Source organism: Nuphar pumila, chromosome 17, assembly GCF_984573655.1.
Source record: "Nuphar pumila chromosome 17, dmNupPumi1.hap1.1, whole genome shotgun sequence".
Classification (NCBI taxonomy): domain Eukaryota; kingdom Viridiplantae; phylum Streptophyta; class Magnoliopsida; order Nymphaeales; family Nymphaeaceae; genus Nuphar; species Nuphar pumila.
The window spans coordinates 52240042-52312130 of record NC_143265.1 but is presented as its reverse complement, the minus strand read 5'-3'; the positions used below and the strand labels follow the sequence as shown (position 1 = coordinate 52312130).

General features: G+C 36.2%; 1 protein-coding gene across 4 annotated transcripts; it reads right to left on the bottom strand.

Annotated features, from left to right (window-relative positions):
- Nucleotides 1–13779: 13779 nt before the first annotated feature.
- Nucleotides 13780–61152, bottom strand: LOC149811965 (E3 ubiquitin-protein ligase RKP). Of its 4 annotated transcripts, none has more exons than XM_089993624.1 (11): nt 61022–61152; nt 58629–60552; nt 51353–52189; nt 40530–40693; nt 37400–37538; nt 23198–23281; nt 18463–18738; nt 18221–18352; nt 16761–16960; nt 15854–16058; nt 13780–14471 (listed from the first exon to the last, which is right to left on the bottom strand). In XM_089993624.1, the coding sequence occupies exons 2-11, from the start codon at nt 60186–60188 to the stop codon at nt 14160–14162; spliced, it is 3909 nt and encodes a 1302-aa protein (XP_089849750.1). In that variant the 5' UTR covers nt 60189–60552; nt 61022–61152; the 3' UTR covers nt 13780–14159. The 4 variants fall into 4 exon arrangements, with proteins under 4 accessions (XP_089849750.1, XP_089849751.1, XP_089849749.1 ...); XM_089993625.1 differs by having other exon boundaries at nt 58629–60281; nt 61022–61147; XM_089993623.1 differs by having other exon boundaries at nt 58629–60327; nt 61022–61140.
- Nucleotides 61153–72089: the final 10937 nt, after the last annotated feature.

Below are 72089 nucleotides of genomic sequence, written 5' to 3'. Positions count from 1 at the left end.
AGCTTGACTAGGTCTGACTGACAGGGATCTGAGGTGACTTAAGGGTAAAATTGTAATTTGACTAACAAAAAGGGCTAAATGACATTTAAACTGGGGTAGACTTACCTAAGGGGATTGACATCTGCTGAAAGGGGGGTGTCTGAAAGTGAACGAGGAAAATTTCGGGTGTTTACACCATGGACATGGGTTCTTTCAAGAATCAACCAATCTCTCTCCAGTGTCTTTTTTTATTCACTTGATGTTGTTTTAGGTACAGTTTTGAATATGGTATAATATAAGGTTCTAACATGAGGTAGGCTCAAATGGTCTTGATTCTTATACCTAAGAGCGAACAAGTGAGGACATCAACCAATTTAGACCTGGTATCTGTAAACACACCAAATTTTTCAAATCCACTCTGGACATTTCCTCCATAGATGTCAAACCCCTGCAGAGCAATATCGAGTCTCACCCATAGGATTATCCCAGACTAGAGATTAGTCTATCCTCACTTCGTCAATAAAATTATCATTTTGCCTCTGAGTCACCCTTAATCCTTTAGTCAGTCAGACTTTATCAAGCTCAGCTTAAGTTCGGAAACGCTAGAATGTCAGTAATTTCTAGCTCCTCTAAGCTCACAAGGAGAAGTGTTAGCCCATTTCAGCTAAAATTAGTGCATTTCTCATGAAATAAGCTTATTTTTAGCTCGAATTTTAGCCAAACTATCTCCGAGTTAGCCAAATTCAGTAGATCCTATCCTCAAGAGTCTGACATAAGTGCATCAAGAGTTTGAATGGTCCAGTTTCAGTTCAAAATCACTTTTTACACACTCAGACCTTCATTTTAACTCATTTGAGCTTAATTAAGTCTAAATTGAGCTAACCTCAGCTGGTTGAGCTAGTGTTTTAGCTCTGAATTTGGTTCATTTGAGTATAACTAGCTTCAGATTTAGTTTGTTCCAATCCAATTCAATTCAAATTAGTTCAGACCAGTCTAGTATCGTGTTTCTACCCTTGCAGGGCGAAGACCCAAAAAAATAAAATTATTCGGGACACTGTTTTCAACTAATTTTGAACTGCGACAGACCCCAAATTCAGAATCAGATCAGTTCCTTCATCCAATATTTTATCAATATTCAAGATCCGCTCCATTTTAATTTGGATATTGGATCCAATGTTGGATCTGGTGTCTAATTTCTTTCCAGACCTGGATTTTTCATCTGAGTCGTTCAGAGATCCATATCTAGAGTCCAGTTTATTCATTTAACATGGAATATCTCGTGATATATTCAGGATCCAATTAATTTCATTTCGAATCCATTTTAGCCTGGATTCACCTTTTGATCCGTTTAAAAGTTTAATCAAATCAATTTCTGAATTCTGATTTGCCTAACATCTAAGATTCAGTATTCATTTCTTGGATTCTAATCTAGATCCAAGATCCAATTTCATCCTCTGAGTTGGATCCAAGATTCAAAATCAAGAAAATCCTAATTTTATTATGAATTTGGGGTTTTTATTTTCAAAATCCTTCAGAAATCCATATTTAGGTTTTGATTCCCATTTTCGAACCAAATTCATTCAAATTGAGATCCAATCTTTTCAAAATTTTAGATCCAGATCATTTTCAAAACTCAATTTTTATCCAAAATTTCAAAATCAATCCTTGAATTTCAAATTCATCATTTTATAAAAATCTTTTAAAAAATACCATGGATTCAGTTCATAATTCAATTTGATTTCGAAATAGATCCAGATCTAGTTTTAAAATTCAATTTTTATTCAAAATCAATTTGGGAATTTCAAATTCAAAATCAAAATCCAAATTTTATCCCTAATTTCAAAAATAATCTTTGAATTTCAAAATCCAAAATCAGTATTTTGCAAAATTCCCTCAAAATTCAATTTGGATCCGTTTTTCACCTAATTTGGATTTCATAAATCAAAATTGGATTTTTGAATCCAATTATTTTTAAAATCTTTTTTTTATTTTCCATATTTCACTTTTCATAAAAAATAAAAATAAAAGCATTTTCAAAGAGGGGCGCCATTTGGTATTTTCAAAAATCAAAATAAAAAATGTTTTAGCAAAACCTTTAAGAACCTTCTTGCTTTTAAAAATCCACATGAGCATCACCCACAAGGTGATGCCATGTGTCAAATTTTCAAGTAATTGGCTATTTTGCCCATCTATAAAACCAAAAAAAGATACACATGGTCACTCCCTTGCAAGAGGGTGTCATGTGTCAAAATATTTCATAAAGGGCAATTTTGCCCACTTATAAAGATGAGAAAAGACCCACATGGGGTTGGCATCACATTTTGAGATTTTTTAGTCATATATTTCTCATTTTTGCTTAAATCATCCCCAATCTCACTATAAATAGACCCCTTGGGGGTCTCTCTTTTGAACAAGTTAAAGTTTGAGAAATTGAGAGAATAAAAAAATTCTCTCTTTCTCTTCTCTTCTCTTCTCCTCTCTCCCTCAAGCATCCCTCCTTCTCTTTGGCTCCTCTCTTGGTGGTTGAAGTAAAGAAAAAGAAGGAAGCTTCTCCAACCCAAGGTAGGCCTTCTTTTTCCTTTTTTTCAATTTCTCAAAATTGCCAACCCCCCCCCCCCCTTTCTTCTCTTCTCTTCTCTTCTTTTATGCAAATTTCTTTTCAATATTATGTAATAACAATGTAGATCTAGCTTAGTTTCATGTTAATTTCCATTTTTATGTTTTGATTCATTCAATTTTCTATTTACTTTATTCATTTTCATTTTAGTCATTTAGAATTGAGATTTGATCTTCAATAGATCTAATTCCATATTCTATGGGCAAAATCAATTTCAATTTATGCCTCAATGCTTTCAATTTCAAATAGTTTAGTTTTGTATTTGCTTCATTTTCATCATCATCTCTGGAATGATAGATCTAATGATTGATCATTAGATCAATTCATTTATAAGATTCTCTTTCATTCAATTATGTTGAGATGATATTTTTAATTTTGGTATATTTTTGCATTCATCATTTCGCATATAATTAGATGTTATTTTGATCTAATTTTTTTACTGAATCATTATACATATGTTTTTGGAATCTTCACAAAAAATTAGATCAATCTGAGTTGGTTTGTTCATCAAAAAAATTAGGATTCAGACCTTACTATTTAGCCTCATCCAAAGTTTCCCTAAACTTAGATCAACTTGTTGGAGTGATTTCTCTCTAACCAGAGATGATCTTTCAAATATGTAAAAAAGGAAATTTTTAGCATTGAGTTTAGTTTCTTCATGCCAATTTTCATTAATTTATATGGTGTTTTCATATCTATTTTTGGCCAAAAACCGAAACCCTATTATACTGTGTTACTTTTAGGGTTTGGTTTTTAACCCATTTTGTTAGAGTCATATCTCACCAATGGAAGATCATTTTTAAGATTTGTAAAACATATCCTTTTCATATGCATGTCTAGTTTATCTCAGTAAAATTTTATTTATTTCTATAAAGATTTCTATTTCTTTTGCATTTTAAGTTGGAACCTTGTCTGTTTGCAATTTCAGTCATTGTTTCGACTTAAAACCAACTTGTTGCATTCATATCTCCCTCATGGGAGATTATTTTTTAGATATGTAAAAAGTAGTTTTTTTCTTAAAATGTCTAGTTTATGGACACCAATTTTCATAAATTTTTATTAATTTTTTATCTTCCTTTCAAACCAAAAATCAAAAACCTGTTGATTTTTTTCTTTCACAGGCTTTTACAGATTTTTGGCCAACTTGATCAGATTGGATCTCCCCAATGGAAGATTATTTTCTAGATCTGTAAATTTAAAATTTTTTCAATGAATATCTAGTTTATCTTCATGAATTTTCAATAATTTCTAATAAGTTTTCATATCTGATTCTGATAAAAAGTTGGAACACTATCATTTTGCCTTTTTAAGCATTTCTTGAATTTCATTTCAACTTGTTTAGATGTGTCCTCTTTAATGAAAACTCATTTTCAAAATCCGTAAAAAGGGGTTTCTTTCATTTTAGGTTTAGTTTATCCACGTCAAATTTCATAAATTTTAACATGTTTATGTATTTTTTCTTTATTTTTTTGGACATAAAAAGCTTAAGTTATGAAATTTTCTTCAATTTTTCAATAATTGAAGAAAACCCATAAATGCCTGCATTTATTTCTAACATGTTTGTTCATTTTTTCAGGATTTTTGTTTTATTTCTTTTCAATTAATGTAATTCATTCAAGGGTTGTAATAATTGTATTAATGAGAAATTTACTTTATGCTTAGTTTAGAATGAATGAGCATATTAGTTTAGGTTTCCTTCATTTAACTTATTGTATTTCCTTTTATTTTCTTAAAAACACTATAGAAACATGAATGGAACGTTCACTATTTGATAAAGGATAAATAAAAGTAAGTAAAGTTAGTATTTACGACCATAGTTGGAATATGAATAATACTTAAAATTATTATTCTTTATTAAATAAAATTTGACCTACACTCTTAGGTCGATTTTTAAAATCATTATTTCTTTTCAAAAAAATCAATTCTCTTTTTCTTCCTTTATTTGAATTCAAATAGAGGTTAATTCAAGTATATTTGTGGCTATAGTCATGAATATATGAAATTTAATCTTATTTTTATCTTATAAAGGCACAAAAACTTTTGTTTTCCTTTTTATTAGAATTTTAATAAAAATTAAATTAAAATATATTTAGGGTCATAGTCATGAATATATCGAAATTAATTTTGTTTTAATTATATAAAGTATCAAATTTCTTTCTTCTCAAAGAAAATAGCATATTCATCATTTAAGATAGAATTGCATCATTTCTTTTCTCTTTTTTTAAAAATTCAAAATTTTCAAAGTATTTTTCTAAGCATTTTCCAAGTAATTTTTGAAATTCTTTTCCAATTTATTATTAAAACATTTTTTATTTTATTCTAAGTCATTTTCAAATCATTTTCAAACTTATTTTTGAATTTTTGAACTTTCTAAAATCCTCCTTTTCAAAAATAACTTTAACTTTAAATTTCAATTTTCCATTCCAATTCCAAAATTCGATTTTCAAATTTCAATTTTAATTTCAGTCTAAATCTTTAATTTCAATTTCAATTTCAATTTCAATTTCAATTTCAATTTCAATTTCAATTTCAATTTCAATTTCAATTTCAATTTCAATTTCAATTTCAATTTCAATTTCAATTTCAATTTTAATTTCAATTTCAATTTCAATTTCAATTTTCAAAATAAACTCAAGTTCCAAAATCAATCTCAAATTCAATTTCAATTTTCAATTCTCAAAATTCAAAATAAATTCATTTCAAGATTCCAATTTTGATTTCCATTTTCAAACTCAATTCTTTATTCTAAACTTTAATCTCAATTCCATTTTTTTATTTTAGAAATTTCATTTCAAATTTCAGTGTTAAATTAAACTTCCATTTCAACTTTTAAAATCCAAAAATTTGATTTCAATTTACAAATTCACTCTCAATTTTAATCTTTCAAAATCTTAATTTCAAATTCAAACTTTAAATTCAATTTTTTATTTTCAATCTCATTCTTTTTCAATACCATTTTTTATTTCCAATTTTATTTTCAATTCATTCTCAATTTCAATCTTTGAATTTTAATTTTAATTTTAATTTTAATTCTAAATTTCAAAATTCAATTTTGAACTTCCAATTTCATTCATAATTTCAACTCTTTCAAGTTCCAATTTTAAAGTTCAAAATTTCATTTTTAAAATCAAATCAATTTTAAGATCTAAATGATTTTTGAAATCATTTCAAGTCTGTTTCAAATCTATCTTCAAATAATCTTTCAAATCAAGTTTTGAAAAATCACTTGGGAATTCATTTCTTGAAATATTTCTAAGTATTGTTCAAAACAACTTTCTCAAAAGCATGCATGTTTTCAAGTTTAAAATCATAGCACAAGCATGATTCTATGTGCATTTCGGACTTAGAATAATTTCTTAGACAAATTTAGTCAAAGCAAAGGCATAAATTCGATCATTGGTTCAATTACCCCTGGTAAAGGCGTCAGTAATGGTTGAACCTTGTACCGACGAGCGAATCTTGTCTCTCCATTTTCTCACAAATTTCTAAAAAATAGAGGTGAGATATTTCAAAATCGATTTTTAAAAGGTCAAGTGAGACCTTGCAAAAGTTTTTCTTTTTTCCTTAAAAAGGAAAAAGAAAAATTTTTGCTATGATCACAGTATTGCTTTTTGACACTATATTCAAAATGATAACAAGGGTCACTCTTACCAACTACGATCCTTTGGGGGATCGAAACTTTGATTTCTTTTTAGAAACTTGTAAAAACATTAAACTTTTATTGATTTGGATCATGACTCTTGTCTTGAATTTTATGGTCAAAGACTTGTAAGTACTTTAGAATAAGATGATCTTATGGATATTAATTTCTTTCTCATATGCAAATCGGAATTTTATTTACAATCTTAAACTTTTACGTAACTCCTCAAATGTCTTAACCCTTAAATAAATTTTGCCTACCGTATATTATATGAGTTTTAATAGAGTAATAAACTCAATCGAGTTGTGTCTGCAAATGGTTTTATATTGTACCTGATACTGAGGGGCTAATATACACTCTTGCTTGTGCTCAGGTGAGCTGTCGAGTATTTAGAATGGTTGAAACGTGGCCCTAGATGAACTCGTTGACGTATTACCTTTGAAAGTCATGTATAATTTTACTCAAATAAAAGTTTTTAAATCTTCTCAAAAATTTGGGTTTTGAAAAGAAAATTTAAAAGGTTAGATCTTTGAGGGACATTATACATATATAAAAGTAATTACTCATTATTTTGTTGAGAAATTCTTTGAATGAGATAGATTTGTCAATCAATCTAAATATCATGTCAAATTGTTCTGCAAAATAAAAAACTTGAAACTCAATATTAATCCTACCTAATATGAGAGCAAACTAAAGATATTATTGAATAAGTAAATAATTCATACTAGATTTGCAATGTGATCCCAGTAAAATTGTATAATCTAAACTACTTTGTTTTCATGTTCATCTTCCAAATAACTCAGTGTTGATTACCCCAATTGAGAGGAATTAAGATTTGTAACATAAATCAAGATGAAGACATAAGTACACATTGTATCAATATAAATATAAGTATGCAGTATAATATAGAACCAATACATTGTGACAGATATATTGTCACATTCTATAAAAGGATATCGCAAGTTATAATTCTCTAAGAAATGATGAGCCCCAAATCACCCATCGGGTTTGGCAATCATTTGTTGTTAACATTAACGATAAGTAATTAGCTTCTATGAGTTGAGAGAAAAATAAGACTCATTTTTGGGACTCATAGAGAACCATGTGTTAAGGTAAATGATCTTTGATAATTCATTTTCTAATGCTTTGTCATGTATATGGATGCATTCAATTTTGATTATAAATCTTTCTAGATTCTATATAACCAATATTTGTGATACATTCAGGTTAGATTTAAATCAATCTACATATAAACTTAACATTAGCGGTTCTCCAATATATAAATAAAGAAATATGTAAATCTAATAATTACATCACTAGTCAACAATGTCTCCATGCCAAAATCATACTCGTGATTCTTGTTCTGGCTACTGATTTGCTTGGTTCTCATGCACTTGTTTTCATTGTCAATTGCAATTGAATATAAACACATATATGCATTGCACATAATTATAAAAACATTCCTTATATATATTACCACAATGGGTTATGTGTCTATGGGTGGTTGTTTGATTACAATCTTTTTTCTATCATGTTTCACTTTAGTTGTTTTGTCAATATCATGAAAGACCCAAGATATACATAAAAGACATAGGAGCAGTAAATTTATCATCTTTCAATAAAAACATTGGAGTAGTTCATTAAAAAACTCTCGATAAATACATATAAGTAATTCTTAACAAATATACACACACATTTTGCAAGTATTCAAGCATACTGTTATGTGTGTTTTTGCATGATGTAGCCAATTTCACCACATATATTGTACTTGTATGACATAACATCCTTTGGTGCTATTTTTTGTTTCTTCACCTTAGGTCGCACCTGGTTTATGCATCACCTTTAGTGGATAGAGTAGAATAAGAATCAATTGAGGATTGTTTGAAACATTATCCATCATTAAAAAGAATGCAAATATATGATATACAATAATGTACGAATCAACTTTAAAGTATTTGTTCCAGTAATCTTTTATTAACTTACTCTCATATAGAATGCATGCAATCATACGTTCAAATAGAATCTCACTCATTTGACACTCATTACAAGACCATTCCTTTTTCAAGATCAACACTGCAACCATGAGATAGGTCGTGGGCCTCATACTGACATTGCTGGCAATGTAAGACAACCACATGTAGTTGTTGTACCTTTTTTAGTGCTTCTACCTTTTCTTTTACTTTGAGCATAATAATGCCTGACATTTTCTGCCCGATATTTTTTTCTTTTCTTAAACAGTATTATCAGCATGATATGAAGCCTCTCAAGAAGATGAACTAAGAGCTTGTCACATATGGAGAGAATCCACGAATTGAAGCTTTCTATTATATTAGATATTAAACACCCATATATTTTTCTTAAAAGGTGAGATGTAGCCCAAAACATTGATTTCATGTCAGTGACAATATAATCATATGTAGCTTGATCTTGCTCTTAGATTTTTTTTAATAAAATATATAAATTGTTGTTTCTTGGTTGTTCAAATTGCACTCTACCAAAGTGCATTGAATGGTGCACCAATTTTTTTAGCAAAGTTCGTTGTCAAGTGCTTCATGCAATATCTAATATGACAATTACACCATGTATGGAGGATGGCACACAAGAGCCATGGGTGTCTATCTGAGATAATTGTTAATTGTCTTCTTTCTTTAAACTCATCGAAGTGTATGAGTTCTTACTTTAGACACTCAAAAAAGCACGCTCATAACTTTTTGGACTTCTTATTTATAACTGCAAATGCTACAGAAAACATCTTACTAGAAGGATCAATATTAGGAATGTGTCAACAACAATATACCCACATATTTTTCTTTTAGGAATGTGTCATCTACCAAAAAAACAGGATGTCCTTTTAGAAAATCATTGATGCATAGATGAAAGAATAAGAACAGGTACTTAAGTCAATTTTTCTTATCAGACTCAATCACCTTTAGCGTTCTTGGGGTTGTCTTCATCAAATAATCCAAATATGCAGGAAGCATCTTGAAGGACTCTTGATATGTACCATATAGCACTTCTTTCATGCATATAACACTTCTTCCATATGTTCTCATCTACGCTTTACTTGTTTATAACTAATCTCTACACATTTCGCACAACTGATGTCATTGATGATTTTTCTTAGAGTCGTCTTCAGGTTATCATACAGGCATTTGCAAATAATACTTGAAATCAATGCGAAAGACACTTTTTCACTCAAAGGTTAAACCTCCACATATATGCTCTTTTTCATATATTTTTACTTAAAAAAATGCTACTCCACACACCTTTGACAATCAACCATAGTTTTCAAGTTCTTTCTCATGCATACAACACTCACTCTATTATTGCAGCTCTTCAAGAATTTTATTTTATAGTTATACATGATCACATGATTTTTCAAAACCCCATGGCAATGTTGTAAATCATTAAGCCTTTAGTCGACAACAATGTCTTTATCATTTCAATTTGTTGTTAGCCACTAAAAATATTTCTAGTCATTAAGTGTTTTATTACAAAACTCTTAATCATTTTAGATGTCTCTGCTTCAATTATTTTCATTTGCTGCTTATTGTATGAGAATCCATTGAGTGAGAACTTATTCAGTCATGTCTCATTAATAGAAAAATATTGATTCTACTAGCCAATAAATGTTCATATAGCTTATACAATATACCAAGAGTTTGACTTTTCAATTATCATTTATGCATCATTTTAATCTGCAATTAATTATCCCATATCATTTGTGTATTAGTCATCTCTTATCATTTCAAAGTCACCCTTATCTAACATGGTATAGTCATCATCATCATCTGATTCTCTATTGTCTACGTGATTGTTGCTACCACTAATTGATTTTTCGGATACATAAACTAAATTAAAGTGTACCATATTTATCTCTTCATTTACTTGCATGTATGCATCATTCGTGCATTTTAAAATTTCATGATTAACCATAAAAACAACACCTCCATCATAACACCTATATCTCAAGCATAGATTATATAGTCCAACAACTTTTACCTAGTCATGTCATCCACCCTTAAAGGTTATATGTTATTTGCTTTATTGCAGTAAACATCAATAGCAGTAGTTTGCTTACGTAGCTCCACATTCTCTATAAATATCCTCTGATCATGTACAACATTATTTGTTAATAAAAATTAATCATTGGTTGCATGTACGATATCTATATCCCTAATTGGTTATTGCAGTTGCATAACCTCCACGTGCATGTTATGAACATCAATATTTTCAATTATTTAAAAGAGTTGGATGTTCACCTTATGATTGTCCTCAACATATATTGCCTAAGATAAATGGATATTTTTTACAAGTTTTTCATCATCATTTAAAGAACTTCTTTGGTGACTATTGTGTTCATCAATTGCCTCTTGAAAATAACTTTCAACTACTTCTTGTTTAACTTTGTTATCTTATATGATGAAAACAATTAACATCATTACTACAAACATAGAGTTTACCTCTAGATAATCCATAATCACTATTAATCTTTACTGACTTTTTATGTCTATAGAATAATTATACTGGAAGCTCAAATACTTTTTGTCATATCTGGTATTATGAGATATCAAAGGCAAATTTCTTAAAAATACTATTTTTTAACACTATTATAGAGATCCAATGAGGGTAATCAATGACATGGTAGTATACTTTAACCTTTTCTGATGTCATCATTAACTGTCTACACCAACCACACAATATATCATTCATTAAATAAAAATAGCATGTAAAAAAAGGTCATCCATATAGCCTTCATGCATTCAATTAACACAATTGCCTACGCCAACCATGATTGTTGTCTTACACTGAAAACCAATCACTTCAACGATAATCTCATTACCCCAATTGAATGCACCTGCATAGTTAACATTGGCTCCATTATACTAAAACAAAACAACCAAATATTAAATAAAAGGTAAGCAAACAAATATCAATCATCTATGGCAACAATCAAACATAAATACTACAAGGCCAACAAATATATATATATATATATATATATATATATATATATATATATATATATATATATATATATATATATATATAAACCCTAAATGTATAACTTGTATTAAATATTAAATAAAACACAAACAAACAAACATAAATCATCAACAGCAACATCCAAACACAGATACTACAAGGTCAATAAATTTATATATATACAAAAAAAAACATAAGAATAAGAAAACATATAGAACTCACTTTTTATCCTAAGTTTTTGGGGATTGAAAGACAAGAAAGTTGATTATAAAGCTCCTTGCAAAATTGTGGGAATACTGCAAGATGAATTGTACTGGAATCTCCACAATCTAAGAGGAGAAAGGGTTAGGGTTCTAACGAGAAAAAAAATTGTCAATGACTTTATATATGAATCATAAAGCATGCGAAGGTAAAAACATTTGCAAAATGACATTGCATTAACAGGATATTCACATAGAGTATTTGTAACATTCACACCATACATTTGTGACATCCTGGCTTTATATAATTTTAGTTGTTGAGGTTTGCATGTTATATGCACGAAGGTTGGGGATGTTTGCAAATGCATGACATAAACCTATCGAGCTGGAATCAGATAACAATCGAAGGTAAGGACGTTTGCAACACATGTTTGAGAAAGTTAGGACACACATTTGTGGATGTATGTCCAGACTTTATGTGAGTTTTACTTAAAGAAGGTTCTCATGGTATCGGTGTGAAAGTCGTGACGTCTGCAAATTTGTGATGTAAACCTACCGAAATTGAATAAAAAAACTTGCGAAGTTTAGAGACATTCATAACACAAATTTGTGAAGGTAGAACATATATTTGTACATGCACGTCTTGACTTTAAACAAGTTTTTTTGTTAAAGAAGGTTCACATGACATCTACGTGAATGTCAGGATAGACGCAAATATATAAAGTGAACCTGTCAAGCTAGAACTTTTTAATTCTAGAAGATTCACACAGACAACTTGTGAACCTCAAAATATGTGTGCATTTGATATGTGAATCTCTTTTATTAGGATTCAAGTTTGCCATGGTCGCAAATACTTTTTGCGAAATTCATAAGGTCCATTATGTGAATCGCTTTTTTATTGAGATGTTGCGACCTTCAGACGATGTACATATATATCGCACGAACATCAAGAGGTTCACTTATGAAAAGAGTAAAAATGTCCTTAAAAAGTCAAAGAATTGAAATTTTAGACACGAGAATTTCAGCAAATTGTGAAGCATTTCGAAGATCGCATCATTTTACAAAGATAACATGGTCATTTTTTAAAGAACGGTTGGAAGGGGCGTCGGCATGGGATTTGCTGACTACCACCTCCCAACAGTGGTAGCTGGTTCATGGAACTAGCATCAATAACTGCCACACCGGTTCCACGATTTCCTACTTTTCCCTCTGTCCCAAACAGTGGGAGCTAGGGAGATTCCATGAATTCTCTTTGGCGCTCTTCAACACCGAGATACCAAACAAGTCTGATGAAATTTCACTTGAATGATTTTAGGAATTATGGTACATTTGGCTTGTCACCTTAGCAGCTGCCAAGCTAAATAATCTGGTTTGTGTTTTATATGAGAGCCTTGGGGCAATTCAGGACATCTTTCATCTTTTCAATATGTTCCGTGTCCACCATTACGTTACATGGGTCTGTGGGTCGCATACTCTCATTCCGAGTTTTTTTCGTCATTGATTTCTGTAGGAAAAAATGTATGTGAGAAATTGTTGAACCAAGCCCAAGCGCATAATGGCACGTCAAACCAAGCCCTTTCTAGACGAAGCCCAAGTCAAACAAGGGCAATGGCATTTGCATTATTTAGGCCGACATGGGGTTATACCAAAACACGGACATGGTCAACGTGGGGTCATACCCAAGCCAGTATGGGGTCAATACCCAAACAGGGCCATAGTCAACGTGGTACCTCAGCCTATAATAGCACGTCAAACCAAGCTCAAACCCATGATGGCACGTCAAACCAAGCCCAAGTCAAACAAGGGCAATTGCATTTGCAACATTTTAACGTATGTTTCCAAACAGGTAGCTAGAGAAGGAACTATGAAATCCAAGTCATCCAAAGAGTTTGAAAAATGGATTTACAAAGTGCTGGCTGGATTTATGATCTTGCTCTCAAACAGGCAGGTGGGAAGTACCAAATGCACAAAATTTGTGGATTACACAGTTCCTTCCCCATTTACCTTGGACTGCTTGTATTTGCACCAAATCCTGGATTTGGCAGTTATCACTTTTCCAAATGCAAAAACTCCCTCCGACAATCAGTTTCCAAAGGCTAAAGGTGTACCAATAAGCAACATTAAGACTGGAGACAAAAAATGCAAAAACTGTGCAAATGTCAACCGCCACAAAAATCAAGATTATTTGCTGAAATTTAAGCCCAAGTTGCACCAGGTATGAATTAAAATAATTGAAATTAAGTTCAAACAAGAGGTAGACAAGACAAACAGCAGCCCCAGTTGGCCAAACTCAAAATAACAACCAATTCAAAAACAGAGAGAGCACTTATCAGGAAAAACTTTGTAAAACCAGCTGATTCTAAAGATTGTCTAAATGCAACCATAGATCAAATACAAGATAGAAACACTGCAGACTTGGAAACTTAAACAGATCAGGGGTGAGAGAGAGAGAGAGATTTCCCTTCATTTACAGCTCATATTTACAGAGTAGTGCCCTCGATTCCCCCCCTACAAAATTCCCACTAAATACTATATAACCTATGATTATCCCTCAACCTAAGTTGTAAAAAACTTACATAGAAATGGAATTTAAATACTGCCATATAAATAAGAGGCAGTACCTGATATAGTGATATGTTGAAAGTTTGCCGGCTATCTGCCACAACTTCAGCCTTTGGCCAAGTGCAGTTCAGTGTAGCAGACAAGTTCACGCAAACTCCAAAGCAACTGATGACTTTTATAACTGTCCATCCACTTGATCCATAATTGCCACTCCTCTCACATCTGTAATTGTTGCATTGCAAAAGAAGCACCTCTGGCTATTTAAGAGGTGTCTGCTTATGCAACCAAAGCATGATTTGTGATTGCATGGAACAAACTGGCTGTCCGATTGACATGCATAACAAATGCAGCAAGTGTCGTCTTCATCCTCTGCTGCACATTCTATCATGACCATGTTGTCCGCTTCTCGTCTGCTCCTTAGGCAGCTTGCAAATCTCTCAAGCTTTTTAAGTCTAATAAATGGAATGTTTCCTCTGAGCATGCCACCCTGAAGAAAATAAGTTGATGACATGTCAACAAATAACATAAAAGATTACAAAGCAGAACTACTTCTAAAACCCATCGTATTCCAGTTTCCATCAACCATAAAAAAAAAAACCTAGAACAGCATTAGGAGATTAATACCAAAAACACTGACAAGATTGCAGCAAACACCCCAGAGACCTTAACTTGTTACAAAATTGCAAAGAATTTAGTTTCAGTATTAAGAACTTTCATCTAGATAAACTCTTAACTCTAGGTCCAATGACGATGAATATGCATCAGGCACACTAATAACCTAACACGTTTTGTCAACAGCATGACCTTACTTGACCTCGAAACTGTGTCCAATGCATGAACCATCATATGATAAATCCTACTGTGCAATATTATAGTTCCAGATATTATTTCAAGCACATATAGAAAAAGTCCAAGTTTTGCAATATGTGCTGCCTTGAGTCCTAAAATACAAGAAAAAATTAGCAGTCTAGTGCCTTGCCTCTTATTCAGAAGATTACAATTTCTCATCCTATCCCATGCTGCTCATTATATTTTACAAAAGGTTTGTTGGAATAAGAGTTTTCCTAACCCTAGCTTGTTCTTGGTTAGAGTTCAGCAAGCCAAACTCAAGCTTGGCTCTTCAAGCTTTACATTTATTTGTGCAGAACTCTAACCCAGTGTCATGGTAACTAAGCCAAGCTCAAACAGCTGGAGATTCAGGGGAAGATCAGTTCATAGTACCATAAAATGGATGGCTCTGCAAGCAATTTGGTGACATTTGCAATAAGAGTGATTATAGAGATAACGGGATCATTCAGTAGTAACTCAAATATCACTGGCCCATGAAAGCTTCATATTTCAAATCAACAGATAATGGTTTCATCCAACTGACACCATATGGAATGAAGATCTTTCTAAATAGCAATAATGGAAACTGCCAGGTATTGCCCCTTTTTTCAAGAAGAACGGCAATAATCAGCATTGTGTCTGGGAAGTCTTTTGCCCAAAGAAAGAACTATTAAACTGCCACAATAATTTTTCATGCCTACATCCAGGCTCTCTACATATGACAAAAAGATGATTTATTGGATTCCACTACTTATGCAAGAAAGTCAATATTTACCATCTGGTAGAAAGATTACGCTTGCAATATGTATCTTTTTTGTTGATAAAAAAATGGCAGAACAATTAAGCATACAAGTCCAAAAGTTGTGTTCAAATATTGGATGTGCATGTTTGAGTAAATGGAAACAACTAAATATGCTCTCTAAAGTTATTTCAAAGCAGAAAAGTTTCAGTTTCCAATACTGTTGGGAGACACTTGGTCACTAAGATTCTGCTCAAGCAAGAAGCAAACTACCAAAGCCTCAGATTTCAAAAAGAACTTACCCAATTGAAGTCCAACAGATATTGGAATCCATAACTGATGGCAGCAGAACAATCCATGCTTGCAAAGACTCCTACTATGTCATTCTGCTCTACCTGTAAGGGATCCTCAGTTGCATCCACCAGGTTCAAGATCATCCCTGCCAAAGGAGCCAAAATCATGGCTCGATTAAGTTTCTCAACAGATTGGCCATGTCTCCTAATTGACCTGCAGAAGGCAAAATATTTGCATAGGTAACAAATTAATCTTCGTCATCAATTAAAGAAAAAAATCTGTCCTAATATTACATGCATTTAGTTTCATAAATTCTGCATTTCATCATGTGAGTGTTCCTTCTCAAAAAAGCTGTCACAAGGATACTTCGATTCACTCTGACATTTCATTCCCTTACGTGCTATTTTAAACAGGATATTGCACATGAAGAGCATGTTTACATGTCCATTACCCAAGTCTATGCGATACTGAGAAAAAGTAATAACAACCAGAATAATGAAACTGAAAATAACTTGGGCATTAGCTACCAATATACTTTTTTTAGGTGCTCCAATGGACCTCCATATTTCAACAAATGGCATGCACATGAAGAGCATGTTTACATGTCCATTACCCAAGTCTATGCGATACTGAGAAAAAGTAATAACAACCAGAATAATGAAACTGAAAATAACTTGGGCATTAGCTACCAATATACTTTTTTTTAGGTGCTCCAATGGACCTCCATATTTCAACAAATGGAGGTAACTTGCAAATCCATAGGATTTATAGATTCATATTTCATAGCAACCTCAATGAGATGAGAACAAATAAAACAGTCAACAAATGGATGGATATCATCCAAGTCATTTGCAAAATATAGCTGGAGATACCGTGTAAACGACAAAAATAACCTAACCAAGTACATGAACTTACATATCAAAGAATTCCACATCAGCTGTCGAAGTCATTTGGTTGAGAATAAAGATGATCAACTCAATTAACCTCCTCAGGTTCATGTCAGCTCCTGAAACAAATGCTTGAGGAATCTCGTGTGTGAAAAATTCCAATACCCTTGCAAGGTTGCATGAGAGGTCAAATATGACACTGCATTTTCTCTGGTGCAGCTCTGGAGCCTACAAAGACATCAACCAAATAGTGAGTACTCTCAATAGCAGGTCCATTGCTGTCAAAGACGAATTACACATCTCTGCACTCAACCTGCCTTTGCCATGAAGAGTTACAAAATGGCATCAGTGTCATCCTAAAAGAATGATGGAAATTCACAGTCCTCTCTCATTCATATCAATGAAGTAAATTTATCCTAAGGATGAAGCAATAGAATGGTGATAACTCATAAGACAGAGTACAACTAATCCAGCATTTTCAGAACTAACCATACTATGATACCACCTCATCACATGAAATAAACATTTGAAATATCAATAACTAGTACAAATAAAATGGAGAAATAACTAGCAGCCAACTTAAGAATAATTAGAGTAATAAACAGAGCACATTTAAATGACAGCTCTAAAATAAGAGCATATCAAAAAGTTTATGGATTAAAAATAATGATGAAATTGGTAACAGAAAACAGTATGAAACTAGTAAAAGATTTTGTAGCACATTCTTCTAGGCCATGTTTTGATGCACGAAAAATATATATACTGAGACATGATCCAATTGAATGCTTTAAATACAGAAATATACTTTTCTAATTGTAATATTTGAGTTATTTGGTTCATGATTTTAACGTAAGGATGAGGCAAGGTCAACATCATGTGCTTGGTGCATTCTGGGTTACGCGTGATCTGTGGGTTAGGAGTTTCTGATTGATGTTGCAGGGGCCCAGGTGGCTGCTGTGGTCAGCTAGGTTATTCAGAACAGTTAGGTCAACTGATCATGTTGGATCAGCATGGTGCTAGATAAGATTGGGTCACAGATCAGATGGACTGATTTCTGGTATGTTAGTTGTGTCATATGGGGCCCATATCTCCTATGGATTTGACCAACATATTTAAAAGAAAGTAGTTAAACGAAACTTAATCCCAAATAGAAGCAAAAGTAAAGTTATTTTCCCCATGAAAAAGCTTAATACATAGCATAGAAAATGAATACTGAAGAATGGGGTCGGATAATTGAAAACCTTTTTCCAGAGAATGAAACAACTAAGTAAAAACTAAATGGCAATAGAATCAAACATTTGAGTTAATGATTGGATGCAAAATTTTGGCAGTTTGAAGAATTTCAGGAATTTCTGAATCCAATATTTGAAACAGGCCTTTCAGTATTTTTGAAAACAGAAAAGATAAAAAAGCATCTAACTACTGAATGTCAACTGGGCGTTCAATCATGGGAAGCATGTTTGGTGTTTCAGACTTCAGCAAACCTACCAAATAATTTTCTTGCATCTCTCGGATGGCAACTGAAAATTCTGTTATTGTCCAGCTTAGAGTGTTGAACAGCCGATTAAGAAATGCAGAGAACAATTCTTGATCAAGAAAACAGACATCCCTTAATAAAGCCTACAAAGAAAAACACAACAGAAGCATCAAGACATTCTGCAAAAGAAAACGAAACAAAATGGAAAAAAAAACTTCCCAAAATCAAAGTCTGTTTGCAGCAAAACATCAACCTGGAAACGAATTGATGAGGATTCCCCATGTTTTGACAATCCAAATCCAGAACCCTTGCACAACCGGAGAAGTATATTTGTAACAGGAATCCATGATCTGTTGTCAAATGCTGAAAGCAAAGCACATGGCATTCTCTGAACAGCTGCTTCATTGTTTTCAAAAGCAACCAAATAGTCTTTATATTGGACTAGGACAGATATGGAATGAAGGAGAACATCTCTTAGATCGGCACTTGATATTCGGGGATCATTGAAATGCATAACAACAAAAGTAACCTGGTAAAAAATGGATAGAAAATGTTAGCATTTATCATAAACATTTCAAACAGCATCAGATCATAGGAAAAGAGGGCCATTCTGTGTGCTAAAAGCTATATGGGCTTCATATGTATCTTTAGATTCCTCGTTTCAATTAAATGTGCCATGATGTGCACAAGTGAAGCCGTGAATGGTAAGCTTGAATGCATTAAACCTTTTGTGTCACAGACTCATGGTTAATCAACTTCCACTTGCTGTAAATATGATCAGAAGTCATCATACATCATTTAATAAGGATGGAGAATAACACAGATGCAAACTTGAGTGGATTAGAAGGAAAATAGTGTCTAATCTACTGATTATGTTGGAAGAAACAGGTCTTTTCAACAGCCAACAATTTTTTCCCAAAATCTCCTTAATTTTCTCTTTTATTCTCAAAACAGCTTTGCACATTGAAGCAAAAATACCAGTTTTTCACTTTTTAGATTTTATTTGCAGTTGCCATATCATTATTCAAGGTGAAAAACATTCTATTGAAGATAAAAAGCATTCATGCATGATTTTAACCTTTATAGCAAGCATGTGAGCACCATGGCATAAGTACTATTCTTCTTAGCCTCGAATAATAGGCAAATTATAGAGATGATAGCTATGTCACATGGGTGCAGGTGTGGGTGGGGGGTGCGGCACTTTCAAAAAACTTGGGTGCCGGGGTGCGGCAAAAATATAAAAAATTATATATATATATATATATATATATATATATATATATATATATATATATATATAAAGTCCAAAAGTTGGACATAAATGACCCTGGGTGCGTTGACTGCACCCAGGGTCAGGTTGACCGCATCGGGTGCGGGTGTGGGTGCGAGGCGGGTTGGAGAGTCCCTGTGACATAGGATGATAGCTATGTATCTATTCTCCTATTTTGGTACTGTACATTAAGTGTATTTTCTCCATTAATAAGTATTATATCCCATGTTGACAATAAATCATAGTGATTTTGCTTCTTTCTTGAGCAAAATTTACTTTTTTCTATCTTTTCTCTGTTCCTTTTTTTCTGCCAAAAGATTAACAAATATCCTATCGCCAAGATTTGACCAAATCATCAACTCAGAATTTTAGGTATTCATAATCCAACATGGAAGAAATATTCTACTGAAAACTCCAAACTCTTGAATCTTCATGCTTTCAGTTTTTTTAACTGCACCAATGACTCCCCATCTCATCATGCACATTATGGTAGGCCAGCCAACATCAATTATTCTTTCCAACAGCTCTTTTGACCTGTGATTTGAAAGTCCTATAAAAAATCAAATAGTAAGAACAGCATGATAAAAACATGGCAACAATCACTGACCAAACTTATCATCAGGCAATAGCTAATTGACCCCACCAGCCCAAACCATCCAACTTATTCCATGCCTGCTTGTCAAATCTGCCTTATCTTGTGATTACCACCATTACATGGAAATTTGAACCCTTTTTTCTATAGTTATGGTCCAATACCAGACATGTTGGAAAAATCTGAAAACAGTCTCCAAAAACATTGAGACTTCACTCGCCGGGACACTTATTGGGTATTTCCACCTTCCATAAAAAGCAATTTTCTTACTTCTAATAATCCTACACCTTCCTCAGAAGTCAACTGTTCTTGTCTTGCCACAGAAAATTGACCCCTTTGGAAAAGCTTTCACTGTCATGAAACACTAAAGAGAAAAGATAATGTCACTAAGTGACTAGAAATGCACAAGCACACAAGCAATAAGCCACTAATGGGCAAGAATACAAAAGCCACAAATTGGCAATTGACAAACATAAAATGAGAAAGAGGGCTAAAAAATATAAGAGATCTTATTGAGAAAAGCTTCAAGAAGCTTAGAGAATACATGGGGCAAAGCCCCTTATTTATACACAAATGGGACCCAAGGAGGGGCTCCCATAGAGTCGTTGGAGAGGTCCAACGACTCTATGGTGGACCCCTCCTATGATGCAATAAACAACATTAAAAAAGGAAAAAGAAAAAGAAGAAAAAGGAAAAGGCATATTCCAAATGAATATGTGTTACATGTGAAAATATTATTTTACCCCTAGTGGGTATTACAAAATATATATATATATATATATATGAATTATTAATACAATTTAACATTCACATCATTCTGAAACTCTATCAAACACAATTACTTTCTACCTTCTCTCCTTGATTACATAACAGCTTCTTCTTTTACTTCTGCAAGTATCATTAATCCATATGTCACATACGTAATGGCAAAATATTGAAGTAGAAAAGGAAGAACACCCACCACTAAACCAAAGATAAACGAATTATTCTTTTGTATGAAAGATCCAGTGCCACAGACGTTCATGTCTCAACTGGATAGGAACTTTATTGTGAGATAACCAGACCACCTATGTCACTTGGGTACAGGTGGAGGTGTGGGTACAGGTAAAGAGGGCACGACATGGCAATTCCAAAAAAAGTGGGTACGGGGACACAACTATATATATATATATATATATATATAGAGAGAGAGAGAGAGAGAGAGAGAGAGAGAGAGAGAGAGAGTAATGGGTATGTGCTAACTGAAATATGCTAAATGAGTTTTTCAGGTTTTTTTGTTTTATTTTTAAATTCTGACCGTACATTTGTGATCTATGTACTTGATTTTATAGGGATCAGCTCTTGAAGTGTTCGATTCCGACACATGGGCGGGTTTTTATAATGTTCGAAAAATCAAAGGTCCAAAATCTTTGTAAATTTTTTAGGCTCCAAATATCATTTTTTTCATCGAAAACACATGATCCAGGTGTGGATTCCTCATAAATCGACCATGCTCAACACATTTATGGGGTCGGAACTGCAAAAAAAACACCGGAAGAGCAGAAAAAAACATTTAGCATGTTTCATTTAGGACGTACCTCTCTCTCTCTCTCTCTCTCTCTCTCTCTCTCTCTCTCTCTATATATATATATATATATATATATATATATATATATATATATATATATATATATAGGGTAAATATTGGCTACTAAGGAAGGTACAAAACTAATGAGCTAGAAATCATAGGTGCAAGTTGTATCAACTCAATCTATCCACACAGATGTGTTCAGCATGGTTTGTTTGCTAAGGATCAAGCATTGGATCGTGTTTTTCTGATGTAAAATTGTGATCTTTTGAGTTATGAAATTTTGACACATTGTGGGCCATTGATTTTTGGACCCCTTTAAAAAACTAATTACTTTTTATAATCACATAATTCAAAACAAGTTTCCTACTAAACAAACCATGTAGATCACATCCGTAACATTTGATCTACAAAAAATAAAAATAAAATTGGAAAAAAAAGTGATTTCTACTCATTAGTTTCGTACCTTCATTAGTAGCCAATATTTACTCACATATATATACATATCACATAAATACAAAATAAATTTAAAATAAACTGAATATAATCTAAATATATATGTTATATCTAAAATATATATTATATACTGAAAATATAAAGTTATAAACTGAAAATATAATTATAAATTATAAATTAAATACAAACTTGTATGTATGGAGGGTAAATGGTGTGTCTGGGTATTGATGCGTGTCGACACGAGGATACGTGTGTCAACACGAGGATACGCGTGTCGACACAGTTACATAGGGAAAAATGGAGTGTCCAGGTACCATAGCAGACCACTCTTTAGAAAACACATCCAGTGTTGGGTCAGAGTATACCCATATCCAAGCCCATTTGTAACCCTATAAGTAGGGGTGTCAAGAGATCGGGTTTGGTTTGGACCCAGGTGGAACCAAACTCAAACCAGAATTGAGATGATGGTACTGGATCCCGACCCAGGTCTAATCGGAACCACCGTAAGAGTAACCATACCCAGATCCTATAAGGAATACATGAACCAGACCCAGACCATATCCGGTAAAATAATATTTTGTATCATTTTTACATTGAAAAATTGCAGATCTTAATCGGAACTCAGGTCGGGCCCGGGTCTGGTATAAAATTTCACAAACCATACCTGGCAACATGTATTGATCGGACCCTTTGGGTCCGACCCGGATTCTAATTGGGTCTTCTTATTTATCACCAAACCCTGACCCTATAGGGTTTGGTACGGGTACGGGTACGGGTCGGGTCTGGGTCAAACCCGACCTGTTGACACCCCTACCTATAACACACTAGGCCACAAGTGAAAATTATGGAACAAAAACCCTATACAAATTGTTTTCTTTTCTTTTTTCTCTTTTAAGTTAACAAGCAGAACATGATTTAGGAACAAAAATTACTTAACCATGAGATACATACAATAAAAGACGAGTCTTAATTCAGATTATGGAAACATTAATCAAGAATTAAATTAAGTTAGAAGAATATCTATGAGGAAATAAAAAATTTAAACAAGTGGAAATCAAATCAAACTCAAGATAACATCTACAAAGGTAGAAGTTGTTTCATACAAATGAAGAGAGCCCTTGCTGTAGAAAACATGATGAAGAGACAAGTGGTGGATCGCTTCTTCGCAATGCATGGAAGCAGTCAACCTGCAATAGAACAAGAAAGTCTTTTAAAACAGATTTCAAAATACTTCTTCCAATGCAACAAGAGGAGTTTCTGAATGCTATTACAGTTATTGATGATAAAACACAAAAAAAAACTTTTGCCCGCAATTCTGTAAAAAGCATTTTGACAATACTTTTACCAATGCAACAAGAAGAGTTTATGGACACTATTACAGTTATTGATGTTTAGCATGAATGCAAGAAATGGAAAGTGACTGTTGATCACGTAAACAATGATCTCTGTCACATGGGTATGGGTACGGGTACGGGTACGGGTACGGGTACGGAGGGTATGACACGGTAAGCTCAAAAAAAATGGGTAAGGGGACACGACTATATATATATATATATATGTGTGTGTGTGTGTGTGGTGGGGGGAGATGTTTGCTTTATTTAAAAATGCTTCAAAGGGGACATTTGTGTCTTTTCTTTTTTTACAAGGGGTAAAATGAATTTTTTAGAAAACTGAGGGGTGATTGAAATTTTGTCTTTTTATTATTAAGGGAAGGGGTTACTCTCTCTCTCTCTCTCTCTCTCTCTCTCTCTCTCTCTCTCTCTCTCTCTCTCTCTATATATATATATATATATATATATATATATGTCACAGGGACTCGGCTAGCAGGGTGCCGCACCCGCGTCGACGTGACTCGACGCGGGTGCGGTCAACCCGACCCTGGGTGCGTTGACCGCGCCCAGGGTCATTTTGGTCCATTTTTTAAAAAAAAATTGCCCTATGAAATGGGTTGCGGATGGTCCATTTTTTTTGGTTTTTTTAAAAGGACAAAAACTAATAGTTCTTCACCCATGTAGAGTTGACTCGTTTCTTAAGTTCAGTTGGGGTTCTTTGCCTTAACGAATGCGATTGGTTTTTCCACAAAAAGTAGACAAGAGATTAAAAAAAAATCAAGTGTTTGGCTAAGGTTTCAAACTCAAAATGATTATGTTTCATTTCTTTTGGGGAAACGTGATTAAACAATTCTCAGTTATGGTTCTTTCAGATGCAGGATACAAAATCTGATAACCATCCATCTTGGCATTTCTGAAGATGGGTGCATTGTTCATCCATCTTAAGAGATGTTGAGATGAATGGTCAGCAGTAGTGCATCTGGATGCTAAGCAACAAGGCTGCTGCATAACAAATGGCCTGGACAAGACAAACCCCAAAAAGGAAGAATATGGCAAGCATCCATCTAATATTCTAACCTCTTAAATCTATTACCCATCTTTAGTTCTTCGAAAAGAATGATCAAGTAGGCCCTTTTAACAGCTTGATGCGCCATTTCCCTCCATCCTTTTAATTAAAATGTGACAAAAAGCAGAAAAAACTATGAAATGACTCCACGGTCTTTCCTTTTCTAATAACATCCACAAACCTCTGTTTTGATTGGGGGTGTCCTGTAATGAGGTTGAGAGGTGCCCTGTTTTTTTTTTCATAACGAGGAACCTTGGCTGAAGCAAGGAAAACCCCGGGTGGGGGCCTCACGACCACCCTGTCTTCCGTGGCCCACCTTTAAAAGCTACTGACATACTCGTGCCCAGTTGATTATGACCCTAGAGATCCAGGGGTCCCTTGAGTGCCTGCCTATATGACACAGGCCAGCATGATGTACGGCATTGTTGTAACCCTTGTGGCAGTTTGCCGTCAGGGAGTACCCTGCCCTCGTAGGCACTCTTTAATTCTCAACGACACAGCACTCGATGATTTTGTGCACCAAAGAGAGTCGACAATGGAGAGCATAAAGTGAACTGCGCACCCAACATTCGTCTCTCTCAATTGAGTTCAATGTAGTGATATCGAAGTTTGAGACCCATTACATCTGCTTTTTACTATAAAAAAGCAATAAAAATTTTGATAAGATAGAGAGCCATCTTGTCCTTCGCCTTCAGCTTATTATTGTCCTCGCTAGATTAACGAGTAGAAAAAACCAGTGTTGTCAGTATGGGTGGCCTGGATCGGCCGATGCTTATTGTATTGTCAGAAAATTGATAACGATACTGACTTGAATCGATTATTTTTAATAAAATGTAAAAAAATAGCTTAAATTGATTTTTAAATATTCTTTACGAGCCGTGCTAGGGGGAACCCCCGGACCCCCCTTATATATATATATATATATATATATATATATATATATATATATATATATATATATATATATATATATATATATATATATATATATATTACATTTTTGCCCCTGCCGCACCCCCGCACCCGGGTTTTTTGGAAGTGCCGAATCCCCGCACCCGCACCCATGTGACATATATATATATATATATATATATATATATATATATATATATATATATATATATATATATATATATATATATATATATATATATATATATATATATATATATATAAAGAAGAAGAACAAGGAGGAGGAGCCACTGCTGCTCTCTCACTTGATCTCAATGTGAAGAAGAAAGAGAAGCCCACTGCTGCTGCACTCTCTCTCGACACGATGAAGAAGAACGAGAAGGAGGAGGACCCGTACCCACTCTCTGTCTCTCTCTCTCTTTGTATACGAAGGAGAACGAGCAAGATAAGAATAAGAGAAAGAAGCAAGGAGGAGGTAGGTACCTCTCTCTCTCATTTCTTTTTTTTTCTTCTCTTGATTTTACGCATCTTTTTCTTCCTATTTCTCCTCCCCCTCCTTCTCCTGCTAGTTAGGTTGGAGTCCTTCTCCTCTCCTCGTTCTTTTTCTTCTCCTGCTGGTTAGGGTGGAGAGGGGAGAAAATAGAAAAAAAAAGGAGAGAGTTGGGGTTCGGGTTGGGTCTCGGTTGGACTTGACCTGACCCAGACCCAACACGTACGCGTGCTATGCCTGGTACTGGCACCCATGTTGAGCCATGTCAACACGGGTATGTGGGGCCTTTTGTCGTGTCTATGTGACATAGACGATGATACGGGTAGGGGTGGCCAATGGGCCAGGTACCCAGCCTGCCATGGATTGGGCTCGGGACAGTAGTTGAACCCTGGCCCGAGTCAGGCCCTTATTAACCATTTAAAGAAATTGAAAAAACTACTTTTTATATATATTTAACAGCCCATCCAGCAGAACCAAAATTTGAAAATTCAAAAAAAAAAAAGAATGTCCGACTGTAGGCTACGGTCTTAAGCCAGGAAGGAGGTGAGATGTGTCCTCACCTCTCTCTTGAAGACATGAAGCTCAATCACCAACAATAAAAGAAAATGGTGATTATGCATAGGTAGGAAGCCAAGAAAAAGAGGACACAGTGGTTCTGACTCAACCCACCCTATCTGATCAACCCGATGAACGATATTAGGCTGGTCGGGCAGTTATTGGCAAGGCCTCAGCCCAAGCCCAAGCCCAACAACAGTTGGGTCGGGCTCTCAGCGGTCCTGAGGCTCATTGGGCCCTTCAAGTCTTAATCGGGTCGGGCCGGGCCAGGCCAGCCCAATGTCCACCCCTAGATACAGGTGAAAGTTTTGTTACATGTGTATCCATCTAAAACCAAAATAAGTTTACTCTCATATTGTTAAAATATATCAATATATATATATATATATCTTCAAATACACCATAATACCCGATAGGGGTATTATGGTCATTTCACATAGTACCTGATAGGGGTACTTGTTTTTCTTCTCATTTTAATTTTCTTTTTTTTATTTTCTTTTTTTTCTTTCTTTTTTTTCTTGCCACTTAAGGGGCCCCACCATAGAGTCGTTGGGGGCGCTCCCAACGACTCCATGGGAGCCCCCTTTTAAGGCCATATGGCCTCCCTTCCTCTCATTTCTCTTTGTATAAATAGGGGTGAACCCCTTGTATTTTCTTCATGCTTGAGAGCTCTCTCTCTCTCTTTATCAATAAAGAGGCTTTTATATTTTTCCTTTCTCAAGGCTTGTGTATGTGTTGTCCCTTAGTGGACTTGGTTATTGTCTTTTTTGGTTGTCCATTGAAGGACATTACAAGTGCTTATAGAACTCTTTATATTTCCGCATATCTCATTACATGGTATCAGAGTCGCTCGGTTCTTAGAGGAAGAAGCGTGGTACGTATACTTCTCATCTATTGTCTCCCTTCTCACTTGGTAGCATTATGGAAGCAAAAATCGACCTATCCTTCAAACTCAATGGAAAGAACTACATGATGTAGACATCGGCAATGGAGAACAACCTCAAAGGCAAGAAACTTTAAGGATATGTTATGGGTTCCATTTCGAAACCTAGATTGGAACTTACAGAGATCGAAGGTGGACAAGAAAAGGCTCTTGAGGGAGATGCTCACCTCAAAGCCATTGAAAATCATCAAAAAAAAAGTTGAAGATTGGGAAATCAATCACACAAAAATCCTTGCTTGGTTCATGAACAACGTCGAACTCAAGGTATATGCTAATATAGCTAAATTTCGTCGGGCCAATGAGGCTTGGTTTTTTATATCCAAAAAGATCTTGCAAGAGCATATTTTTTGCAAGAAAAAATTAGAACCACCAAACAAGGTGATTCAAGTATTCAAGACTACTATATTGCTTTAAACCCACTATGAGATGAGTTGGCGCTTTTAGAGTCAAAATGGGTTGCTATGGAAGACGTCGAATTAAGACAAAAGCAAATGGAGCAAGATCGATTGTTCCAATTCTTATTTGGACTACGTCTCGAATTTGAGCAAGTGAGGTCATCACTTCTCCATAGATCCAGCTTTCCTCCAATAGAGGATGCTATTGCCGAAATCACTCAAGAAGAAACAAGGCTTGGCATGATGAGTAAGAATGTTGATGAAGTGTTTGTCGTTTCTAAACCCGGCAATAATGTAAAAACCTATAACCCCCTCACTTTGGTAAACAAGGAAACTATAACGGAGGAAGAAAAATGATTGTATGTCATCATTGCTATGAGTCGGGTCACATTAAACCTGCTTGTCCAAAGCTCAATGGAACTTTCAAACCTAAGGCGGCCTCTCTTGAAGAATTTACCATCAAAGAAGATGAAGGCAAGAATAGTGACCTCAAAGAGACCCTTGGTCAAATATGCATGGCTCTTCAACAAATCCTTAAAGCTACTTCCTCCACATCGGGTGCAGGCATTGCATCTACATCATCACCTGGTACGTACTCTTGGATTTTATACTCCGGAGCATCTTTTCATATGACCCCTCATGAAAATGCTTTAGTCGATGTTTGCACCAATTCAAAAGGCTCTTGTGTTTCTACGGCTGATGAAACTTTTTTTAAAATTTCTAGCATTGGAACTCTAAACTCCAAAAATTCTCAAAAAAAAAATTTTCCAAAAGTTAGAGCTGTTCCAAAATTAAATTTAAACCTTTTTTCGATCTCCCAAATTGTCGACCATAGATGTGAAATATATTTCTCATCTAATGGTTGCTTTGTGCAGAATCTTCGGTTTGGGGAGCGGATTGGGCAAGGCCATAGGAAGGGAGACCTCTACTATATGGATTATCTAAACTTTCTTACAAACTATTTTTGTTATGTCCAAGAGAAAAGTATTGAAACTTTGCATAAAAGGCTTGGTCATCCAAGCTATTCAAAAAATGTATCTTTTTCCATTTGGAAACAAATTTTGTAAGGAAAAAAACATTAATTGCAAAGATTGTATTTTTGGAAAAATGAAGTCTATTCATTTTCCAACTAGAACTTTTCTTTCTTCAAGACCCTTTGAATTGGTGCACTCGGATGTTTGGGGTCCATCTCTGGTCATGTCTAAAGGGGGTTACTCTTACTATGTCACTTTCATCGATGGCTTTACTCAATATGTTTGGATTTATTTCCTTAGTCATAAATCGAAAGTGTTTTCCTTCTTCAAAGAATTTCATATAAAAATTCAAAACCAATTTCAAAGTAATATATCCACTTTGAGAACCGATTCCGGTGGTGAATACTTGTCTAATGAATTCCAAAATTATTTAACACAAAATGGAATTTGTCATCAAAAATCATGCCCTAGAACTCCACAACAAAACGGACTAGCAAAAAAAAAGCATAGGCATATTATAAAAACTGCTAGAACATTGCTTCTCTCTAGAAATATTCCAAAAAAAAAATTGGGCTGAAGCCGTCCTAACCTCAACATATCTAATCAATAGAATGTCTTCCTCAAAATTAAAGAATGCCTCTCCTTATGAAAAACTTTTTAAATTCTCACCTGATTTTAATCGCCTTCGCATCTTTGGTTGTAAATGTTTTGTTCTCTTACGTAAGAGAGATAAGTTGTCTCCAAAAGCAATTGAATGTGTTTTTCTAGGATATGGAGAAAATAAAAAAGGCTATAGGTGTTTTGATTTAAAATATGACAAGCTTTATGTTTCAAAAGATGTAACTTTCTTAGAAGATGAAAATGATTTTGAAAAAATGAAAAAATCAAATGAAATTGATTATATGTTTTTACATGATCTTATTGATGATATAAATGGTGATTCTATGGATCATCTTGAAAATATAAAGGACACTTGTGAAGTGTCCAATTTTGATGTGTCACCACCAAGTGATGGTACTAGTAATAAAAATATTAAAGTTTACACCCGAAGAGATCAAGAAAGGCCTATTAATGCCTTAGAGAAATTCTCTCAAAATTCTAAATCTTCATAAGAGCCCTCCATTAGGCGCTCTTCTAGAGAATCAATATCACCCAATAGGTTTATATCATATGAGTCTTTAGCACCCAATTATCGGGCATGTTTAATAACTTTACATTCATATTATGAACCCGCTCATTATAATCAAGCTAAGACTCTACTGCATTGGGTTGAAGCAATGAAAATAGAATTAGATGCGCTAAAAAAGGCTAATACTTGGGAAATAGTCAAACTCCCTCCACATAAAAAACTTATTGGATGTCGCTGGGTCTTTAAAGTTAAAACTAAAAGCGATGGATACCTAGAAAGATATAAAGCCAGGTTAGTAGCGAAGGGATATTCGCAAGAATATGGAATTGACTATGAGGAAACATTCGCTCCTGTAGCCCGAATGACTAGTGTCAGAACTCTAATAGTTGTTGCATCAACCAAAAAATGACCTATATATCAACTCAATGTGAAAAATGCATTTCTAAATAGGAATTTAAATGAAGTATATATGGATCCACCACCCGAAATTAATATTAGGCAAGGTCAAACCCTTAAACTTTTAAAAGTCTTATATGGTCTTAAACAAGCCCCCAAAGCTTGGTATGATCATTTTAGTGATATCATGGTTAAATTAGGATTTCATTCCTATTATACTGACATTGCTCTCTTTGTTAAAAGTGCAGATACTAGTATTGTTATCTTATTACTTTATGTTGATGACATGATTATCACTGGAAATGATTAAAATAGTATTGTTGATGTTAAAAACATATTAAAAAATAATTTTGACATGTCTAATTTAGGTTTCCTTAGATATTTTCTTGGCATTAAAGTCGCATATTCTCCTTGAGGGTATATTTTGTCACAGATGAAGCTTGATGCAGATATATGTACTAAGTCTGACATTTCAGATGATAAAAAGGTACAACAAAAACAACAACAACAACAACTACGCCTTCATCCCAAAACAATTGGGGTCAGCGATATGAACCAAAAAAGAAATTCATTTTGGGTCTTCCACATGAATCCTTTTCCTCCAATCATTTCTATCCAACGCCATGTCCTCGGTGAGGTTCAAAGCATTCATATCCTTTCCTATCATCTCCATCCAAGTCTTCCTAGGCCTACCCCGACCTCTTTTAACTACTATATTTTCCCATTTCTCCAACCTTCTAACTGGAGCATCATTAGGCATTCGCCGAATATGTCCAAACCACCGTAAACGATTCTCTCGCATCTTATTTTCAATGGGTGCAACACCTACCTTCTTACGTATCTCTTCGTTCCGAATCTTATCTTTTATTGTATTTCCACACATCCATCTAAGCATCCGCATCTCAGCTACACTCATTTTTTGAATATGATGTCTCTTGGCAGCCCAACATTCTGTACCATATAGTAAAGCGGGTCTAATAGTCGTCCTATAAAACTTTTCCTTCAATCGCAATGGCATTCTACGATCGCACAGCACTCCAGTAGCACTTTTCCATTTCATCCACCCAACCTTTATCCTATGATTTACATCTCCATCAATTTCTCCATACTTTTGAATGATGGATCCCAAATATTTGAAATAATCATTCACCGGTATATCTTGCTCACCAAGCTTCACTACACTCCCATCACTACTTCGTTGCTTACTAAACCGACATTCCATATATTCAGTCTTACTCTTACTCAACTTAAAACCTCTAGCTTCCAATGTCTGTCTCCATAATTCTAACTTAGCATTAACCCCAGCTCTAGACTCATCAATCAAAACAATATCATCAGCAAACAACATACACCACGGTACATTTTCTTGAATTGATCTCGTAAGCTCATCCATCACTATCGCAAATAGGAAAGGGCTTAAAGCAGATCCTTGATGTAACCCAACCGTTATCGGAAAATCGGTTGTCACCCCTCCACAAGTGCGGACATTGGTTACTACTCCTTCATACATATCTTTAATTATACTAATGTACTTGAGAGAAACACCTTTCTTCATCATTGTCCACCAGAGAACGTCCCTAGGTACTCTATCGTATGCCTTCTCTAAATCAATAAAAACCATATGCAAATCTTTGTTCCTCTCTATATATCTTTCAATAAGTTGTCTAAGAAGATGTATAGCTTCCATAGTTGATCTTCCAGGCATAAAACCAAATTGATTCTCCGATATCATGACAACCTTCCTCAACCTAGACTCAATCACCCTCTCCCAAAGTTTCATAGTATGACTCATGAGTTTTATACCACGATAGTTTGTGCAATCTTGTATATCACCCTTATTCTTATATAAAGGCACCAAAGTACTCTTCCTCCACTCATTAGGCATCTTATTTGTTCGCCAAATCAAGTTAAAAAGATTTGTCAATCATTCTAAACCTTTCTCTCCCAAGCATTTCCAAGCCTCGATAGGTATACCATCTGGGCCAACTGCCCTTCTTGATTTCATTTTCTTCAAAGCCTCTGCAATTTCTTTCTTTTGAATCTTGCGCATGAAGTCACGATTTATCTCATGAAAAGGAATGGAGAAGTCTCCAAGATCTTGAGCATGACTATCATTAAATAGCTTATCAAAATAATCTTTCCATCTCTCCTTAATCTCCTCATCTTTGACTAAAACCCTTTGCGTTTCATCTTTGATACATCTAACCATACCCAAATCCTTCGATTTCCTATCTCTCATCTTTGCAAGCCTATAAATATCCTTCTCGCCTTCTTTGGTATCCAACTTGTCATAAACCTCCTTATATACCTTAGCCCTCGCGTTTCGAACAACTTTTTTAGCTTCCTTCTTTGCTATCATATACTTCTCCAAATTCTCATTATCACGACTCTTACTTAGATTTCTATAACACTCTCTTTTAACCTTAATAGCTAATTTGACATCCCCGTTCCACCATGATGTATCCTTACCTAGTGGTGCACCGCCTTTAGACTCACCCAATACCTCCTTAGCTACTTTTCTCATACCACCCGCTATCTTATTCCACATTGATTCTGAATCCTCCTCGAGACACCAATCAACTTCCTTAACTACCTGCTCTACAAACATTCCTTGTTTAGCTCCTTTCAGTGCCCACCACTTAATTCTAGGATCTATCCTATGTCTATCCCTTTTGCGGCATTGTCTAATTCTAAGATCTAAAATTAAGACTCTATGTTGTGTAGCTACACTTTCTCCTGGTATAACCTTACAATCGATGCAGCAACCCCTATCTCTCTTTCTAAGTAGGAAAAAATCTATCTGACTCGTATTAACCCCACTTTTAAATGTTACTAGGTGAGACTCCCTCTTCCTAAACCAAGTGTTTGCTAAGATCATATCATAGGACAAACAAAAATCTAAAATCCTTTCTCCACTTTCATTTCTTTCTCCTATACCATAGCCTCCATGGATATTCTCAAATCCATCCCTACTAATGCCTACATGTCCATTAAGGTCACCGCCGATGAAAAGCTTTTCTCCATAAGATGTCTCTTGTACTACTCCATCTAAATCTTCCCAAAATTGATGCTTAATGGAATCATCTAAACCTACTTGAGGTGCATAAACACTAATAATATTAATAATATCCGTACCTAATACTAATTTAATAAGTAAAATTCTATCACCCTTCCTACGGACCTCAACTACATTATCTATAAACTGACGACTCATAACAATCCCTACTCCATTCCTATTCCTATTTATTCCTGTATACCAAATCTTATATCCCCAAGGTTCTATCACTTTAGCTTTCTCACCTACCCATTTGGTCTCTTGAAGACATAAAATATCAATCTTTCTCCTACACATAACATCTACTAACTCTACCAACTTACCAGTTAAAGACCCTATGTTCCAAGTGGCTAACCTAATTTTATGGTCTTGGACTAACTTCTTTACCCCCACCCGTCCAACAAAGTGAGGGAACCCTTGCCTATTTGACACCACACCCGAGCGCCGGTGTGACGCGTCGCTTCTGGGCGACGACCTAGCAACCCTTGCACATTTATCACTGCCTCCGGGCCTAGAGAGTACAGCGCGTCGCTCAGTAGGGAACGCCCCAACGAAATTCTCATATTGGTTCATTTTCATAGGATATGACAAAGTTTTTATGTTGGCTGTCACAGGCCTACCGCAACCCTCCTCCTTTATCCGGGCTTGGGACCGGCAGTGTATAACTACACAGGCGGAGTTTGGAGGACAGGGTTCTTCTAAAAGATCCCACACCCTACAGACAACTCATTGGATCTCTCACTCAGACCAGACATCGCTCATGCGGTTCACTCTGCGAGCCAATTTCAGCATGCTCCTACAACTGTGCATATGAGCGTCGTGCGCCGGATCATTCGCTACATCAAAAACACCATAAATAAAGGGTTATTTTTATCATCATCTTATTCCTTAAATCTTATTGCTTATACTGATGCAGATTGGGGAGGTAACCCTAATGATAGAATCTCAACTACCGATTTTTGTGTCTTTTTAGGAGATTCCTTAATTGCCTGGAGATGCAAGAAGCAACAGAAAGTCTCGCTCTCTTCAACTGAAGTTGAATACCGGGCTATGGCAACCACAACAATGAAACTAGTTTGGCTTCGCAGTCTTCTTAAAGACATGGGGGTTGATATTGCTGGAGCTTCAAAGTTATGTTGTGACAACAAGAGTGCCATCTATATTGCAAGCAATCGCACCTTCCATGAGCACACCAAACATATCGAGATGGACTGTCATTATGTTCGGGATGAATATTTATGAGGAACAATTACTCTTCCATATGTTACTTTAAAATATCAGTTGGCGGACTTCTTCACTAAAGCCCTTCCTCCTTTATGTTTCTTCTTGGCAAACTTTTCGTCATCTCCCCGTAAAGTTTGAAGGGGGTATTAAAATATATATATCAATACATATATATATATATATGTATTTCTTCAAATACACCATAATACCCGATAGGGGTATTATGATCATTTCACATAGTACCCGATAGGGGTACTTGTTTTTCTTCTCATTTTATTTTTTTTTATTTTTTTTTTCTTTATTTTCTTTCTTTTTTTTTGCCACTTAAGGGGCCCCACCATAGAGTCATTGGGGCCCCCAACTGTCACAATTGTGGCTATTGGGGGCTCCCAACGACTCCATGGGAGCCCCCTTTTGGCTCTCCTTTTGAGACCATATGGCCTCCCTTCCTCTCATTTATCTTTGTATAAATAGGGGTGAACCCCTTGTATTTTCTTCATGCTTGAGAGCTCTCTCTCTCTTTATTAATAAAGAGGCTTTTATATTTTGCCTTTCTCAAGGCTTGTGTATGTGTTGTCCCTTAGTGGACTTGGTTATTGTCTCTTTTGGTTGTCCATTAAAGGACATTACAAGTGCTTATAGAACTCTTTATATTTTCGCATATCTCATTACACATTTTACTCTTTCATTAGTGAATTCATTTGTAGTTTTAGTCCCACATAATGCATTATATGACATGCTACCTGATTTTTGACTATAAAATAAGTCACAGGGACTCGGCAAAGCAGGTGTCGCACTCACGTCGATGCAACGCAGATCCGGGTGCGGGTGCGGCACCCGGTGCAGTCAACACGACCCTGGGTGTGGTCAACGCACCCAGGGTCCTTTTCGCCCAATTTTTTAACGTAAAAAAAATTATGTTGCCCGATCAAAAGGGGCTGCGAAAGAGGATTAGGGCAAAAAAAAAATGCCCTAATCCTCTCCTCTCCCACGCAGCTCCGCTCTCTCGCTCGCCCCCTCTCCTCCCGACGTCTCGCAGAGGAGCCCAACGCCACCTCCTCTCCCACGTCGCAGGTACCCTCTCGCTCGCTCGCTCTCTCTCTTGTTGGGTCGGCAGGGGAGGAGTGGAGCCCCCCCTGCTCCCTCTCGCTCTCTTGTTGGGTCAGCAAGGGAGGGGTTGAGCCCCCCCTGCTCCATCTCGCTCTCATGTTGGGTCGGCAGGGGAGGGGTCGAGCCCCACTCCCTGCTCCCTCTCGCTCTATTGTTGGGTCGGCAAGGGAAGGGTTGACCCCCCACCCTGTTCCCTCTGATTTCAGGGGAGGGGCAGAGCCCCTCCCTCTTTTCGGCAGGGGAGGGGCCGATCCCCCCTCCCTGCTCCCTCTGATTTCAGGGGAGGGGCCGAGCCCCTCCCTGTTTTCGGCAGGGGAACGGCCGAGCCCCCCACCCTGCTCCCTCTGATTTCAGGGGAGAGGCCGAGCCCCTCCCTGTTTTCGGCAGTGGAAGGGCCGAGCCCCCCACCCTGCTCCCTCTAATTCCAGTTGAGGGGTCGATCCCCTCCCTATTTTCGGCAGTGGAAGGGTCGAGCCCCCCACCCTGCTCCCTCTGATTCCAGTTGAGGGGTCGAGCCCCTCCCCGTTTTCGACAGGGGAAGGGTCGAGCCCCCCACCCTGCTCCCTCTGATTTCAGGGGAGGGGCTGAGCCCCTCCCAAGAAAAAATTTCTTCCGAGGGGCGTTGCCCCCTACGACCCCCCACCAGGGGCGGCCCCCCTTGACCCCCGCCCGTTGAACGTGCAGCGAGACCCGCGTCAAAGGGGGGGGGGAGGGGGAATCCCCCGAACCCCCAGTAAGGGCAAAAACTCTGAATCAGGCTCCATAACTCATCATTTATGTAATTGCTTTACTTATTTGATTGATATTTAGGTTGATATATTGCATGCAAAACTTCAAAATTATATATATAGAATTTTTTACATTTTGGCCCTGTAGCACCCCTGCACCCGAGGTTTTTGAAAGTGCCGCACCCCCACACCCGCACCCATGTGACATAGACTATAAACAATACATGTCCTTTGGTCTAATGTTGCGGACAAGCATGTGGGTTGTGTTAACCGAATTATTGTAATTTCTCTCTTTCTCATTCATCATTTTTCTGTTGAGCGATATTTTCCCTTTTGAAAGAGATTTTGAAGAGAAAAAAAACCTTCATCCCACGGTAGGCAATCATCAATGTGATCACAATTTGGAAATGCCAAGAAAGACTGTTTAAAACTGGAAAAAAGTGTCCACAAACAAACACAAACATGCATGTATAAAAACCTGACAAAAAGTACTAGATAACAAAAAGGATTTAAAACTACATGGCCAAATAGCTCAAAAGACCCAATTCACATTGAGAAGTGTCCTTTGATGATTACAGGACTTGTTTCAAGGTATTGACATAAATTTAGACAGTATGAAGAATTCAACAGATCAAAGAATAGCTCTTCTTAACCCATAGCATAAGTATTTTCCGTCATTTGTTGAAATATTTAAACAACAGAGATAAGGAAAGTTAAGTATTTCTGATTCAAAGAAATTGCAAAATATCAAGAAAATTGTGTACATTGACAAAGAACATATTATTATTGGTTATCACATAATATAATTCAGTGCATGGAAAAAGAAATTTAATTACAAAGATTAAACATCCTTTACCATGAGCGGGAATCTTTTGATAGCCCTTCGATCGAAGAAGAGGTGGAAGATAAGTCAGATGGGTAGACAATTGGCTTTGAAAGATAGGCTTATACTAAACAACCAGAACAACATGATGAGGAACAAGAATAAATAACCTACCAATGATTCTAGATAAAATTCTGGAACATAAACAAAAACTGAATCTATTTTGCTAAGGACCAATAGCAATTGCACGATCCACATGCATGCAGCATACATTCCCCTTTGCTTCCACCTGGAAAATAGAGAGATACGATACCTGCAGGCATTTATGCTACACAACTCAGCACATAAAAAATCACTTATGCATATGACACCAACCTCATGATATGAAGATCATATCAATAACAAATAAGGTAAACAAAATTGCTTCCTTTGCATCCATACAGTAAAGGTTTTCAGGAGCTGAAAAATGTGGAGGCAGTACTGTCATATATAAATATTATATTATAATATAGCATGGTTAAAAAATGTAAACATTAAGCAGAAATGAAAGCTCACAATTTCCAGTGTGCACCTAATCACAAAAAAAAAGCAAAAGATGTGCAAGAAATCAATACTTTGCAAAAAGAATACGAAAATTAATTTGTAACACCTCCTCCAGAAGGAAACGGTAGTTGATAACCAACATGATATTTCATGTCAATCCTTAAAACTTTATCTAATACAGAACTTGTTCACACTTTTCTATGAAAAAGTAGCAGACCAATCTGTAAAGTCATCAAGAGAAAGAGATATACTGCTGCATACGGAATAACTATATTCATCTAATCATCTTTCACCTTGAAGGGTTGTAGGTAAAAAGATGAAAGAGAACAGCAAAAAATTTCTAGAAAATAGACAAGAAGCAAACAATACAGTCAATGCAAAGCATTTTCAAGAAATGCATGCACTCAGCAACCCATCACATACATCTTTACTCATATGTCCATAGCAAGATTGGATGCAGCAAAAGGTCCATGAATGCATTATAAGTAAATAAATATACATATAGAGAGAGAGAGAGAAAGTGGTAGCTGCTAACCACTTTTCTAGCTAACCATCAGCTAACAGGGCTTTTGAAGGATTTTCTCCATGTTTTCCTTAAATCTGACCGTACAGATGTGTTCTACATGGTTGATTTTATAGGAATCGACTTTTGGATCATCCAATTTCGATACGAAGGTAGGTTTTATAACGTTTAAAAGTCAACGGTCTAAGATTTTCAAAAATATTTAAAGCTTAAAAAATCATGTTTTTTCAAGTGTCGTTCCCTAGTAAATTGACCATGTCGAACACATCTGTACGGTCATATTTAAGGAAAACATGGAAAAAACCAGGTTCGCTGGCAGTTAGCAGCTCTCTCTCTCTCTCTCTCTCTCTCTCTCTCTCTCTCTCTCTCTCTCTCTCTCTCTCTCTCTATATATATATATATATATATATATATATATATATATATATGAGAACTGAACATATTAAGCCCCATTTTCTCGTTCTGCCCCATTAGGATCCATAGTTTGAAGTTTTTTATGATAGATCTGAACCATTAGATGTGTTTATCATGCTCGATTTAGTGGGAATAGACTCTTGGATCATGTTTTTTCAACGATAAAATGTATTTTATGAGCTGGAAAAAATTGATGCCTTCTTAGCCATTGATTTTAGATCAACGGAAAAACCTGTATACAAGTCAGATTCCGGTGATCCAAAAGCTGGTTCCCACTAAAAAAAACCTATCAAATCTATGGTGTTAAATGTGAGAAAAAATACCAAAAACGATGATTTTTGAAGGGGCCTAACGGGGCAGAACGAGAAAACGGGCAGGAGCGCATTACTATTACTATTACTATATATATATATATATATATATATATATATATATATATATATATATATATATATATCATAGTCACGAATACCAGTATCGACAAACAAACCATGTTAAACACATCTGTGGTCAGATTGACTTGATAAAGCATGAACCTATGATTTTTAGCTCAACAGTTTCATGCCTTCAATAGCACCAAATATTAGCATGTAGGATAGCAGTTGCTACCATCGTGGGTAAGGAACCCCCTAGTTAGAACTCATAGGGAGAAGTTGTTTTGACCAAATCTAACCTCATGGATGTGTTCAGCATGGTCAAAATAGTAGAAATAAACTCCTGAATCATAAAATCATGTTTTCTTGAGGTTTGCAAATTTGGTACATTGTAGGCCATTGATTTTTCAACCCTTATAAAATCTGACATATCAGAAAAACATGATCCAAAGGTTAGTTTCTACTAAACTCACTATGTAGATCACATCTGGAGGGTCAGATGTGTAAAAAACCTGGAAAAAACAACAAATATTACATTTTTTCACTAGGGGTTCCTTACCCACAAGTGTAGCCAATATTATCCCATATATATATAGTGTGCGTAGTGAAGTGATGAGTAGCTCCTAGACAGTTTGTCCTAAACCATCCTAATCGCTTCTAAAAAACGTAGTTGCATGTGTTTTTTGCTTAATCCTAACCTACAGGTGCATTCATCATTGCTTATTCACTAAAATCCATGATTTGGATCGATTTGATTAGATGAGAAACCTCAATTTCTATTTCGCCAAGCTTTGGTCCAATATAAGTCATTGATTTTCAATCACTCTAAATAAACATCTAAACAAGAAAAATGCCTAATCTAATACAATGTTTTACTAAGTAAGCTAAAAAGAATACATCTATGAGTTTGGATTAAGCAAACACCCGAAACTTTGTCCCTTTGAAGTTGTTTAGGACAGTTTAGGAGATGAGATTGTTTATGAACTGCTCACTACTCACCTCTCTCTCTCTCTCTTTGAAATATGTAAACCAGCAAAACATGTGAATTGGTATGCACCGAGATTTTCATAGTTTCTTTCTAAAATTTTACTGTACGGATGGGATCTGGATGCTTGGTTTTATAGAAACAGACTCTTAGATCCGATTACGATGTATAAGAAGGATCTTTAAGGCTTGCAAATCAATGGTGCAGAATTTTCGTAAATATTTAAGCATACGAAATCACATTTCTTGATCCGATTATGATGATTCAATAGTCGATTACAAGCAAATGGACCACACCGAACGCATCTGCAGGGTTAGATTTGCAAAAAAAACTATGAAAATCTCAGTTCATACTAGTTTACACATTTTTCTGGCCGGAGGAATACAAAGCAAGACCAAAGAGCTTATCCAATCAGAAAAATTCCCATGAAAAATGAACTTGCATAACAGGTCATAATCAATTTACCATGCACAGTGCCTCACACAATCAATTAATTCTTCTCGATAAGTATTGCGGACTTCCTTCAAATGCTTTAGCTGATCAGAGCAACTTCTTTCTGATCTTATTTGTCTGTCAGTTTCATCCAACAAAGAGATCCATTGTGACTGATGAGACATGTAGTATGATGCCTGCGTTCAATAATATATGTCCATAAGTTTCATGGTTCCATATGCACACTTTGAGAAAGTTTCACAAAAATGAAATAGGCAATTCCAGATATCCAACAACATATCCCAATCATAGTAATTGATATCACCGATATTTTCAAAATATCACGATATTATCAGGAATTTAAGGTAAGCTGATAATATCGGCAAAATATCATGATATTTTCAAAATGTCGGGATAATACCGCAATATTATCATGATATTTTTTTAAAAAACTCTTATTTTTATATATTTTAAGTCTAGTTTTGTGTTTTTTCTTTGCTATTCTAAAAACTTTTCTAACTAATTTCCTTATATTTTTGCAAGAAAATTTTTACAAAACCTATTATTTTCTTATTTTCTTATTTTTCATATTATTTTTTATATTTTCAACTTTCAAAACGCCCAAGATTTTCCAAGAAAACCCACATATTAAAAAACTCAGAAAAACCCTCAGCGAGAAATTACCATGAATGATACAGATGACTATGATCTCAATGAAATAGCAACTGTTGGACAAGATAAAATAAAAAAGAACATGCAAATGCATGAGCAACAACAGCAAAGATAATTTGCCCCAATATATTATGAACGACGCTCAAACTGTCAATATTCTGCAACCCATAATTACTTACAATCAACCTATAAAAATACACTGGAATTCTATGTCTAGACTCATATCCCGTGAAGTCACCAAAACTTCTATAGTCTACAGAACAACACTGAATTTAGTGACAGCTGAAGCTATAAATTGTGTCAGAAATCACCAATTTAATCAATTAAACACATGACCATCCCAAAGTTAATAAGGACAAAGTGGCCTAAGTTGGGGCTAAGCAAAGTATATCACAGTTGACTAACAGCTTGTAGTTAAGGACAATGGCACAGAAAATTTGCAGATTGCCACCCATGCAAATATAGGAGCATGGTTCCTTGCTGCCTTAGTTGTAATACCTGGAAAAAAAACCGAGTCCGACACGTGTCGGACACGCGCCAGGCACGTGTCGGACACGTGTCCTGGTCAGTGGGCGATCTCGGATCCGGGCCGGACCCGGATCTATGCCGGACCTGGCTTCTCGAACATTCGAGAAGCCGGTGCGCGCCCCCCCTTTTTAAAAGGGGGTAGGGTGCCTCGGGCGAGGGCATTTGCCCTCGCTCGACTCTCTCTCTTTCTCTCTCCCCCCTCTCGTTCTCGGCTCGTTTCCGGCGACGCACCGACCGGCGAAGGTCCGATCGCCCTCCGGCTGCCACTTTGGTGGTGTCTCCCCCCCCCCCCCCTTCGTGCTCTTTCGCCGCCGTTTTCCTCCCTCTTTTCTGGCGACTTGCCGCCGGACTGTTGAGAGGTACGCGTTTTCCCCTCTTTTCTTTTTTCTCGTGGGCTGCGGACTCGTCGGCCGGCAGGGGGTTGGTCCCCTGTCGCCGACAGTGCGCCGGTAGGATGGGGGCTTCGCCCCCCCCCCTGCTGTTGTGCTTGGGTCAGCTGGGCTTAGCCCCTGTCGCCGGCCGCTCGTCGGTAGGGGGAGCTTCGCCCCCCTGCCCGAGTCTCCTTGTCGGCAGGGGGTCTCCCCCCCCCCCTGCCATCGTCGGTGTGTCAGGGGGGGGGGGAGGTTTGGCCCCCCTGACACCGACGTTTTGGCGGATGGGGGCTTAGCCAATATCGCCGGCCGGTTGTTGGCTGGGGGCTTCGCCCCCCCCTGCTGGGGTCTGTTTGGTCGGCAGGGGGTTTAGCCCCCTGTTGCCGGCGTGTTGTCGGCAGGGGGCCTGGCCCCCTGCCGTTGTTTGTTGCGTTGGTAGGGGGCCTGGCCCCCTGCCATTTTTCCGGTTATCGGTAGGGGGCCGGGCCCCCTGCCATTTTTTCCCGGTTGTCGGTAGGGGGCCTGGCCCCCCTACCATTCTCTGTTTGGCGGCAAGGGGCCTGGCCCCTTGCCTTTGTGTTTGCTGGCAGGGGGCGGAGCCCCCTGTCACCCCTGGTTGTAGGTAGGGGGCCTGGCCCCCTTACCATTCTCTGTTTGGCGGCAAGGGGCCTGGCCCCTTGCCTTTGTGTTTGCTGGCAGGGGGCGGAGCCCCCTGTCACCCCTGGTTGTAGGTAGGGGGCCTGGCCCCCCCTACCATTTTCTGTTTGGCGGCAAGGGGTTTGGCCCCTTGCCTTTGTGTTTGCTGACAGGGGGCGGAGCCCCCTGTCACCTCTGATTGTCGGTAGGGGGCCTGGCCCCCCTACCGTTATCTGTTTGGCGGCAAGGGGCCTGGCCCCTTGCCTTTGTTTTGCTGGCAGGGGGCGGAACCCCCTGTCATTGTTTTGTTTGGCGACAGGGAGCAGGGCCCCCTGTCGTCTCCTTTGTTTGTCAGCAGAGCTCAGCCCTTGCTGATCGCTTGCCCTTTTGGGATTTGTTTTGCTTCTGGCTTGCTGACCTCTTTAGTGTGTACAGGTTGCACGACGGAGCGCTCGCGTGTCTCGTGGCCCGAGACCCTTCGAACTTACGCCCGCAGGCGTGCAGTGATCCGCGACTCCCCAAGGTAGGGGAAAGTTGCGTGAAAGGATTTGAATGAACTAAACTAAACTAATTGGAAGATAATTAAAAGAATCTGCTTATATACGTATATGTATGTCTTTATAACTCAAGGACGCGGTTTCGCGATCCTTGTCCTGTTTATTTTCCAGCATTTACTTTCTGCTGCTGTCGCGCTATATGTGCTCAGGCTTCCCTTTCTGTCTTTTTAACTCAAGGACGTGGTTTCGCGATCCTTGTCCTATTTACATTTCAGTATTGTACTTTTTGCCGCCGTCGCGCTATATGTGCCTAGGCTTTCCTTTTCGTCTTTTTAACTTCAAGGACACGGTTTCGCGATCCTTGTCCTGTTTACTTTTGCAGTACCTTACTTTCTGTTGCCCCGCGCTTTATGCGCCTTGGCTATTATATTTGTGCATTTTACTTGTTGCTTTGCTTATTTATGCTGACTCATTTCTTGCCTATATTATATAGACTTCGATTTTGCTATTGTTCTGCCTTGCAGGTGCTTTTAGAGATTGCTGTCAGTACTCGAGCCCCTTTGTATATTCTTGGCGGCTTATGGCTATAAACTTAGCAGTATCATGCGATGCTATAATGCGTAGCGCAGAGTGAATGGGTCTTAATGTTCGGTTTTGAATATCTCACTAAGCGATAATCATGCGCCTTCACAGGCAAGATGCTCGAGTGGGTCGAATAGACCAGGGCATATAGAGCAAGGTGATGAAGTTGAATAACCCTTCATCGTGCTTGTTCGGGCTGGTTCATCAAGAGAGAGGATGGATGGTACAAACCCTTCGGTGGACAGGCCATTCATGGCCATTTCGAGCAAAGGCTCGGCTTCCCCAGTCATCGAAGGTAGGGGAGTTGGCGTCACCATAAGTATCCTAGGTGGTAGTCGCCCGGCACTTCTGCAGAAGTTGGATGCATCCGTGGGCCCCTTCTAGCCTTTGGGGACTTGCTCTCTCGACCACAGGTCGTCCCCTTAGGAGCGGACTCAGTCAGTCCTTCGGGGTATAATAAGATATATGGCATAATGGACCCCTGAAAGGTTCTCGGTTGTTTCTACGTTTATACATTGTGCGTACCCACAATGTCCAAATAATAAGCAGATCACACTTATGGCATGCTCACATTTATTTGTTCTCGTACTGTTACTTTTACCTCACTATCTGTCTGTGCTTACGATAGTTGGAAGGTATGCATGATAAGCCTGTTTATGATTGCTTACAGTTGTATTGATATCACTGTACTACTAGTTTGCTTACGTTCATGACATACCTGTTAGCTTTGCTATTCACTTGCGTAGATTGTATCTGTTTCTGCTTGCTTCTGTTCAAGCATGCTTTAGATTAGTTCATTTTACTTCTTTTACGCACCTACCAGTTTTCAGGACTGACCCCATTCCTTTATGGGTGTAGGTGACAGGTAGCTCTTCTTTGGTGGTGGTGCAGAAGCTACGTGGTCAAAGTTTCGCCTCTCTCGTCGACTCGCTGGCTATTTTGTTTTTGTACCCTTTTTTGTTTTGGGGGTGGACACCCTCTGCCTTGTATAAATTAACTCTGTCTGTTATAAATGCACTTTTTATTCTTTGCTCACTATTTTGGTTTAAAAAGATGAACTTGTATTTGTGATGAGTCTTTTTGCTAAAGTACCCAGAAGCTTTGACTCGTGTTTTTAAAACCCTTTGATATCTTTTGAAATTCTTGCTGCAACTCTGATTTTTCCTTAAAGGTGTTTCGATTTCAAATCTTTTCCTTTCTCGAGTCAAACTTTTGGGGCGTTACATTAGTAGTTGCACTTTCAGTAACACCCTCTGCACCTCCATCATGCAAAAAGTTACCAAACCGCATAAATGCATTCTAAGTTGGCCATGGACCAGCCTGACACACTTCCTTTCTGATTCTCAGGCCATTTACTATCTCAAGACTTTGTAAATTACATTCTTTATATACCACATAAATAAATGTTTTCAACTTCCATAACACTTTTAGAAATATTTTCACTTCTGAACTTGCTTTGTTTTTTAGAAAAAAAAAACGAAGAGTTTTCAAACAGAAGAATAGAGGTTCCAGCACTATTGAGTTCTTGGACTTGATCACCCGTCACATGATGCTTATGCTCTTTTCTTTTTAAATTGATAGGAAAGCTGGAGGATTAACCCCTTGTTTATGCAAAAAGAAAAAGGAATTTTCGCACATTTCAGGTAGTTTCCAGAAAAAACCCTAGCATTTGATGTGCCACTAGATCAGGGACGAAACCACATTATGGGGAGGGTGGGCACATGCCCACCCTGACCCACAGAAAACCACCAAGGGGGGTATGGGTCAGGGTGACCCGCATAACATGTGGGCAGTGCCCACCCTGGCCCAGGTCAGGGAGGACACTAGTGACCGACCCAAAGGGAGGCAACGGGCGAAATTCATTCCCAAACAGCAAGGGGAGACCCTGAAATGAAATGACAAAACATAAAACACAAGTACAAAAATGCAATATGCCAAGAACACAACCCACTAAGGGCAACACAAGAGCCAATATAGGCAATACAAAGGCCAGTATGGGCAATGCAAAGCACCAAGACCCAAAGGACAGCACGATAAGAATATAAAATTTGATATTTCATTCACTATTAAGCTCACAAGGAGTGAGATTTACAATGGGGACTCATCCCCTTATATACACTTTCAAATGGCTAGATCTAGCTCTTGGGGGTACCCAAGAGCTAGTACAACTGTTGGACACTCTCAATGGCTAGTTCAACAGCCACATAGTACATTAAATAAATAAAAAATAAAAAAATAAAAAAACACCTAAAAGTGTTATATACATTATTAATTTATTATATATAATACATATACTAATTAAATAGTATGATACATACTAATTAGTATATATATATATAACTGTACATATAATTTAACACTCTCCCTCAAACTTACGGTGAGAAAGTTTGCTAAGAAGAAAGAGAAATTGCAGTAAAGGGAGAGTTTTAATGAAGAAATTCGTGATCTGAAATTCAGATGATACATATGGCAAATCAATAGTTACTTTCAAGTGCTCCTATCGAACGTAATGGCAATCCATCTCAATATGCTTGGTCCGTTCGGGGAATGTATGTGTACTGACAATGTAAATGGCGTTCTTGTTATCACAACATAACTTTGAAGGTTCCGAGGCATCAAGTCTCATAACTTTAAGTAAAGACCGCAACTACACGACCTCAGTTGTTGTATCATCGCTCTATATTTAGCCTTTGTGGAGGATAACAATATCTTCTGTTTTTTTTTTACACCGCCAAGATACAAGGGAATCACCTACGAACATACAAAAACTAGTAGTTGAGTGTTAGTTATTGGGACCTCCTTGTTAAAATATTGTGTATATATTTATACCTAACTGATATACGTATATTTATACAATATATGTAATGTTAAGGGTATTTTGGTCATGTAATAATACGTAATTTAGTACAGTCCAATAGGAATCGTAAAGTCTTTTTTGACTTTATTTTTTGTTTTTTATTTGTAAACTCAAAAGAATTGTTGGGGACCACTGTAAATATGACCGTTGGAGGCATAAATAGAGCCTCACCCCACTATGTAATAAATGTTTTTTCTAAAGCATTTTGTGTGTTAATACAAAATCCAGTTTATATATTGTGCTCGTGTGGATTTTGTACCTTTGTGCTCTTGTGGAATTCGTGCTTCTCTATATCTCTTTTATGAGATTGTCATCGGTCTATTAGATATCATAGTATATTTGTGCACTTGTGTAGCCCTTCGTTGGCATTGTGATTGTGCACTCTTGTTTCATTACATAGTATCAGAGCTAGGCTCTTGAAGTGGTGAAAGCTATCTTGGGATTGGTCTTTTTGTTGTGGTGTTCTTCAATCCTTAGTCCTCAAATACAAGTATTCTTCATTATGGGAGAAAGAGATTTTGCCTCTGTCATCTCCTACAAGCTCAACGAAAACAACTATTTGACGTGGGCGACCGTTATGAAAAATCACATCAAAGGTAAAAAGCTTTGGGGGTTTGTTAGTGGAACCACTAATGAACCTCAACTTAAATTAACAAGAAGATAAGGAGATCAAGTGAAGAAGAAAAAGAAAAAGTTTTGCAAGAATATCAAAACAAGTTGGAGGATTGGAAAGCTAGCAATGCGCAAATTCTCTCAATGCGCAAATTCTCTCATGATTTATGAATACCATGGAGTTCAAGATCACCACCAACATCATCAAATTTAAAAGGCATGCGATGTATGGATCTTCCTAAAGAGCACCTTCATTCAAAAATATATGACTAGGCTATATTATCTTCAAGACAAGGTACGTAATACCAAACAAGGACATAAAAGTGCAAGAGAATTTTAAGATATTTTATCTCCTATTTAGAATGAACTAGCTAAGTTAAAACCAAAAAGGGAAGGTTTGGCTATTGAAATGAGAAAATTACAAGTTGAAAAAAAAACTTTTTTCTTTTCTTTATGGTCTCCGACCGGGATTTGAGCAAGTTAGGTCATTCTTTCTTTATAGGACTTCGACTCCTTCTATAAGTAAGGTTCTTGCTCAAATTTGTCAAGAAGAAACAAGACTTGTAATGCACAAGTCTAATGATGAGGTTCTTACCGTATCAAGACCCAAATTTTTTTTAAAACCTTATAAACCACTTCACTTTGAAAGAAAATTCAATAGAGAAGGACATAATGGGGAAGGATACAAAGAAAGATACAAGGATAAAATTACTTGTCATTATTGTAAAGAACCGGGGCATATAAGACCAAATTGTCCCAAGCTCAAGAAAGTGGCCACCGTAAGTAAAGAACCTCAATAATCAAAGAAAGGGGGCAACTTTAATGATTTAACCATTGCCCAAATAGCGGAGGCCGTCTCACAAATTCTTAGAGTCACTCCTTCTACATTCGTGGCCGTCATCTTCTCTTCTGCTGCTCTGGGCAAGTCTTCTTGAATTTTGGATTCGAGAGCCTCTTTTCACATGACTCATAATGAGTCTCTATTATCCGATTGCACTAATTTATATTTTTCAAGTGTATCAACAGCCGATGGTACTTCTTTGAAAGTTAAAAGTAAAGGAAACCTCAACAATATCTCAAAAAAAAAATTTTGTTCTAAATGTGAGGGTTATTCCAAAATTAGATTTAAACAATTTTTCAGTATCTCAAATTTTCGATTATGGGTGTAAAGTATTTTTCTCATCTAAGGCTTGTTGGGTGCAGGATCTTCAGTCAGGAAAACTAATTGGGCAAGGCCATAGAAGAGGAGATCTTTACTATATGGATTTCTTATGTTTACCCAAAAAATCTTTTTGTAATCATATCAAAGACATTAATTTAGATCATTGGCATAAAAGATTAGGACACCCAAGTACATCCAAATTATCTCATTTTCCATTTTTCGAAAAATTTTGTAAGAATAAAGAATTTGTATGTGAAGATTGTATACTTGAAAAAATGCAAATGATGCCTTTTGGATCTAGAACTTCCTTGAATTAGTGCATTCGGATCTCACTCTCATTATGTCAAAATGGTGATTATTTATATTATGTTACATTCATAGATGATTTTAGTAGACACGAAAGCATTGGATTGATATTTCATACTTAGGACTTCACTTATTAGTAATTGCGTAATTAGAAATCCAAAATTACTAACCCATAAACAATTGAAAAATATACAGCTATTTCAGCACAGATCTAGTGAAGGAACTGAAACTACTCATAACCACATTAACAAAATGGAGTTTATACTAGCAAGTGTTTAACTAAATAAGTATCAGTTTGATATGAGCAGAATGTAAATTAAAACAAGACTGTAGTTAGTAATATTCTAATGAAAATTATATGAGGAGCTTTAAGGAAAACCAAGAAAGAGGCAGAAGATTGCAGAAACAAAGAAGAATGTCGGATCTGACAGACTTGGATTATTGATTGCATATTAAATATTAATGCACAAGTTGATATTTGAACCAAAATATTCCGTATAAAGGATTTAAGATTTAGTGAGCTGGTTATGGTGAGCAAACATCAAAAGAAGATTTAGTGAGCTGGTTATGGTGAGCAAACATCAAAAGAATAACGGCAATGTGTATTCGCAATACACCAATCCCTTGGCAATGTTCACCTTTCTGATCCTTCCTCCAATCAACTTGCCTAAACATAAAGTACAACATTTGGACCCATTTTTTCTTTTCCAAATAACCAAGCATGTGAGTGGTTCCAAATCAAATCATGTAATGATGTTTGTTATTAATGAACTCTAGGTAAATTGAATCCTTTTCTGCCCACAAAATATTGATTAGTTCCAATTTCTTTTTTTATGCTGACCATATTATAGAAATCAGTAAACTTCTATCATCTCAATCTATCAAGGATCTCCCTAGTGGAAAGTAAATGTCATATCTAAGTAATTTCAGCTGGAAACATTGCTTTGGTGGTATTCTTCCACAACAATAGGCAAGCTACAGTTATACCTTTTATAAATTGGTTCTAGGTGTATCATAAAATCCCTCTCAGCCTTCGTACCAATGAATTATTCATCCACCCAATAGTCAGAGACTAAGAGAGGTGAGGGGTCAGGAAATGAGACAAAAGGGACAGACCAAAAAAAGTGACATTCTGGAAATTACTATGTACAACCCCATATTATACTCAATATGTCTGAATCTAGAACTCATCGAAAAATATATGAAACTTGCACTCAGATTATTGGAATGGTTAGCATTCCTTTGAGTAATCATGTGAAAACAAGAAGATTATCTCTACCTCTATGCATACCACAAACTTTGACATTCACAACTTGGTCATAATTTTATTGATCTCCAATTTTAAGAAGATTACAAAGTTGACCTTTAACATAAACTTCTGCAGATAAAATTGATGGTCAGAAATGATTGCCTTGTTCTGGACCATTGCTTTATTGCCATGTAAAACAATAGATCACTTGCATAAAAGAAAGAAGCAAGAGAGAGAGAGAGCAAGGAATGCATGATTGATTATCATATGCACGCAAATGCACATACATGTATAGCTGGAGCCTCTAATGAAATCAAAACTTGCAAATGCAGCTTGGCCAGATTAGATATAGTCCCTTGAACAGGGAAAGTTTAACACACATGTACAAACACTGATATATATGTAGATTCCAGGTGTAGCCCTGGGTTCGTCACAAGGGAAACGAAAACCAAGTTTTGCTTGTAAAGGTATCAAACGAGAACTGCAGGCAGATAGAAAACATATCCTTAGTATCAACACGCTCACATGGATCGTAAATGCATGAATGTGATGAAGCCAAAAAACTGTGGTTCCCAATGAAATAGGTAACAAAGCTTCTTAGCTGCCTACTGCTACTAAATCACTACCCCCCAAGTCAAGCTGGTGTATTTTGTTGCACGAGGAGCTGTTGAGGTGCTAAAGCGATAATGTTTTGCATCCATGGATGGAGCAAAGATAGGTTATAATTGTATAGTAGCTCTGAAAACAACTCTTGGGGTGTTGGGGGTAGCTGCCTACCCCAAAGCAGGCGAACAGCTGGCAGATGCACACACACCACATGCTGCCTGCAGTGTAAAAAAAGAAAAATCAGTTTTTAGCGGTGGACGGAACCGCCGCTATTTGTTCTATTAAGCACACATACATTGGGTGTTCACCTAACAAGGGATAGGCACCTACCCTTAATATATATATATATATATATATATATATATATATATATATATATATATATATACTCATTGCTTATACATTTATAAAGTTGCACTTGGCCGTAGCAATTAGAAGGCATGACAGTATTTTTAAAAAAAAATAGTAACTAGTTAGCACAAGGGCACACATCAATGCCTGCACATACACAATTATATTTTTTTTTATACATGTAAACTAGTGTAAATTACAACTTTTGTTCCTATCGCATAATAAGAACAGTATGTCATTAGATTACAACAATGTTGGTAAATGTGTCCCATCACTTACTAGCCACCAATTGCCACAGAAAAGTTGCAAAACCACTGCATGAAGGAGAGAGCAATAAATATCCACCATCTAGAGGTCTAACGTCATATGAAATTCCATTGTATAGTGTCCATGCAAATAGTTTAGCAAAAGAGAAGCAACAAATCACCTGCTTAAAATTTGGAGCAAGACCCAGATGATACAGCAAGAGCATGGCATCCAGCAGTTCCTCCTCTCTTAGACTTTCAGAAGACATATTATTAGCCCTTGGTACACTCCTTGTATGTTGCATTGATCGATATCCAAAGCCAGTATCAGGTTGATCACTTGAACTAGGTTTGTCAATAATCTCATCATTCAAGCTGCTAGCACTGCACTCTGATGCAATATGTGCAGATCTCTCAGCAATAGAATTGCAATGAGCTTTAGGGCTTTTAGTTACAATTCTAATGGGACTCTTTGCAATTCTAGCAAAATCAGCATCATTACTGGCACAACAACATGGCTTTTTCCTACTGTTATGGGTTACCCGTGTCTCTTCATTGTCCATAAAACCTTCCTCCCATCGAACCACTTCCATTTCATTATCATCAGTAGGATAAGATTTTATCAAATGGCTAAAAGTCCCTCCAAGTCTAGAAAAATCAATGTGAAGGGGGTCAGGTCTAAGAAACAACCCTATAGGAAAACTCTGCTGACCACCTCTGTGAAGAAATCCTTCACCAGCACCAATCTTTGGACTTGTAGTTGTTGAACTCTTCATCCACTCAGACATGTCCCCAAGACCAAATCCTTCAGAAAGGAAATGAAGTATCACTGTGTACACAGAGACAATAACAGAATTGCTTGAAACTCCGGAAGGAGGCACATTGTGATCTGCACCTCTATTCTTCAATATAAGGTTCTGTAGAAAGGTTCTGAACACTGATCCAGGTGACTGAGAGGGAGTTGATGGAGGTATAAACTGTATGACCAGCCTGCAGAGTTCTCGTTGCATCTCCTCAATCTTTGAATGGAAAAAAGGGAAAAAGAATAAGCAAATATTGCAGCTGGAGCAACAATGAAAATAATAATACTAAACTTTGGGATTAGATATACCAGAATCCTTTCAAAGTCATTACTGCAGAGAATTAGTTGATCTATTCGCATAATTCACATATTTAAACATGCTCACATGAACAAAATAAGGCAGCAGAAGTCTTTCAAGACAATAGCACTGACATCTGCATTTCTCTAGGGTAACCAGCTGCACTGGACTAGGGTAACACGAAAAATATCAATTCACTGAGAGCCTATTCACACGGACACTCCATTTTGCCCTCCGTACCCGTGTCGACACGTGTGTCCCCATGTCGACACCTGGACACGCCATTTTACCCTCCGTACATACAAGTTTGTATTCAATTTATAATTTATAATTATATTTTCAGTTTATAACTTTATATTTTCAGTGCATAATTTATATTTTAGATATAGCACATATATTTAGATTATATTCAGTTTATTTTGAATTTATTCTGTATTTATGTGATATTTAATATATATATATATAGCCGTGTCCCCATACCCACATTTTTTATAATTGCCATGTTGTACCCTCCGTACCCGTACCCAGGTAAGATAGCTGAGAGCACAAGAGAATTAACCTTTAGGAAGAGGAAGGCTGCTATATCATGAGAGCAAATGAGACAGCGCCTAAATGTTGAAGCAATTCATAAAAAAATCTCGTAGTAAAATACAAAATTTATATGTAATATGTGTCTGGTATAAACATCAGAGATCTATGGAATAGATGGTATCTTTTCTGATCTCAAGCAACTGAGAAGTCTGTCAATTCTAGTAAAATAGAAACATTGCAAAGATGGTTTGGCTGTTTGGGTGTGTTTCATCAAAGCTAGAGACAGCACCAGCACAAGGGATTGATAGTATATGAGTAGAAAAAATTAGAAGAGGAGAACATACAAAAGATTTTAGGGTCATACATGTGTGAGCTCCAGACAAGGACTGCGAGAAACAAGATTCTACAGCCAACGCTCATGCAGGTGGGATAAGAATTGAAGATTATAACCATGTCATGCATATATACATTTGCACATAAAATAGCCTCTTTAGATTTTTTTTGAGATGTAGCAAGATATATTCAATTGATTATATTCATGTATGCATATATGTATATAACAGTACTGAAAAAAAATAACATTATGGTGCAACCTTTGGTTCATGTGAATCTAATAGCCAGCAACTAGAACGAGCCTTGGGGTCTAATTGGCCTTTTTACTGTTGAATTTGTGGGTAATAAGTGTAACAAAATACTACAAATCCATGTCTGTCATATACAAAAGGTTAGACCCACCTTCTGGATGCAAACCAAAGATTTTAACACAACAAGCTATGACACTTAAAATATCGGAATGGTATTTATTATTTTCTCGTAAACCCAATAGATCTGAATATTGTCTTTTAGATTGGAACCCATGAATGCAATCAACATTGGCCATTCACTGAGCATGTTTACAATTAAGTAGAAATATGATAAAGCACAGATTCATGAAGATGTCATTGTTACAGAAATAGTTCTTTAATTTGAATAATCTCACCTGAAACATTCCTCAAATTATGTGGACACTGTTAAAATGTAGATATATATACATAAATATATTAAAAATTAAAATATATATGTATAGTTTTGCAATGTTGTAAATTGTCATGCTCACCAGGAGTATTTTGGTCTTTTTACTGCATGTAATAGTTACTGTTCACTAGGAACAGTTTTCTGTTTTTTATTATTTATTTCTTATTGTCTTATTTTGTATTTATTGTAATAGAGCATGGGCTCATGCTCTGTCTCAAATGTGTATATATAGGGGTTGATCCCCTCTCTTGTATACCATGCTTTTCCAGGCATTTTCTCAATATATTATTTATTTTTATGTGTTCTCCTCTTGTGAGCATTGTGTTAGCCTGTTGTGGCTCTTTGTATCTTGCCCATTAGTGGCTTCTTACTTGTGTGATTGTGTACTCTTTATCATGGTTTAAAAACTCGTCAGGTTGACCTGGTGACTCAGTTGACTCAGCCGTCAAAAACCAGGTGTGACCCGGCCTTAACAAAACTCGGCCGAGTCAGCTGAGTCATGGGCGAGTCATGCATATATATATATATATATATATATATATATATATATATATATATATATATATATATATATATATATATATATATATATATATATATATATATATATATATATATATATATTATATGAAATATAATATAAATATTATGTATATTATATATAAAAATATGATTATATATGTATTAATATAATTCTACATTAAATATCATATAATAGATATTATGTATAATATATTGGTGAAATACTATAAAATATAGATAATATATACATAGATTTATATATTTTATATAAAATAAAAGTTAACATGACCTAGCCAAGTCACCGAGTTGACCCGGCCAAGTCACGAGTCACTCAAGGACGAGCCGAGTGACGAGTCACTGGGTTTTAAAACACTGCTCTTTATAGCCCTTTGTGGCATCCCTCTTGCGCACTTGTGTTTCATTACATGGTATCATAGCACTTTGGGTTCTTTTGCTCTTGGAAGGCTTTGTTCTTGGTGATCGTGGTTCATCTCTTCATGATTAAATCTTTTGGCTATATCTTTCTTCTTCTTTATTCATCTCTCTTGTTGTTCATCATGGAACACGAATCAAGATTCTAGCTCTCCTTCAAACTTAACGGGTCCAACTACATGATGTGGTCTTCAGCAATGAAAAATCACCTCAAAGGCAAGAAACTTCGGGGATTTGTGATGAGTACTTCCTCTGAACCACCTTTAAAGCTTACCAAAGTTGAAGAAGGTGTTGAAAAGGCCCTCGAAGGAGATGATCGCATTAAGGTTATTCTTGAACATAAATTGAAGGTAGAAGATTGGGAAAGCAATCATGTTAAGATTTTAGCATAGTTTATGAATAATGTTGATATAAAAATATATGTCTACATTACTAAGTTTAGAAAAGTCAATGAGACGTGGTTCTTTCTTAAGGGTATGTATACCCAAAAAGATTTTGCTAGACAATATTTTTTACAAGACAATATTAAAACCACTAAACAAGAGAACATGAATGTCAGTGATTATTTTAGTATTTTGTCTCCTATTTGAAACGAATTAGCTCTTCTTGAACCAAAATGGGTAGCCACTGAAGATATTGAACTTAGAAGAGAGCAAGTTGAGAGAGAACACTTCTTTTAATTCCTTCATGGTCTAAGACCAGAATTTGAACAAGTTAGGTCCTCTCTCCTTCATAGGACTTCAGTTATGCCTCTTAAAGATGTTCTTGTCGAGATATGTCAAGAGAAAACTCGTCTTGACATGATTGCCAAGGGTGAAGATGTTTTGGTCGTTACTATGTCGGGTAACAATGTAAGGGCTTATAAGCCACCTCACTCTATAAGGCAAAATAACTATAACAGTGGATATAGGAAGGGTGTTAAATGTCATTATTGTAATGAACTGGGACATTAAACCGGTTTGCCCAAAGCTTAAAGGCAATGTTGCTTTCATTGGAGAAATCACACAAAAAAAAGAAGAATCTAGCAAGAATGAAAGAGATATTAAAGACACTTTTAGCCAAATATCAAAGGCACTACATCAACTTCTTAAATTATCCTCTACTTTGGGTGTCGTCACTGCATCTTCTTTATCTCCTTCAGGTATGTGGATTCTTCACTCAGGTGCTTCTTTTCATATGACCCCTCATGAGAATGCCCTTTCTGAAGTTTACATTAATTCCATTTCATCTTATTTCTCAACCATCGATGGAACCTCTTTAAAAATAAATAGTATTGAAACTCTTGATTCAAAACCTTCTCAAAAAAAAATTGTTCAAAAAATAAGGGTTGTTCCCAAATTAAATTTAAATCTTTTCTCCGTCTCTCAAATTAGATGTAAAGTCTCATTCTCATCTAAAGATTGCACTGTGTAGGATCTCCAGTCAGAGAAACTGATTGGGCGTGGCCATAGGAGAGACGATCTTTACTTCATAGACATTTATACTCTTTCATCCAAGTTATTTTGTAATTATGTTGAAGACAAAAATATCGATACTTGGCATAAGAGACTTGGGCATCCTAGTTTTTCGAAGATACATCTCTTTCTTTTTTTGAAAAATATTTGTAATGAAAAGGATATGTCTCTTAAAGATTGAATTTTTTAAAAAATGAAAGTCATTCCTTTTCCCCATAGATCTTTTGTTTTTACTTGTCCTTTTGAATTAGTGCAATCGGATGTATGGGGCCCTTCACCGATCATATCGAAAGGCGGTTATTTCTATTATGTTATTTTTGTTGATAATTTCACTAGATATACATGGATTTATTTTCTAAATTTTAAATCTGATGTGTTCTCCAAATCCATATAAAAATTAAAAAACAATTTTTTAGCAACATATATATTCTTAGGTCTGATTCAGGAGGGGAAACATGTTAAATGATTTTCAAAATTATTTGAAACAAAATGGCATTTATCATCAAAGGTCTTGCGTTAGAACACATCAACAAAATGGGTTAGCATAAAGACAACATAGACATATAATGGAAACCGCAAGGACTCTTCTCATTTCTAGGGACATTCCAAAAAAAAAATGGGTTGAAGCCGTCTTAACCTCAATCTACTTAATAAATAGAATACTTACGGTGATCTCACTGTAAGTTTGAGGGAGGGTGTTAAAAATGTAGATATATATATACATATGTATATATATATACATATATGTATATATATATATTAAAATATATATTTTGCAATGGTGTAAATTGTCGTCTTTTTAATGCATGTAATAGTTATTGTTCACTAGGAACATTTTTTTGTCCTATGGTCAAAAGACCACAGAGTCATTGGGGCTACACAACGGAACATACTTATGACCATTGGGAGCTTCCAATGACTCTATTGGGAGCTCCCCAATAGAACCCAATGTTGTCTCTCAAATGTGTATATATAGGGGTTGATCCCCTCTCTTGGATAGGCATTTCCTAAAATATTTTATTTATTTTTTATGTATTCTCGTTCCTCTTGTGAGCATTGTGCTTAGCCCTTTGTGGCTCTTTGTATTTTGCTCATTAGTGGCTTCTTACTTGTGTGATCGTGCACTCTTTATAGCCCTTTGTGGCATCTCTCTTGTGCACTTGTGTTTCATCAGAGACACTTTATCACATTTTTGGGGTCTAATTTGTTAATAATAAATGGATTTGTGCATGCATGTCTTTGTGTGCATAAATGGTGTAATGTGGTCAAAAGTGGAAATTAGCCTGTGCAAGTGCCTGGGCAGGAGTGCTTAAAAAGAAAATACTAATTTTTGACATTGGGGTCTAATTGAATAATAATTCATGGATATTAGGGGTGCCAACGGGTCGGGTTTGGTTCAGACCCAGGTAGAACTAGACTTGTGACTGATTTCCGGGTATAGTATCGGGTCCAGACCTGAGTCTAATCGAGTGCACTAGAAGAGAATCCATACCCGAATCCGATAAGAACTACATGAACCAGACCCGGTAAAATAATATTTTTTAACATTTTTATATTGAAAATTTGCGGGTCTTAAGTGGAACTCGGGTCGGGCCCGGGTCTGGTATAAAATTTGACAAACTATACCCGGATCTTGTATTAATCGGACCTTCGTGTCCAGAATTGGGTCTTAATCGAGTCTTAGTATTTATCACCATACCCGAACCCTATAGGGTTCGGTCCGGGTCGGGTCCGGATCCGGGTAAACTAGACCCATTGACACCCCTAATGGATATGTGCATGTATGTGTTTATGTGTGTATATATGGTGCAACGTGTTAAAAGTGCAGGCTAGCTAGTGCAAGCACCTAGGTGGAGGTGGTTAAAAAGAAAACACTAATTTTTTAATTTTTTTACTCCTAACATTACAAACATTTATAGCCAATTTTCAAGTAAAAACATTTATAACCATTGTTCAGCAAATCTTTAAATTTCAATATTTTTCACAATGCTACTTTCCAATAATTTTCTTTCTTTGACATTTGCAATTTTTTTTTGATATATATGGAAACTAAAAAACCTTTTTCTGAACATTCTTGAGAAATTACCTATCAAAATGAGCATACCTATGCATAGTATTACTTAGTATTTCACAGTGCCATGTAGTATTTCAACAACAAATCTAGGTTGTAGTAGCATACTCCCTAGTGCAATGCCGAAAGTGGATATGTGAATCATCAGAAACATGTAAGATGAAAATTTAACCCTAACGAGTCACCACTAGAGAAGGTTATCAATTTCGATAAAACATTCAGGACGGAAATCATGACAGATCAAACCATAAATAAAACTTTAAAGCATAATAACCCATGATGCTTTATTCAAATAAGATCCATACACGATATTGGGGAGAGGGGGGGAAGATACCTTACTGATTGCATTTGATAATGTTGTTGTTAGTAGCATACTAGATTCAGATGATGTGCCCTCACATGATCCAGGCCACCAAACAGTTGGCATAAGGCACTGCAAATCATGCTTGTTTGGACCTTTCCTTGAAAGAAGTCCTTCCAGTAGAAACTCAAAATCCAGAGACTTCCATAATTGAACCATCAGCTCATCACGTCTCAGAAGATGAGAAGCTAATGCAAGATGAGAGTATGATCCAGAATAAGGACAATCCATCAGCTCATCACGTCTTAGAGGTGCAGTTTTGCAACAACTAGTGAGTGCATGCATAACATGCTGGAAAAACAATTTGAATTCGGGAAACACTGCAAAGTGATCCAAAATTTTGTCAAAACTCGAGTAGTCATGTGGTGGTTGCACCCCAAAGACGTCTAATAAGAATGTCAAAAGTGGGCCCCGACCAACATACTCTGAAATTCTGGACGTTTTGCCAAATGCGAAGAAGAACTGTTGGCAAATAGCCTGGCAGATCGGGTTGAAAAGTTGTTCAAGTGGAGGAAACCTCTTCCATCTTTGCAGATTCTCCACTGATGTTGAAGCAGATATATCTACACTCTGCAACTTTACTAGCCTAAGCAAGCAACGGAGAAGGTAAGTAGCAACAGTGGTGGCTGACCCTTCCTTCCCAAGATAACTAAAGAGAGGAGGTGCTTGAATCGGAAGGAATCCATCAATTGGATATCTAAATGGCCTGGAGCCAAAATTCAAGTCACATCGCTCACCTTGCGACAGAGAAAAGGCAGGGTAGTATCCCAGTCCAGGCTCCTTTTTCCGCACCTTATCAAATGCCACACCAAGAGAAACACCATTTCGATAGAATGAGATCTCGTCACAGTCCAAATCTATGCAGCAGCCTATAACATCCCCAACTACCCACGGCTGTCCATACATCTCTGCGTCCTTATTCCACTTACTAATCCTCCTTCCATCATACGAATAGGAGTCATCAGCATCTCCTACTCCTTTAACATTAGTAAATAGACATGAAATAGTGGCCCAACCAAGCTGCTGAATGCCAGCAGTTTCCAATATCACTTCGTACATCCATTTCCCTTTCCAGACACAAGCATTAGCACGTGCACTGCTAAAAACCGTCATGCTCTCTACCAGCAGTGGCTGCCTAGAAATCCTCATATCCCCACAAATACTAGCCTCATCAACTACAACATCATGTGCACCACACCCATTGTCGAAGATGAAAACTCCATCTCTGTCACCGAAGCTCACATCAGGCTTGGCCAATAACCTCTCTATTTCTCCACTCAGGATCGACCGAATGAAGCCAACATCAATAGCACTCGCCGGAACAAAAATCGATCTAAAGGGCAGGTCGAATATATGCTCAAGCGCATGCTCAACTGTCCGGGAACCGACATCATCGCAACTTGAAAGAAGATAGGCTTTCTGAGGTTTGCCCCTTCGGTCTTCACTGGCTAATAGAACTGCCAAACCCGAGGAAAATCCAGACTGGCCATGAGGCAACTGACTGGTCCCACACTTGAAGCCCTCACCAGCCATCAATTTCAGACCCAGAAGACCAAAACCTTCTCCCTTGCACCAATTACAAGCTGAAGAAACGCCATCGCACAACCAGAAATCGTGCTTCCTTCACTACACAGTATCGAAATCAAACCTTCAATTCATCTCTGGTAGGCATCTAAAACAATTAGAAGAATACCATCTTCGAGTTAAGTTTTTGTTATTTGAACGAGGACACCTCTAAGCACCTTCGGGGCATGTTTGTTCTCGATGAATTGGGCAGAACAGGAATCAAATTCCATCAAACTTATCTTTTTTCCTGTTGTTGATGGAAGAATTTTGAAGGAATTGAAATCCAGTTCCACTCAAATCCATGAATCCAAACTTGCCGTCACGGAAGACCCTGTCAGCGAAAAAACTAACTTTCTAAACGTAGAAATAGAATCTCATCAAGCACGCTCGCAACCACAGCCATCAATGAAACAGCTAACCAAACAAAAGAAAAGCAAAAACACCAACTAAATTTCAGCCAAACAATAGCCAAAAGTGTCGCCATAAAAAGAAAAATACCAGAACCCAATTATCCATATGAATCAACAATAACACCAATTAAATTCTTGGAACCCTAATCAGAAACACAGATTAAAAATCAAAAACCCAATCACCGCAATTGAAACCGAAACTTCCAAAACCAAATTCAGCAAAAATTCCTGACACCCAATTCCAAAGAAGGAAAACACGAAACAGAGAGAAATAAGAAGCCACGAACGAGCAAAAACCCAATACAGAAAAGCAAAACTTTACTCGGACTAAGGCGAGAAAGAAGAAAACAAGAAATTGGCAGAAGAAAGCTTCACAAAACAAAGTCTCACAGGGACGACGTGGAACGACTCATCAGATTCGACCCTTGCAATAGAACAAATTAGGGTTCCTACGTTCCCCTTTGCCAAGGCGCCACGCTCAAGATTAGGGTTTCTGAACGCCATGGAGACAGAGAGAGAGAGAGAGGCAGAACGATATTTCCTTCCTTTTTTCTCAATAATTGATGAAAAATCGCCTAAATTACCACTATTCACAAGCAACCAGCTCAATTTTAAAGCATTGCATTCTGCCGCTGGTTTTTTATTAACCTTCCACAGTGAGACTTGGTCCTTAATTATCAAGATACCCTTCTTGTTTAGCCATACAAAATCATTAAATACACATTCAAGAAGAGCAGGATGTGAGTTGTACTAGAATAAAAAGAAAAGATCAAAGTTGTCATTTCACAACTCTAGGAGCCATTTAGCAAAGATAAGAGGTTGAATGTAATAATTAAAAAATTCTGCGTCCTTTCGTAAATATCTTATAAGCTACTCCGTTTATCTAAATTATCCTTTTGCTAAGGAGAATAAAAAAATCGAACAAGAAAAAGAGAATATTTGATTTTTTTTGGGGGGGGGGGGGGAGGGAGCGGGTGAGAGACCGTGGCAGAGAAAAGGCCGATTTTGGGAATCCCGTAAACCACGTCAGCTTCTCCAACCTTTATCAAATCAACACACACGGGTCCTCCAGCTGTGGACGACCTCGAGAAGGAAATCCATCCGTTGGTGGTACCGGTACGTGTGGTGGTGGCCTCTCGAGCCGGCCCTGGACGTGGTTCTGGGTTTTCTTCGCTTAGCACGTGTGAGCGCTCGCTCTCATTGGGTACCAGTTTTGGTGCCCCGTTGCGGGCAACTAGGGTGTGTTGGTTCGGTCAATCACGTGGAGAACGTGTAGAATAGGATTCGGTTCCTTTCGGATCCAAACGTAATCTGTATCCAACATAAATGGTAGGGCCAACGTGGTGATAAAAATGTAGTACGGCAAAATTAACAGGCCGCCAAAATATTCTGGATAAACTGAATTCTTTTTCTTGAAGTCCAAAAAATAAAAAGGTACACAAATATAAAAAAAAAATAGAATAAATCTTGAAAAACAGCCGACATATATTTTAATTTTCAATGATAATATCATGACACTAAAACACAGAATTCTTTTCATGAGATTTTGAAGATATTACTGATTATTTATCATTATGTGACTAAGTACAACTGAAAGCGACTTGATCGGGTTTGGGTTTTTAAGTTGAGAAATGGACTTTGGTTCAGGTTCTAATTCTTCAATCACGCTGAGATCGGGTCTGGTAAGCTGGCCAAACTAACCCTTTCCTTGTATTTTTTGGATGCCATTGAGAACACAATTTTCATGGGTTTTTGGATTTACCTCATAAACCAAAATTTAGATATTCTTAATCCACGTGGGGTAACTCTGTTTCCAAACTTGGTGGTAGACTTATGACACTTTATGATCACCTGGAAAAAATTGTCCATATGAAAAACTTGAAAAAGAAATAAAAAAAGTACGTAAAAACAAAAACACAAGATTTGCTTCAGATTTTTCTAAATGAAATGCAGATATGGACAGTGTTGTGATCTTGCTGGAACTTTTGACTTTTACCAAAATATCATTTGTTTTGTGAGATTGAATGAATTTTATCATATTTGTCATCATGGTTACTGGACAAATGTATTGATCTCAATAAGGAAGAAAGGTTTGGATGAAAATCCTCAGTAATTGTACTGCCAATCAAAGCACACACACACACTCTCTCTCTCAAGAAAGCTTCTCAACTAAACATTGAAAACAATAATGTAGGTGCAACCTTGCGGAAACCTCACCATGGCATTAGTATACTGAAATAAACATAAAACGAGTTGACTTCAGCAACACAAGAGAGCCTTGGACACTATGCTGAGACAAGCATGATCATCTTTATAACATTGCTGTACTGGTAAAGCCACGCTATCTCAATTAAGGTGGCTTTAAATTCAAACTTCATTGAAGCCTATTCTAACAGCTCCGCCATACAGGTCATTGCCCTTAAACAGTATTGTGGTTTGAAATCATAATCTCTCTCTCTCTCTCTCTCTCTCTCTCTCTCTCTCTCTCTCTCTCTCTCTCTCTGTGTGTGTGTGTGTGTGCGTGCGTGCGCGCATACGCACCTGGAAGTATCTGAAAAAGCTGAAAATGAAAATTGTTTAGCCTAATCAGTATCAATGCCGCTGTGATGCTCTCGCACGTGACAAGTTCATGTGTTTCGGTAGGTCTGCAACAACTTGATCAACATGGTTTATTGTACCTTCACAAGTAACAACAGCACACTCAAATTTTCTATTATTTTTCATATAGAAAAACAAACAAGTCTGGGCTCCAATTTTCTAATCCAGTCGGTACCTGGTTGTGGTCATACTAATGCCACTTGCCACTTTCTTTAAAAAAAAAAGTTACATGTGTGACTTTGAACCCAAATAATCCTTTATCTAAGATGCCACTGTCCTGGTCCTGTCCATATATGACATTCAACCTACCGGTTGTATTTTTAAGGAAAATTATCAAGGAATGTTTTTTTTTAAGGAAAATTATCAAGGCATAGAAAATTGGCCTGCATCTTGTCTGTCACCTACAAAAACAAAATTTGAGCTCATGCGGCACAAGACTGCCCAGTCTAGCCAGCCTAAGGGCCTATACCACACACAAACGCTTTTGATAATTGTCGATACAATCATTGGCAATGTGCACCACCTCATATGCAGCTGCCTAGCCCAAGTCATGACTCTATGCATCTTCCTTACACGCAGGCCACAATGCTCTTTAATGGATGCACGAAAGAAGTCATCATCCAACTTCCAAGGAGGCGTGACGTTTATGTGCCTCCGAACCAACCACACACCTCTAAGGTTGCGATGCGATCTCTTGAAAGTGTTACCCAGGAAGGCCTTTAACATGTCTCAACACACAGGGGAAGATTGTTCCCTTGACCACCCAGTCTTGTGATCGGGAGATAGTTGTAGTGAGCTACGCTACCCAAATCACTAACCAATGCTTAATTAGGAATTCACTCGCCTAACCCTGCATCACCATACGTGGTTAGGATTACCTAATGTGACCCTGAAGGAATTAACCCTAACCTACACACACCCCATACTAACCAAATGATATTCATGGGATATATCATCTAAGTAGAGAGGTACATAACCAAATCTCCAAAAACAGCCATCCTCTAATCCACTTGCCCAATGCTTAGCCGAACAATGCTCTATGTCTTTGCCTATAAAACCCGCAAATGTTCCAGAATTATGAAATCATTGAAAAAAAAATTGGTTAATTATTCTATGATGTAACTTTGATTAAATACCATTTTTCTGGCATTTTAATCACCTAGAATTGGTCAATTTATTAGCAATTGATTATCAATATTGTTTTCTCATTTATTTAAGTTATTTGACATTTAATTAGAAATTCATGAGGTTTTGTATAAAGCTTTGGATCTGGATCTTAGTAACGATTTGATCAAGATCCACCTGCAAAGTTTTGAATTCAAAATATCCAATTGAAACACATTAGATCTAGTAGATCCAAAAGTCATTTGAATTTGGATCTTAACGGATCCACACAAGTACGGATTTGGACCTGATATCTTTAGATCATTATATGAATTATGGGAATCCAAATGGATTAACAGACTCCATTGGAGATTGGATCCACTTGGTAGATCCAATCCAAATTAAAACCTAAATTGTTGTTCTGGATCCATATTTGAATTTTATAGATAAGATGGATCATGGATTTGGTTTGGATTCAAGGATCCAAAACCCAATCCAATCCCACTCTCAAGGATCCATCATTCATCACATCAACTCCCTTCCCAAATATCCTTCTTCCATCAAATCAACTACAAACTCTCAAAACTCCCCTTACATCACATCAACTCATCTTTCAAGGATCCATTATCCTTCACATCAACTCCCTTCCCAAAGATCCTTCTTCCATTAAATCAACTCTGAACTCTCAAAACTCCCCTTACATCACATCAACTCATCTTTCAAGGATCCATTATCCTTCACATCAACTCCCTTCCCAAAGATCCTTCTTTCATTAAATCAACTCCGAACTCTCAAAACTCACCTTACATCACATCAACTCACCTTCCAAGAATCCATCATCCATTACATCAACTCTCTTTCCAAAGATCTCTCTTCCATCAAATCAACTTCAAACTCTCAAAACTCTTGTTACATCATATCAACTCACCTCCCAAGGATCCATTATCCATCACATCAACTTCTTTTCTAAATATCTCTCTTTCATCAAATTAACTCACCTCCCAAAGATCCATCACCCATCACCTCAACCTCTCTTCTCAAAAATCCTAAACTTCAAAACCTCTCTCTCACACACACATTACATCATACACACCCTCCCTTGCATTCTCTTACCTATAAAAACCCTTATCATACCCTCAAACCTCATTCATCCACTCCTCTCTTCCCCTCCATCGTGTTCACCCTCTCCCCCATTCCCTCTCTTGGGTGTTTTGGTGGCCATTTCCACACCACGATGAGCAAAAGCCACCTGAACCCACACCCATCGGAACACCCCCTCCATTGTCAGTTGTGATCATTGCAAAGTTTTACTTTCGCAAGTCCACTTGACCTTTTGAAAAAGATTTTGAAAACTTACCTCCATTTTTTTTTAAATGAGGGAAAATTGAGAAATAGGATCTGCTTGTCAGTACAAGGTTCAACCATTCCAGACGTCTTTATCAGGGGTAATCAAACCAAGGATTGAACTGTATGCCTTGCTTTTCTTAAATGCCTAAGTAATTATTTTAAGTCCTAAAATGCAGAAAGGAAATCAATCATGTGATTTTTAGAAATTTTTTAAGAAAAATCTTGATGCATGCTTAGAATGGCTTTAAGATTGCTCTGAAATTATCTTCAGATCTATTTTGAATTTACTTTTAAATGATTTTGGAAATTGTTTTGAAGTTATTTTAAAAAGAGATGCTTTGAAAAATCATGACGCCTGCTTGGAATCGCTTTGAAAATGTTTTGAAAAGGGGGATATTTCGAGAAAATCGATTTTGAAAAGGGAAAATTTAGATGATTTTGAAGAAATCAATTTTTTGAAGAAGTAATCCAAATGATTATTTTGCATTTGAAATTGTTTTGAATTTATCTTGAAATTGCAATTACTTTAAAATCACCTTGAATTGAGATTTGCTTTGAAATCATCTTGAATTTGAAATTACTTTGAAATCATCTTGAATTTTAAAATTACTTTGAAATCATCTTGAAATTAAAATTGTTTTTTGAAATTATCATGAAATTGAAGTTGCTTTGAAATCATCTTAAATTTGAAATTACTTTGAAAAAACATCTTAAAATTTTAAATTACTTTGAAATCATCTTAAAATTGAAATTTTTTGAAATTATCTTAAAATTAAAGTTGCTTTGAATTTGAAATTGATTTGATATTGCTTTGAAATTGAAATTGCTTTGAAATTGAAATCAAAATTGCTTTGAAGTTGAAATTGAAATTGAAATTGAAATTTATTTAAAATTAAAATTGAAATTGAAATTGAAATTGAAATTGAAATTTAAATTAAAATTGAAATTGAAATTAAAATTGAAATTGATTTAAAAATGAAAATGAAAATGAAAATGAAATTGAAATTGAAATTGAAATTGAAATTGATTTGAAATTGAAAGGAAGCTTTTTGGAAAATTCAAAATTTTGAAAATGCTTTGGAGATATTTTTGAGAAAAAAATATTTTTAAGAAGGAAAAATCCATATGATTTTGAAAAAATCAATTTTGAAGAATATCTTTTTGTTTTTTTTTTTAAGTTTGAGAAAAGAAAACCTTTGTAAATTTCTTTTATTTTGAAATTTGCTTTTGTGCTTTTATAAAATTTAATAAAGATGAATTTGTCACATATCCATGACTATGGCTACAAATATGTTTTTAAATATATCTTATTAAATTCTAAATATCTTGAAAACCTTTTGAAATATGCAATAATTTTTTAAAATAGCGTAAGAGTATAGGCCCTTTGTAACTTAAAAGAAATTAATAAATCTAAATTTTATTTGTATTCTGACTATGGCCATAAATATGAATTCCATTAAGTTTATCAACTTCTTAGAAGAAGGTACACGTGTCATTCGTGTTGACCATTGTGGAATTTGAAATATGCATATGACAAACCATAGCATTTAAAACTTGGAAAAATACACTATATGCAAATGCAATCTATCTAATGCAGAAAAGGAAATTTCTACTATTTCTGATATTTGATTACAATTTATACCGAATAATTGAATACTGAAATAAGAAAAATAAAAGATGAAATAAATAAAGACAATATCTTGAGCTTTTTCTGCAAAATTAACAAACATGTTAGTGAAAAATGTAGGCTTTTCTAGATTTATCCAACAATATCCAGAAATTGAAGGATATTTTCTTAAAATAAGCATTTTCCATGCTTTTTTATAAAACCAAAATCATAAATGAAATAAAGGATGAAAGCATGATTTGATAAACTATCAAAATGAATCTATTTTGAAAAATGAATTTGAAAATTAGGGGCAAAATGATCAAAATGCACCTAAAATTAAGACTATGGCCTTAAAATTAGGGTTTTCTGAAAGAAATTTTGAAATATATACCACATGGAAGCTCAAAATTTTGTAAAATTGATTAAAGAGCGGGTTAATGTGATTAAAAACATTATCAAAACTTTAAATCATGAAAATAATATTCAAAATTGAGAAATTAAATGAGAAAATATCAAATTTGCCCCTCTTCTAGCAAAATTATGATTTTTTAGAAAACCAATTTTGAAAATTTCAATGAATGAGATGCTAAATGACCATGGAAATTTCTAAAAATAGGTATGGAGATCCCTAACAACCCTAGGAACAATCTAAAATTAAAAAAATTGGGAAATCATTGAAGAAAAACCCGAGTTAGGGTCTTCTATCAAACTTTGGAAAATTGAAAGAGGCAACAACAACTACGCCTTCATCCCAAAACAATTGGGGTCGGCGATAAGAACCAAAAAAGAAAATCATTCTGGGTCTTCCACATGAATCCTTCTCCTCCAATCATTTCAATCCAATGCCATGTCCTTGGTGAGGTTCAAAGCCTTCATATCCTTTCCTATCATCTCCATCCAAGTCTTCCTAGGCCTACCCCAACCTCTTTTAACTAATATATTTTCCCATTTCTCAATCCTTCTAACTGAAGCATCATTAAGCCTTTGCCGAATATGTCCAAAGCACCGTAAATGATTCGCTCTCATCTTATTTTCAATGGGTGCAACGCCTACCTTCTTATGTATCTCCTTGTTTTGAATCTTATCTTTTATTGTATTTCTACACATCCATCTAAGCATACGCATCTCAACTACACTCATTTTTTGAATATGATGTCTCTTGGCAGCCCAACATTCCGTACCATATAGTAAAGCGGGCCTAATAGTCGTCCTATAAAACTTTTCGTTCAACCGCAATGGCATTCTACGATCGCACAATACTCCAGTTGCACTTTTCCATTTCATCCACCCAACCTTTATCCTATGATTTACATCTCCATCAATTTCTCCATACTTTGAATGATAGATCCCAAATATTTGAAACAATCATCCACCGATATTTCTTGCTCACCAAGCTTCACTACACTCCCATCACTACTTCGTTGCTTACTAAACCGACATTTCATATATTTTGTCTTACTCTTACTCAACTTAAAACCTCTTGCTTCCAATGTCTGTCTCCATAATTCTAACTTAGCATTAACCCCAGCTCTAGACTCATCAATCAAAACAATATCATCAACAAACAACATACACCACGCCACATTTTATTAAATAGATCGCATAAGCTCACCCATCACTATAGCAAGTAGGAAAGGACTTAAAGCAGATCCTTGATGTAACCCAACCGTTATAGGAAAATTGGTTGTCACCCCTCCACAAGTGCGGACATTGGTTACTACTCCTTCATACATATCCTTAATTATACTAATGTACTTGAGAGAAACACCTTTCTTCATCATTGTCTACCAGAGAATGTTCCTAGGTACTCTATCATATGCCTTCTCCAAATCAATAAAAACCATATTCAAATCTTTGTTTCTCTCTTTATTTCTCTCAATAACTTGTCTAAGAAGATGTATAGCTTCCATAGTTGATATTCCAGGCATAAAACCAAATTGATTCTCCAATATCATGACAATCTTCTTCAACCTAGACTCAATCACCCTCTCCCACAGTTTCATAGTATGACTCATGAGTTTTATACCATGATAGTTTATGCAATCTTGTATATCACCCTTATTCTTATATAGAGGCACCAAAGTACTCTTCCTCCACTCATTAGACATCTTATTTGTCTGCTAAATCTTGTTAAAAAGATTTGTCAATCATTCTAAACCTTTCTCTCCCAAGCATTTCCAAGCCTCGATAGGTATATCATCTGGGCCAACTGCCCTTCTTGGTTTCATTTTCTTCAAAGCCTATGCAATTTCTTTCTTTTGAATTTTGCGCATGAAGTCATGATTCATCTCATGAAAGGGAATGGACAAGTCTCCAAGATCCTGATCATGACTTCCATTAAATAGTTTATCAAAATAATCTTTCCATCTCTACTTAATTTCCTCATCTTTGACTAAAACCCTTTGCGTTTCATCTTTGATACATCTAACCATACCCAGATCTCTCGATTTCCTATCTCTCATCTTTGCAAGCCTATAAATATCTTTCTCGCCCTCTTTAGTATCCAACTTGTCATAAAACTCCTTATATACCTTATCCCTCGCGTTCTGAACTACTTTTTTAGCTTCTTTCTTTGTTATCATATACTTCTCCAAATTCTCATTATCACGACTCTTACTTAGATTTCTATAAAACTCTCTTTTAACCTTAATAGCTAATTTGACATCCTCGTTCCACCACGATGTATCCTTACCTAACGGTGCACCGCCTTTAGACTCACCCAATACCTCCATAGCCACCTTTGTCATGCCACCCGCTATCTTATTCCACATTGATTCTAAATCCTCCTCGAGACAGCAATCAACTTCCTTAAGTACCTGCTCTACAAACATTCTTTGTTTAGCTCCTTTCAGTGCCCACCACTTAATTCTAGGATCTATCCTATGTCTATCCATTTTGCGACATTGTCTAATTCTAAGATCTAAAATTAAGACTCTATGTTGTGTAGCTACACTTTCTCCCGGTATAACCTTACAATCGATGCAACAACCCCTATCTCTCTTTTTAAGTAGGAAAAAATCTATCTGTCTCGTATTAACCCCACTTTTAAATGTTACTAGGTGAGACTCCCCCTTCCTAAACCAAGTGTTTGCTAAGATCATATCATAGGACAAACCAAAATCTAAAATCCTTTCTCCACTTTCGTTTCTTTCTCCTATACCATAGCCTCCATGGATACTCTCAAATTCATCCATACTAATGCCTACATGTCCATTAAGGTCACCACCGATGAAAAGCTTTTCACCATAAGATATCCCTTGTACTACTCCATCTAAATTTTCCCAAAATTGACGCTTATTGGAATCATCTAAACCTACTTGAGGTGCATAAACACTAATAATATTAATAATATCAGTACCTAATAATAATTTAATAATTAAAATTCTATCACCCTTCCTACGGACCTCAACTACATTATCTATAAACTCACGACTCATAAAAATCTCTACTCCATTCCTATTTCTATTTAGTCCTGTATACCAAATCTTATATCCTCAAGGAAAATTGAAAGAGGAATTTGCAAAAATAAAATTTACAGGAAAATTTGCTAGTATGTTTTAGGTGAAAGAAGGTCTAAAAGAACTCAATTCAAACCAAATTGAGTCCATGGGTTCAGTACAAATAAGATAAACATCTTCTTTTTACAAAATATGAAAATCATTTATGAATCGTGAGATATTAATGAAACATTAGAGAATTAAATTTTAAAAACAAGAGATTAAATTCAATAGATAGGTTTATGTAATTTGGGTGTTTCAGAAGCTAAATCGACTCAATTTCTTCCAAATTTGTGGAAGAAGTTGCTTACAAAGATCATAAAACTACTCCAATTTACAAAAATGGAAAATCTATTTTGGTTTTCGCGTGGTAACTTTGCAAAGTCAATCTTTTATCTCTGGAAATGAACCTGTTATAAAATATAGTGTTTTATAACCAGTCACGGTTTTTAACTGAAATAAAATAGCAAATGATTATAGAAATTTATAAAAATTGGTAGAGATAAACTAGTCATGTAAATAAAGAAAACTTTTTTTACAGATCTTAAAAATGGTCTCCCATTCGAGAGATCTGATTCAAGCAAGATGACCCAAGATCTGAGCAATGCTTGATAATGCAGAATGATAGGGTTCTGGTTTTCAATCAAAATAAAATATGAAATTACCATAGAAATTTCTAAACATTGGCAGGGATAAACTAAACATGCAAATGAAGAAAACCCTTTTTACAGATCTGGAAAATAATCTTCGGTTAGGGAGATATAATTCTTGCAAAATGAACTAAGGTCTGAGCAAACTCAGATGATGCAGAATGATAGGGTTTTGGTTTTCAATCAAAATCAAATATGCAATAACCATGTAAATTGCTAAAAATTGGCAGCGATAAACTAGATTCAATCATGGAGACACTACTTTTATGGATCCGAAAGATCATTTTCGGATTGGGAGCTATCACTTTGGCAAGTTGGTCTTGATTCTGCTAAAATCCTAATGGTGCAGAATAACAAGTTCTGACTCTTGATTTTTAAAATGGGTCATCAGATCCCCAAAAAATATGAAAAATTCATAGATTCATAAAGACACAATCATGAATTTCTCATAAAAAATTAGATAAAAAAGACAAGGGAAAACCCTCAAAATGATGATGCTAATATGAGGCCAGAATCAAAGTACATGGAGGATTGTAAAAGAGAATGAAAACATTTAATCTAAGCATGCATAAAATGAAAATAGATGCATAGATGCAATATTTTTTTGATTTTGCATAAAGGAAAACAATAATCTAAGACTAAAATATATCTAC

Bases quoted from the DNA above. Each gene is read 5' to 3' on its own strand.
- LOC149811965 (XM_089993622.1), bottom strand. From the start codon at position 61,044: ATGAGTCGTTCCACGTCGTCCCT. The intron at 52,190-58,628 runs GTATCTTCCCCC...TTCCATTCAAAG, and splicing joins TATCAAATGCAATCAGTAAG to ATTGAGGAGATGCAACGAGA. The intron at 16,059-16,760 runs GTAAGTTCATGT...TGCCTTCTGCAG, and splicing joins GATGTGGAATTCTTTGATAT to GTCAATTAGGAGACATGGCC.